At 35.7% G+C, this 64,798-nt stretch overlaps 1 protein-coding gene, 2 long non-coding RNA genes and 2 pseudogenes across 11 annotated transcripts; 3 read left to right on the top strand and 2 right to left on the bottom strand.

Annotated features, from left to right (window-relative positions):
- The first annotated feature begins 4,696 nt into the window (after window positions 1-4,696).
- Window positions 4,697-8,948, top strand: LOC126722869 (protein GLUTELIN PRECURSOR ACCUMULATION 3-like). 7 transcript variants are annotated; one of them, XM_050426011.1, is made up of 5 exons: window positions 4,697-5,298; window positions 5,485-5,582; window positions 7,662-7,746; window positions 8,556-8,708; window positions 8,790-8,948. In XM_050426011.1, exons 2-5 carry the CDS (start codon window positions 5,562-5,564, stop codon window positions 8,810-8,812), a joined length of 282 nt encoding a protein of 93 aa, XP_050281968.1. In that variant the 5' UTR covers window positions 4,697-5,298; window positions 5,485-5,561; the 3' UTR covers window positions 8,813-8,948. The 7 variants fall into 7 exon arrangements, 4 of the variants coding, with proteins under 4 accessions (XP_050281968.1, XP_050281969.1, XP_050281967.1 ...); XM_050426012.1 differs by having other exon boundaries at window positions 4,697-5,339; XM_050426010.1 differs by lacking the exon at window positions 4,697-5,298 and adding an exon at window positions 7,439-7,570 and having other exon boundaries at window positions 5,367-5,582.
- Window positions 8,949-14,990: 6,042 nt separating this feature from the next.
- LOC126722866 (pentatricopeptide repeat-containing protein At2g27610-like) lies at window positions 14,991-19,719 on the top strand (annotated as a pseudogene).
- Window positions 19,720-19,729: 10 nt separating this feature from the next.
- On the bottom strand, window positions 19,730-28,826 carry LOC126722865 (IQ domain-containing protein IQM3-like; annotated as a pseudogene).
- A 19,503-nt stretch (window positions 28,827-48,329) lies between these two features.
- On the top strand, window positions 48,330-57,880 carry LOC126722867 (uncharacterized). Of its 3 annotated transcripts, none has more exons than XR_007654051.1 (3): window positions 48,330-48,620; window positions 48,871-50,315; window positions 56,675-57,880. It is a non-coding gene; the product is annotated as an uncharacterized LOC126722867 (long non-coding RNA). The 3 variants fall into 3 exon arrangements; XR_007654052.1 differs by lacking the exon at window positions 56,675-57,880 and adding an exon at window positions 51,907-52,265; XR_007654050.1 differs by lacking the exon at window positions 56,675-57,880 and having other exon boundaries at window positions 48,871-52,265.
- Window positions 57,881-61,452: 3,572 nt separating this feature from the next.
- Window positions 61,453-61,912, bottom strand: LOC126722868 (uncharacterized). Its single transcript, XR_007654053.1, has 2 exons — window positions 61,845-61,912; window positions 61,453-61,774 (listed from the first exon to the last, which is right to left on the bottom strand). It is a non-coding gene; the product is annotated as an uncharacterized LOC126722868 (long non-coding RNA).
- Window positions 61,913-64,798: the final 2,886 nt, after the last annotated feature.

The following is a 64,798-nucleotide window of genomic DNA, read 5'->3' as shown; positions in this document are numbered from 1 at the left end:
TAGTGAGTCCAAGCTCCTCTTCCTTAGCATCTAAAATCTTCAACTCCTCCAGCAATTGTTTCTTTTGACGATCTACATTACCAAACTCTCAACGATTCCACTGAATTATGTCCTCCTTCAATGCCTTTAGTTTCTTGGCAAGCACAAAACTAGGTGTACCTACAAATGAATGCCGATTCCACTAGAATTAAACTTTATCCACAAACCCATTTGTCTTCAACCACATGTTTTCAAACCTAAAAGGACTCTTCTCCCTTGCCATTCCCTCCGCCTCCAAAAGAATTGGACTGTGATCTGAAATGGGATGATTGTAACTAAAAAGCTATATCTACACCCTTAGAATCTCAAATCCAAGGTCCTAAGACCAAAGAGAGGAAAAAGAGAGCAAGAACACTACCTCTTGATTGTTGAGAAAAGAGAGGAATCAAAGGTTTTTGGATGTGTTTGGGAGAGAATTTAAGAGGTAAAGAGAAAGAACCTTACCCAGAAAAGTGCTCCAAAATGCCCAAAATCATTGTTTTTTTTTTTTTTTTTTTTTTGAAATCTGGGGGTATTTATAAACATTTAATGACTATTCAGCTTCTAGTGCCCATTAGTGGCCAGGTCTAATGCTGACATTAGTAATCCCAACTCCTTCCCTACTTTGGTTTCGGATGCATATTTAAAGACCTTCTCAAACTCTAATTAAGCTAATCTTGATATTCCTAGAAAGGTCTAGATACCTAGTTTCCAGAACACTAAAGAAATTGAAATTCTGACAATTGGATCAAAAGTTATGGCCTCGGGAAGCGAGTTGATGCGATTTATACGGTTTTCGGGATATCTCAACCATTTTAACTCCGATTTCGACCTATGAATAATCATTGGAAAATAAATTCAATAATTTTTACAACGACACTAGTTTCAACCCGTTCTGATAGTCTAATCAAAATTAGGGTTTTTGAAGCCCTAAAGAGTCAATCTCAGGTCAAACTTGGTTAAAGTGAACGAAAATCATCAAGCAACTCGAGTTTGATGTAGAAACATGAAAAAATGTTGTATTAGGATGATTTTGACTAATTTTGATTTTTGGTCAACTCAGGGTTGACTAGGCATTTTGGTCAATTTGACCTGAAATGGCATTTTGAGTGCTTGATGCCCGAGTGGGTTGCACCATGTTAATTTAGATGTTTCCGCGGCCCCATGGAAGAAAATTAATATATTTGGAATTTTTGGGGTCCGACATGCAAATCGAGGGTGGAAAAAAATACAATATCTACATTATGTTTCTGGGTTAGGGTTTTAGGGCATGTATGTGTATGCATGTTTTTTGCATGCGCACGCATACTCGAAATATGTGTACGCATACAATTGGGTTGCGCACATAGACCCTATGTATCCGCACGCATACTCATGCCTAGAAACCCTAATCTAAACATTTTTTTTTTTTGCTTATTTGTTTCACTTATATAATATGCCTCTACCTTGTCTTATTTTATGCTTTTGAGTCTTTGCTTCCATTTTGTTTGCTTTGATTGTTCTTAACATGCTAGATTAGGGTTTTATCTTCCAATTTTGTTGTTTTTCCATGAACATGCATATGATATGACCATGCATTGACGCATAGGTATTGTGATGCAGTGAGGTAAGTCATGCATTCATATGAACATGCATTTCCTTTTATTGATGAGTACAAACATGCTTGGTTAAATGATGTGTTCTTGATGTTTAGATGCCTATAACATGTTTGATTGCTGCCATGTCTATGTTTCTGCCTTGAATATTATATGATGCCATGTGTAATAGATGTATGCTAGAGTTTGAGATGTGATTAGATGCATGATAGATGTAAGTTAGGATTTTGGGGTGAAACTACTATGTTGTATGATTAAATGTATACTAGTGTGTGTGTGAGTCTAGAATGGTGAAAGTTGAATGTACCTTTAATGAGATTAAGACGTAAGACATAATGAGTGGAAGTTAACCTATAGGTCGGGTGGGGTTGGGTGCTTAATACCTTCCCATCCCCATATCTAGACTCTGGACACATGCTCTAGTAGTAGATTAGTCCTTCCACGAAAGGTGCTGTATTTATGGTTCATAGGCCTAATCTAGGTTGCAACTCCATTTTTCTTTCTCCGCCCCGATCCACTTGGCCAAGGCGTACCCCTCTGAAACCCGTTGCACCCAAAGTTGGGAGGACCACTAAAGTAGTCCTCCCAATGGATCTAATAATTTCTAATTCTTTGGACTAAATGCACGTAGGCATAAAGCATAATTGAGGATGGATTTTAGTACATTTTATTTATTTATGTCTTTATTTATTTTCACAACTCAATTGTTAAATTTGAATTGGAGCAATAGAGGGGTGATGACCACCATTGAAGTTCAATCATAGCAAATTGCGAAATAAATTTATGAAAAAATTGGATTGATAGTTGCTTCTTCATTTAAACCTTAGACCAATAAGTGACACCAAAAATCCACAAAGAGAGAGAGAGAGAGAGAGAGAGGACAAAAATGCATTACTAGGTTCAAGCTTCTTCTTCTTATTTCGGTGGCACTTTGCCGCTAAAGCCTATATTCAAAAAAAAAAAAAAAAAAAAAAAAAAAAAAGAAAACCTATAACTACTATTTCAAACCGCTAGGATAGCTTGTGCGTTATTCCAACAGTTTTAGAAATTGCCGGTATGGCTTCAAAAAACCACAGGGACTTATACCAGCGGTTTGAAAAGTGCCAGTACAGCCCACTTGTGACTATTATGTCACTTCTAAGTTGACACTTGAAAGCGCCAACATAGAAAGTGTTGGCATAGCCTAACTGGACCTATTGTAGTGATTTTGAGACCTATAACGATGGTTTTGAAATGCCACTATTGGTCCATTTTTTGTAATGCGCGGTCAACATTTGTAAATCAAGGTGGGTGTTCAATGGACTCGTAGGCAAGAAGTTTCTTAGCAATATCGTGGTCTACATGATATTGGTACCATGGTTATTAAATCCGGTTTGGACATTGACCTAGTATATGAGTCAGGTCACTAGGACACCAGTTCAACTAGTAGGTTACTAGTCGAATTGTAAGGCCAAATAAATTTTTTAAAAAAAATACATACATACATACATACATACATACATATATATATATATATATATCTCTAAATGTGTGTGCGTTTAAGAAATCATAACATAAATATGTAAATTAAAAAAATAGGCATATGCCTAAATTAAATTAGCAATTATAATTCAAAATCAAGGTTTCACAATAATATGGTAGTCTTATGATAGGATGAGAGTCTTGGAGGTAAGTAGGTAGATAGAAAAGTGCAAATTTTTTATTTTTTAATTCTTTAGTTTTTTTATTTTTATTTTTTAATTATCATATTATAACTCATAAAATAATAAAAAAAGTCAATAAAGTAGACCTATAGATATAATTTTATAAATTTCACAAACCCAAGCTGTTAAGTTTGACTGGGTCATATGTAGAAAGGGTCCATTGAAACTCTCGATTGGTCCAGGTGTCAGGTCAACGGGTTTACGGTTTGACCAATGAGCCAGGTTTCTCCAAGCTTAATAATTTTGATTGGTACTACTTTTTATTTTTTTCCTTTTTCATTTTCTGATCTTGGCTTTGTTCTTAATATGTGCTTTCTTATCATTCTATCAAATTCTTTTGATTTAGCTCTCTAGATATTTCCAATATTATTGTTTTGTTCCTTTATTTATTTATTTATTTATTTATTATATATCATAGAGGTGATCTTGGGTAATTTTTTAGAAGATAAAAAAAAAAAAAAAAAAAAAAAAAAAAACACACACACACAAAAATTACTACAACAAAAAGGAAGCCAAACTCAAAAACAAAATCACACAAAAAATAATACAATGATTAAAAAAAAAAAAAAAAAAAACCTCAGCTTTGAATCTAATTTTCCAGATTTTTTTTTGAAAATAAATGATGGACTGATTTTTTGGATTTTGAATTACGTATTTAATGAACTTTTGAGGAGTAATTTTCAGTTCTTAAATAACAATTTTGAATGACAATATCATATATTAAATAATGTAAGAAGTTGTGCTGATTTGATCGAGACACTACCTACCAGATTTACTTTTATTTTCATTTTTATTTTTTTCATTCATGATCTCTCCTTCTTTTTCTTTGGCTCTTCTCTCACACTCTTATCCCATAGCAACAGACCTCTCTCATGTGACCTCCATTGCACAAACCTAGGAAAAGTTGGGAGAATAGAGAGCTTCCTCTAAGCTACCCACATACCATCTGATCCCTGAATCAATAAAAAATGATATCTAAAATTTATTGGAAAATTTATATGAAAATATTATGCACTTAACATTTTTTTTTTTATATCTCAATAATTATAGAAATATTATGACAACAACAAAATGATACAACATTTAAAATTTTTTACAATATATTTAGGCAAAAATGTAAAACTGACCCTTTAACTTTCAGTCTTTTTTATTTCAGTCTTCTAACTTTCAGTTTTGTCATTTCAATCCTCTAACTTTTAATTGTTGTCAATTTAATACTCCATTAAATTTCAGTTACGTTTTGTCATTAATTGAGTCAAAAATACGTTGTTTTGACTTTATCTTAAAAAAAAAAAAAAAAGGAATTTAAAGAAAATTAAAAAAAATTAAAAAAAAACACTAAGGAATCATTCCGTACCCAAATCACTCACTGACAAAGCTTGTAAATATCCTACACACTTCTCAAACCAAATCCTCCACATTGTAAATCCAAAACACAATAACAACAAAACTCCCACAACCACATCAAGAAACTAGCTACTCATCAATCTCTCACAAAAAAAGTTTCAGCTATTTTCCACCATTTCATGCCAAGATTCAATCTTTCAACATCCCATCTCTTCCAATGTCCAAGAACACTCCTAAAACTGAAGAAGACAATGGATTTGACCCTGACCCAACAAAAATCAAACTGTACACGTCAGCTTCCGCTTCGTCCGCCCTCTATTCAGCATTCTCCTCCTCATAGTCTTCGCCGCCACCGTCAGCTTTCACGCCGACGTCAACCTCAGCCTTAGCGCGTGGTCCCCGCAGTAGAAAACCCATGTCCTCAACTTCAACTCCATGCTCCTCAAATACGCGTCCATCGACATCTCCAAGCCACGCGCCAAGCAAGAGATAGAGTAATTGCTAGAGGGCAACTTCGTGAGCCAAGGCCAGTACCAAACCTTCGCCTCGTGGCGGAGATTTGACACCCACCAAGACCTCAGAGCAAGATCCTCTAACAGTATATCGGTCTTGCTTTGTTCGCCGTGGTTTTATCGGTATTGGCAGCAGTTCCGAATTGGGTTTTCATCACTTAAATGTTTTCTTTCTTTTTTTAATATCAGTTTTTTTTTTTTTTTTTTTAATTTTCAATTAACGGCAGGCACTCTCTCTCTCTCTGTTTTTGACATTTTGTATTATTTTCCAAGATTGCTTCTTGATTGACTTTTTTGGGATATTCTCAGTGGTCACACCGCGGTCAACATCGGCAAATCGAAGGTGGTCGTGTTCGGTGGACTTGTTGACAAGAAATTTCTCAGCGATGTCGTGGTCTCCGATATTGGTACTTTTTTTTTTTTTTTTTTTTTTGCTTTTTCTGATCTTGGCTTTGTTCTTAATCTGTGTTTTCCCTATCCTTCTTTCAAATTCTCTGGATTTAGCTTTCTGGGTATTTCTAATATTACTGTTTTGTTCACACTTTTTTTTTTTTTTTTGCTTTTCTTAATTATATTTTATAGGTGATCATAGGTTGTGTTTTTAAGAAGATAAACAAAACAAAAAAAATTAGTACATAAAAAATGAAGCCAAACTCAAAAAAAAAAAAAAGTAATAATAATAATAATAAAAATAAAACAATGATTAAAAAAGAAAAGAAAAAAAAAGAACTCAGCTTTTAATCTGATGTTCCGGATTTGAGTATTAGTATAACTGTGGAGTCGTGGGCAATGATGGGAAGTAAAGCACGACATGTCCATTAGAAACACTAGCACAAACAACAACTTGAATAGGCCAAGCAAGAGCCGATTACAATTAACCTAAAAAAAAAAGAAAAGAGTCAAAAGTCCCCTCCCCAATTCTATTAATTTGTCCTCATCTGCAAATCTCAATATTTACCATGTCCTTTTTGGTCCTTTTCTCCCTCTCTACATATATTTGTTTTACCCCAACTTTATTTACACGTTTTGGAATAACAAGTACATCATGAATTCATGATCTTGATCCTACGTTTTGAACCGTTGATTTTTCACACGATGGAACAAGCGTTGGGATTTTCGTCGCTGAACATCTGAGGCGCATCATGGGGTGCGCGTGGGGGAACATTTGTTCACATACCCGTAAGAAGTGCTAGGAGCGTTGTGATTCACGTACCCTTTTGAGTTTGGAACCCTGAGCAGACTGCCGGTGATAAGCCGGAGGAAGGTGAGGATGACGTCAAGTCATCATGCCCCTTATGCCCTGGGCGACACACATGCTACAATGGCCGGGACAAAGGGTCGCGATCCCGTGAGGGTGAGCTAACCCCAAAAACCCGTCCTCAGTTCGGATTGTAGGCTGCAACTCGCCTGCATGAAGCCGGAATCGCTAGTAATCGCCGGTCAGCCATACGGCGGTGAATTTGTTCCCGGGCCTCGTACACACCGCCCGTCACCTTCTACCGGGTAATGCTGACCGTCCACGTGTCCATCCCAAAACATAGGCTGTGAATGGAACGGATACCCACCGTACATCATCTTACTCACCTCCACCATAGAGAAATTTTGGTTGTTGTTGTTTCCCACTTTTATTATGGAGCTAGTGTGACAAACTTGTCATGTTAGTAATGGCAAGCCTATACGAGTAATAAATTAATAATAGACTCGTTGAAGACTTGTTATGATAGGTTTGTACTTTAGGCTTTCCTAAAATATGCTTGTACGTGTTAAAAAAAAAAATTGTAACTCTTGATTGGAGGGGCTGGGGACCATGCCACATGAAGCAGAGGGACTAGTTTGAATCACTTGTTTCCTCTCTTCTTGGAGCCAAAATTTACTTATAAATAAATGGAGGGGCCAAAAGTCACAATATTTTTAATCTCTTAGATGATTGCATTATAACGAGAGAGAATTTGGAAACATGCGTAAAATGAATGAATCTCTTCTATAGATTAATGGATGTATCATGTAAATTTATTTATGATAAATACTATTAAGAAACTATTCTCTGAATTTAATTTGTGGAGAAGTCCATGATTATTTGACAATGAGGTGTATTTCTGTCTTCTAATAAGTGCCTATAAGAAATCCTTGCCTGCATATGCTTTTTTTGAAGTGATATTTCTCAGTCAGTTCTTGAGTGTTAGAGAATAATAAAAATAGTTCTATTAGAAGTTCTTTTGTAAATTAAGTTGAATTTATGTCATTTCTTTGTTGTGGAAGGAAGAAAATGAAACACCTGGATGGACCCAGTTGAAGCTTCCAGGTGAAGCTCCTTCTCGCTGTGGTCATACTATGACCTCTGGAGGGCACTATGTTACGACATCTTCAGCAGGACAGCAGCCTTTATATTCTCCTTGTTGATTTCTGTTCTTGTGTTGTTGTGTCAGTGCTGAAACTTTTTTCCTTACAGTTCCTTAAACGTTACTGCTAAAATTTTTTCTTTGCAGCTTTTGTTATTTGGAGCGCATGGGACTGGTGGTTGGTTGATTTATTATGACATTTATTACAATGACTGCATTGTTTTAGATCGGGGTGAGTGCTTAACGACTTTGTTGGTTGGATTCCTAGCAGATATGTGCTGGATGTGTCATCATGATGTTAATGAACATTCTATATTGTTCATGCTATAAATATTCTGACTATTACCTGTATAAAGTTGTTTGTTTTATTTTTTATACAGTTTTCTTCGAAGTGTGACATTTACATGTGAAATTACATTTTACCTTTTAAATTCAAAAATAAAAAATAGTGGTGTGAGGGAGGTTATTTTTAGAACGATAGATTAAAGGACATCAGTGACAACATTTCTCTTTTTTTCTACTTCTTGTCTCCACGGACATGCATCTCACAAGATACCTAGTGGGCGCTGTTCAAACATGTAGCCAAAAATGGTTTTGATTATCTGACAATAATGCATGCATTCTTTGGTTTCATGGAAAAGCCCCAATGTTGTAACATAGATTTCTCATAACTTGTTTTAGAAATAAGCAACACACAACGTGTAATTTACAGACTTCTTTGATGAAGAAACATGTATGACTATTTTTTATGGTCCTTTTGTTACCAGCGGAACTGAAAAGTGGATACAATGATAGATAGTATCGGATATATGATATGCTTGCAACTTTCACATGATGATTTTTACCTCTTTTTGTTTTTTTTTTAATTATTTTTTTATATTTAAAGAAATGATAATAATATCAATAAAAACAACACATGTAAAACCAATTTCAGCATTTCATCTGTGAAATTTTGCTGGCAGGGATGAAACAAGCTGTAGAAATTACTGTTTCATATATAGTTGTTTATTGAAAAATTTGTGTTTCTTTTTGGCAAATAAGTGTATGCACAATGGAAGCGCTTACTGGCTGGCAACGAGCCCCCTGCTGCTCGGGCATACCACTCTATGACATCTATTGGTTCACGTCATCTATTAATTGGTGGGTTTGATGGCAAATCAACCTTTGGTAATCTGTGGTGGTTGGTCCCAGAAGGTCCTGGTTTGCTTTGAAATACTTAATAAATATTGAGTCATTTAGCTGTTGTTGGATAAATGATACCTTTTTTCTTTTCAGATTTTCACTTGGATAATTTCTAAACATCCAAATCGTTAATTTGATTCTTGTATGACAAAATCTTCTTGATGATACATCAGTTTGTCTCAAACATATCTTTTGTTTGGAGCATTTACAGAATGTTGTATGTAATATCATTTCCTCTATAGATTACATTCATTTTTCTATCATAATGATTAGTGATTGAGGTATGGTGCAACAGGGGGAAAAAATTCAATTGTCCAAGGTTGTAATCTGAGGTATGTGTTCTCTCCCTCCCCCACCCTCACCCTCACCCTCACCCTCACCACCAACACCCCCCCCCCCCCCCCCCAACTCCCTCTCTCTTCCCTTGTATACCACCAGTTGTCCCACATACCAATTCCCTCCCTCCCTATCCTTTTCTTTTTCCACCTCAACTCCCACCTTTTGGTCTGCCCTCTTACACTTTTTGTCATCCCTCTTTCCCTTCTAGTTTATGCCCATTGTCATACCCCCTACTACCATCCACTTTGCCTAATAAACCTTCTGTCCCTACACCTCCACTATTACCCGTTATCTCCCCATCTAAAATTGATACCAAACCAGCTTCAAACCTTAATACCACTCCATCTTTATTGGTTCAGGGGGGGAGTAAGATTCCTTTTCGTATTGATGCAAAGTTTTTCTCTTTTTCTTTCTATGGTGGGCAACATGGCTCGTATGCTATTCATGAGAGCAGCCGGCACGTCAAGCACACTATTTGGGTAGGACGTAAAGGATTGGAGTGGATCCTTTCTTGTTTTGCTGATATTCGTGATTGGGTTCTGGGGAAAGTTCTCATTTGCAAACATTTCCAGGAAAATAACAAGTTGTTGGAATTTTATGGGAGGTCGAATAAGGTTGGTGTTTTTGTGGTCATAGCTAAATACTATGGTGGGACTCGCTGTGGGTGTGTTATGATACCAGCAAACTCCAATCGTGCAGGTTGGTCTTTGTTTCAGAGAGAAATGAGGAATTTTTTTATCAGTGCTAAATCGGTTTCTATGGCTAAAGCATCCTCCAAAAATGGTGGTGGTGGAGGTGGTCAGTTTGCTGGTGGTGACCGGAGTGAGAACCTTTTGTCTGCTTATGGTCATTAGCAAAAGTTTAGGAATTTTGAAAAAGTTGGAGCAAATCTGGGGCAGAGCGGGATTCCTAGAGTCCCTACAGTAAATGGTTTGGTCTTAAATGGCAATGTTTCAGTCACCAATGGCAGACCCACGCGGGCTTTCACTTTTAAACTGACTCCTGCTACTTTGGCTCTGAAAGTGTGTAAGCCTGAGGGAGGGAAACGTTCTGTAACTTGTATGGATATAAATGAGTTCAGTTGGCCCAGAGTTTTAAGTGGCGGGCCTGAACTTATAATCCAATCTGATGGGCTTGCCAAAGCCCAGCCCGTGGAGACCATTTTATCACTTGAGGGCACTTTGGTCAAACCCGGATATTTAAAAGAGCCACACGATGGTCAGGCAACGTTGGTACAAGAGGAGAGCTCGAGCTGTAGTGCGAGGTTAGTTGCTGGGTCGTCGATGTCAGCAACGGCGCTAGCGAGGGTGACGGTGGTTTTTGGGTCGCTGCTGACTATGGCAGTGCCGGCGAGAGCGACAGGGGGGTTCATTTTTGGGTTTTCCGATGTGGAGGGGACCAATCGGAGGTCAAGGGAAGAGACCCAGACTCTGGCGAAGCTAATGGGACCTGGGTATGCCGTTTCTTCTGATCTTCGACATCAGGGAGCTGCCTAAAACTCTTTTTCTTCTCTGTTGGGTCTGGGTTGCAAAACCTACAAAATGACCAAAATATCCCTAAAACCTACAAAATGACCAAAATACCCCCAAAACCATAAAATTGACCAAAATACTCCCCAAACCTGAAAATTACCAAAATACCTCCAAAATCTAAAAATTACCAAAATACCCCCCAAAACCCAAAAAATGACCAAAATACCTCCGAACCCCAAAAAATGACCAAATTACCCTCGAAACCTAAAATTTACCAAAATACCCACAAAATCCAAAAAATGACCAAAATACCCCCAAAACCTAAAAATTACCAAAATAACTCCAAAACCTACAAAATGACCAAAATGCTCCCTCAACCCAAAAAATGACCAAAATACCCCCGACACCCAAAAAATTACCAAAATACCCTTGAAACCTAAAAATTACCAAAATACCCCTGAAACCCAAAAAATGACCAAAATACCCTCGACACCCAAAAAGTTACCAAAATACCCCTGAAATCCAAAAAATTACCAAAATACCCCTAAAACCTAAAAATGACCGAAATACCCCCAAAACCTAAAAATTACCAAAATCTCTCTAAAACCTAAAAAATGACCAAAATAACCCCAAAACCTAAAAAATGACAAAAATACCCTCAAAACCTAAAAATGGCCAAAATAACCTCGAAGCCTAAAAATTGATCAAAATAATCTAGAAACCTAAAAATGACCAAAATACCCCCGACACCCAAAAAATTACCAAAATACCCCCTGAAACCTAAAAATTACCAAAATACCCCCGAAACCCAAAAAATGACCAAAATACCCCTGACACCCAAAAAGTTACCAAAATACCCCCCGAAACCTAAAAATTACCAAAATACCCCTGAAATCCAAAAAATGACCAAAATACCCCTAAAACCTAAAAATGATCGAAATACCCCCAAAACCTAAAAATTACCAAAATCTCTCTAAAACCTAAAAAATGGGCAAAATATCCCCAAAGCCTAAAAAATGACCAAAATAACCCCAAAACCTAAAAAATGACCAAAATATCCCCGAACCTAAAAAATGACAAAAATACCCTCGAAACCTAAAAATGGCCAAAATAACCTCGAAGCCTAAAAATTGATCAAAATAATCTAGAAATCTAAAAATGACGAAAATACCCCCTAAACCTAAAAAATTACTAAAATACCCATGAAACTTAAAAAATGACCAAAATACCCTTAAACCTATAAAGTGACAAAAATACCCCTAAACCTTTGAAATGACCCAAACAAACCCAAAACCTCTAAAATGGCCACAAACAACCTAAAACCTCTAAAATTACCAAAAATACCCTGAAACCCCTAAAACGACCAAAATACATCTAAACCTATAAAACGACCAAAATACCCCTCAAAATATCTAAAATGACCAACATACCACTAATCCTATAAGATGAACAAAATACACCCAAAGCCTCTAAAATTACCAAAATAGGGGTTTGGGGTATTTTGGATGTTTCAAGGGTATTTTCATTAAATTAAAGGTTTTAAGAGTATTTCAGTCATTTTGTAGGTTTTGAGGGAATGTCACTAATTTTTTAGGTTTTAGGGGTGTTTCTTTAACTTTTAGATTTTGGGGCCATTTTTTGTAATTTTCTAGGTTTTGGAGGTCGTTTAATAACTTTTTAGGTTTTGGGGATATTTCAATCATTCTTTAGGTTTCCGAGCTATCTTAGTCATTTTTAGATTTAGGGGGTATTTTGGTCATTTTTTATGTTTAGGGAGTATTTTGGTCACTTTTTAGTTTTAGGAGGGATTTGGGTAATTTTTTTTTGATTTAGGGTTTATTTTTATCGACTTATAGGTTTAAGGGCCATTTTTGTCATTTTTTAGGTTTCGAGGATATTTTGGTCATTTTAAGGTTTAGGGGTTATTTTGGTCATATTTAGGTTTCAGGGGTACTTTAGTCATTTTTTAGGTTTCAAGGGGTATTTCAGTTAATTTTTGGGTTTCGAGGGTATTTCGATCATTTTTTAGATTTCGAGGGTATTTTGATCATTTTTTGGTTTCTAAGTTATTTTGGTCAATTTTTTGGCTTCGGGGTTATTTTGGCCATTTTTAAGGTTTCAGGGGTATTTTGGTCATTTTTAGGTTTCGGCGTTATTTTGGTTAATTTTTAGACTTCGAGACTATTTTGGTAATTTTTTAGGTTTCGGGGGTATTTTGGACATTTTTTGGGTTTTGGGGGTATTTTGGTCATTTTTAGGTTTTGGGGGTATTTTGGTCATTTTTTGAGTTTCAGGGGTATTTTGGTCATTTTCTATGTTTCGGGGGGTATTTTGGTCATTTTTTTGTTTCGGACGTATTTTGGTCATTTTATGGGTTTTGGGGGTATTTTGGTAATTTTTAGGTTTCAAGGGTATTTTGGTCATTTTTTGGATTCCTGGGGGTATTTGGTCATTTTGTAGGTTTTGTGATTATTTTGGTAATTTTTAGGTTTTAGGGGTATTTTGGTCATATTTTGGTTTCGGGGGTATTTCGGTCATTTTTTGGGTTTCGGGGGTATTTTGGTAATTTTTTGGGTTTTGGGTGTATTTTGGTCATTTTTTAGATTTTGGGGGTATTTTGGTAATTTTTAGGTTTCGGGGGTACGTTGGTAATTTTTTGGGTTTCGGGGGTATTTTGGTAATTTTTTGGGTTTTGGGAGTATTTTGGTCATTTTTTATGTTTTGGCGGTATTTTTAGATTTTGGGGGTATTTTGGTAATTTTTTGGGCTTCAGGGGTATTTTGGTCATTTTTTGGGTTTCGGGGATGTTTTGGTCATTTTTTGGGTTTCTGGGGTATTTTGATCATTTTTAGGTTTTTGGGGTATTTTGGTCATTTTTAGGTTTTTAAGGGGTATTTTGGTCATTTTTGAAGATTTTAGAGTATTTTGGTCATTTTCACTTTAGTGGCATTTTGGTAATTTTGATAATTGGGTAATTGGGTGAGTTGGGGTTTACCCATAATAATTGGGTTGGGTTGGACTTGGGTTAGAAGCAATTAGTTAAATGGGATTTAAATGGGTAAATGGGTTTTATATATCCAACCCAATTATGCCTAGCCCAAACCCACCCATTTGTCACCCCTAGCTCAAACCCAACATTGACTCCTATAATTAAAGTTGGACTTCTCTGCATTCTATAAAAAAACTAAAATAAAATAAAAATTGGACTTCTCTGTTTATTTATTTTTCACATAAAAATATCATTAAAACTGTTTTTTATTTTAAGGACATTTTTTGTTTTTTTTCCTTTACACACTAAAAAAAAAAAAAAATTAATACTTGAGATGGGAGGATTGAAACTTGTAAACAAGAAGAAGTCACAGTTGAGCTAAGACTTTTTTCTTTTTCTTTTTTTTTTTCTTTTTTTTTTTTTTTATAGAGAATCAGGACCAAGCCTGCAAAAACTTTATTAAGATTGTGGATAACCTGCAAAAACAATAGGGGCAATACCAAACGGAAGATCTTCCATTCAGACTAATAAATAAAAAGAAAAACAAACTCTCTTCTCTCTAAAAAAAAAAAAAAAAAACTCTCTTGAGCTAAGCTCTTGATTTTTTTATTTTTTATTTTTATTTTTTTTTAGAAACAGACTGACAGACTAACACACACAAGCCAGAAAATGAAGACCAAGGTTTAATATCCCACAACTCACAATATACAAAAGCCGGTAACTCTAAATGCTGTGTGAAAGCTTTAAACCTGACTAGGAACACACAACTGGACGAGGCTCTTGATTTCTGTATCAATATATTTTGAGTCTTTCGTTAATATATATATATTTGGGCCAAAATGGCCCATTAGCATTAATTTTTGAAATATTTAGCAACAGAGCACTGTTTCGGAAATAATTAGGGAAATACCACTTTTTTTGGTACTCGAGCTTGGTGAGCTCGAGTACCATGTTTTTTTAATTCACTGTCGCCCCATATTCAAGGAGCCCTATAGTGGCGTTTTTAAGCCCTATAGTGACGTTTTCGAGCCCTATAGCGGCGTTTTTAAACCCCCATACCAGGTTAAGGGGCCCTATAGTGACGTTTCCGGGCCCTATAGCGGCGTTTTCCTGCAAAATTTTTTTTTATAAGTCCCCATAACAGGTTCAAGTGGCCCTATAGTGGCGTTTTTAAGCCCTATAGTGACGTTTTTGGGCCCTATAGCGGCGTTTTCCTGCAAAAATTTTTTTTAGGTCCCATAACAGGTTTAAGGGGCCCTATAGTGGTGTTTTTAAGCCCTATAGTGACGTTTTCGGGCCCTATAGCGGCGTTTTTTTTTTTTTTTTTGAGAAGATGTTTGACCAATGAAAAGATGGTACTCGAGCTCACCATGCTCGAGTACCAGAAAAAGTGGTATTTCCCTAATTATTTCCGAAACAGTGCTCTGTTGCTAAATATTTCAAAAATTAATGCTAATGGGCCATTTTGGCCTATATATTTGGGTTTGGGGCCTTGGGCCATTCAAACAAATGTCCCTGCTTCTCCCACTACATGAAAATCTGATATTTGTAGTGGGCACCGGACATTCCTCAGTCACTAACATTGATTCCATTTCTTTTCTTCAACCTATGCTTCTTCTCAGTTTTTGAATATGTTCTTAAACTTAAACTCCTTCAATTTCATCACCCACCCCTCTCATAGACATAGTTCTCAAATTTTCTTCAAATGTCTTTTACACACCTTCTACGCCTTTTCGGCGACACCCAATGCGTCCTCAAAGGCAGAGCAGTCCATGGCAAGATTATCACATCTGGGTTTTTCCTCGATGCATATGCACATAACCATTTGATGTCTTTGTACCTAAAAATTAATCGTATAAATGATGCTCGCAAGGTGTTTGATACAATGCCTGAAAGAAATCTTGTTTCATGGACTGCTCTAATATCTTGGCATTCCAAAATGGGTATGCCAGAAGAAGCCTTGAATTGTTTCAGATTAATGGCTAAAGATGGTTTTGATCCCAATAATTATACATATGTTGGTGCTATATCTGCTTGTGCAAGTTTAGGTGATGCAAGAGCTGGTAAAGAGATTCATGGAAGGATTTATAGGCATGAGCAAGAGTTGAATGGTAAAGTTAAGTAATTGCTTGGTTAATATGTATGGGAAATGTGGTTTGTTGAAATCTGCCCGGCTCGTGTTTGATGCGACTTTGAAGCCGGATTTAGTTTCTTGGACTTCAATACTTTCTTCTTATTGTCAATGTGGGGAGAATGTAGAGGGTTTAAAGATTTTCATGAGGTCACAGGAGGAAGGAGTGGAAGTAAATGAATTTTCTTGCGCGAGTGTGTTGGGAGCTTGTGCTTCACTTGAGAACTTGAAGGTTGGGATGCAAGTGCATCCCCTTGTCATAAAGTGTGGACTTGGATTTGACACCTTTGTTGTGACAGCATTGATAAATCTTTATGCAAAGTGTGGCGAATTGGACTATGCTGATCAGGCATTTTTGGAGGTGGATAAGCCACAGTTGCAGGCTTGGACTGCACTAATGGGAGGCTGTGCTCAACAAGGAAAAGCAATAGAAGCTATTGATCTTTTCCACAAGTTCCATTCTTTGGGTTTGAAACCTAGTGAAAGAACATTCTCATCAGTACTTGGAGCATTAGCAGATACAGTGGATGTTGAAGTTAGAACACAACTCCACTCTTTGATCATTAAAATGGGGTTCAATTCCTTTATATTCGTTGGCAATGCAATTCTGGATTTTTACTCAAAATGTGGGCTTCTTGAGGAATCATCAAAACCTTTTGAGGAAATGCATGAACATGATGTTATCTCGTGGAATGCACTGATTTCCAGGCATGTTAGATATGGTCATCATGGAGAAGCTATTGAGCTTCTGAAGGATATGTTGATTGAAGGATTTGAACCAAATCTTCATACGTATCCTAGCATTTTTAGCATATGTGGCGATATCCCCGCAATTGAGTGGGGTAAACAAACACATTGCCGCATCCTAAAAACTGGGTTTGACTCAAATGTGGTTGTAGGGAGTGCTCTTATAGACATGTACGCTAAGTGTGGAAGACTAAGTGAAGCTCGGAAAGTTTTTGACGTTCTAGTTACAAAAAACTTGGTTTCCTGGAATACCATACTTGTGGGATATGCCCAACATGGATTTGGGAGGGAAGCTTTAGAGATCTATAACATAATGCGTAGTAATGGCATCAAACCTAATGGTATTACTTTTCTTGGAGTCTTATCTGCTTGTGGGCATGTGGGGCTTGTAGAGGAGAGATGGCACCACTTCAATTCGATGATCAAAGTGTCACAACCCAAATCCATGGAACATGAATTTTGATGCATGACTAACTTGTTGAACTAATATCACTCAATAAACATGATTAATTTAAACATAATTCAAAACTCCAAATAAACAATGCTATTGATAAATCTCTTACAAAAATCCAAACTCCTCAAATTTAGAATAATCTCCAAAATACAGTGCAATCTAAAGCGGAATAAAAAGAAATAATTAATAATCTTTTAAGGCTTCAAGTATTATTGACTTCGCCTAAAACTCCCACGCTCTACCTTACACCTTACGAAGCAATCCAAAGGTTCTGTTACCCAACTAAACTTTAATCTGAAAAAATTGTAATTGATGGGGTGAGCCACACATCCAGTAAGCAAATTATACACAATATACAACAGAATAGGGTCAAGCAAAGCACGAGTTTGATTTCACAATTTCACTCAAAATATTCGATATAGTTTTCCAAACATATAAAGAACCACTAAACACATATATATAATCAAATCTTAAAGTTATTCGAAAACACATACAGATGATTGATCAGAGCACAGTATCACATATACACATCACATATTCTCACATACAATCCTGTGAGCGGATACCAACATCTAATCCCTGTTGGTGAGAGATCAACACATATTCTCACATACAATCCTGTGAGCAGATTTCCACACATATTTGATATATCTGATCAATTCTAAAAACACTTATTTAAGTCACATATCACAAAGTAAAGTTTATACAAAATAAAATAATTTACTTGATATTAACAATTTCCTTTCAAATACAGAGGCACATCAAAGATCACAATATTGAATAGAATATAAATCAAAGGATGCTTGACTCTCTTGGGAAACGAATAGCAACTGAGGAGTTTATGTAAATATATTACAATTCTTGAGTAAATATGAAAATTAAATTTGCTAAAAGAAACATTTTAAATACCATTTGAGAATAGGAATATGACTAAAACTTACTTTGAAACTTGATTATTTTCGGAAAATAGTTTAGTTTAGAAATCATAATTTGAATGAGATTTGGAAATTCAAAACATTATTTCAAATTCGAAGTCTCTCTTTAAAACATTGTCTAAAAGTCGAAGTTTCTCTTTCAATAATGTAAAAATAATGCTTTCAATAAACTTTAGAAAACGTAAGCTTTAAAAACATAACTTTTGAAAACTTTTGACTTCTAAGAACCTAAAGAATAAAACTTGTGCATATTATGCATAATTACTTACCTCTCTTGCTAATACTTCCGAACACAGCTGAATACTTTAATCTTCCGTAAGCTCTAAACAAAAGAATGCTTTAATAAGTAAGCATGAAATCTAACCCTTACAAACCTTTTCTTTCCTACTATCCTACAAAATCAGGTATGAAAACTACTTTCGTATATACCATTGAATTAACCAATTTATTATTCCTTATCAAAGTCCCACCGCAACAATATTTCCCAAAAACTGGTATGTACTAAAAGAGTTCAAACAAATTTCTATAACCACAATTGATATTCTAGGCCAATAATGCTTCCTTGCATTAGGTCAAATCTCATATTACCATTAGAGAAGCAGCAACCGAAATACCATAGACCTTGGATTAATATTCCCATTGAAAACGTAAGGATACAAGGCCACCTTTAGGATTTAAGGTTATAATCATGGAATCTATATTCAAATGAAATCGGTGGGCAATTCAATGAAATCGTGTACTCACTTTTAGGAATTAATCTAATATATAAAATCCTTCGTTAGACCCAAGGTCCTCAATTTCAACGAGTAACAAATACAAAATACAAAAGTACCATTAACTTATGAGTATTACAATTGGGTCTTTACGTAAATAACGCTTAGATATATAACCATCTTTCCATTGTAATTGATTACTCAAATAGTAGACATAACTGAATCTTATCATGCTGCCAAAATCGTAAATATATCTCAAAATTTATAAACAGTAAAGAAATATTGAGATGAGGTTCTCACCTTGATTTCGTAGCCCAAAACTTGTGCCCCTAAACAATTTTGCCTCTTCAATTGTATGTGCTCTAAACTCCAAGGAAAAACACCGCTTAGCCCCCTAAGTGATGAAACCCTACTTATGAAAACCCTAATTTATCTTTTCCTCCTTATATTTTAACGTCTCAAAGATATGGGCTTGGTGGGGTAGTGGGCTGGAGTTTAAAACCCACTTAAGCTTATCTCTTTAGTTTCCAAGAGGCTCATAAAACATCTTCGTCTTTTCTTTTTATTTGTTTAATTGTCGCACTAAATTGTATGCACTAAAACTTTGATTTTTCTTGCTTATTTGTAGCACCACAAAAATTGTCTACTCCCATCTTGCTGTGCACACACATATACTACCTCAACTCTATAATAAAATTGAAAAGGTACAGTGATAATCATAAAAACAAAAATTGGGATATTACACAAAGACCATGGCATTTCCCCAAGAACAGATCATTTAGCTTCTTTAGTCAGCCTCTTTGCCCGTAAAGGAAAGACAAAAAGAGCTTTTGAACTCATAAGGAGTTTTCCAATGGAGTCTAATAAGGTGGTTTGGCGGTGTCTCTTGTCTGGCTGCAAAATTCACAAGGATGTAGCTCTGGGAAGATACGCTGCTGAGAAAATTTTGAGTATTGATCCAGAAGACACTTCAGCTCATATCATGCTTTCAAATATATATGCTGAGGCCAAGATGTGGAATGAAGCAGCACAAGTGCGAAAAATAATGAAGGAGAAGGTATTAAAGAAAGATACAGGATATAGCTGGGCTGAATTGAAGAACAGTATATACTACTTTTCTGCAACTCATTACACACAATTCCAAGAAACAAATCTCCATGAGGTATTGGATGGGTTGACAGCCCAGTTGTTTGACACTGGATACATGCCTGATGCTATGTTTTTATTGCACTGTGGGGAATAAGCCAGGGATATTAGATAAAAAAAAGTATTTGTTCATACATTATAGTCTTTTACATGTGAGAAAATAAGATAAATGAATCCATGATCGTCTGAGATGATCGATATTTCTATGAGATGATATTGAAAGAGGACTAAACAGTATAGAAAGAATTGAAAAGTAAAGTGATGTTGACTTCTTATAGTAACTTGTAAGAAAGACAGTCAATCTAAGGTCACATTATCACACATAAAGTTGTAATTGAACTAAGAAAAACATTGAAGACTGATGGTGTGGGAGGATCCCTTGGTGAGAGGTTAACAAACTCGAGGGCTTGAAGCCTTAGTTTCAGAGGGTAATCCGCAACACACCCAATTCTTGGGCCTGCTCCAGTTGACCATTTCAATGACAGCTGATGCCCTAGTTGATATGAACTTACTTCCTTTTTTGACTTGATCCTCTGCAATATCTCTTTCTTTGGAAGATTTGTTCTGGTTCGATCTCTGGAGATCACTGGACAAGGTTCTCTTATAACTGTGTGTCCGTGTGCTTTTTGTTTGAGCATAGGTACATGATTCAGAGGGTCTGCTGTTAATCTCATTCTCCCTAGGAGCTTGGCAGGGTGGTTCAGAATTTGTTAGTTCTCCCAGTTTACTCTCTTCTTGAACATTTTTTGTTGAATAACTTCCTTCATTAACTGATTTGCGGCTATTGTAGCTCTCATGATCTTCTGTAGGGGAAAATACCTGACTCAAATAGATAGAGCTCAGAGGAAAATGTGGTAGAAGCAGTATATTAGGCATATGTTTGTTACCTTGTACAGGTTTTGGATTATAAAAAGAAGTTCAAAAGTGGACAATGGCAGAAAAATTTCATAGATATCAAATTGTGACCCACAATATCCTAAAATTTTGAAACGCTATTTTCATGTCTCCAAATATTCTATCAACTGCAATTAAATCAATGTAGAATTAGCAGAGGGGTAGCAGATTTGTGAAATGACATTATATATAAGTTGCATACCTGAACTTCATCAAGGTTGACCCCATTCTCGTCAAGGAAGGCTAAGAAGCTGCCAAGGTTCTCCGCAGTTGGTCGGTAATGTCCACTGTATGCCGATACAGACTGGAAATCATAAGGACATATTCAGAATTTGGATGCAAGAAACAGAGACTTTTCAAGTTTGTATACAAAGTATGTTGGTAAACTATCTCCTTTGTTAAAATAAAATTAAAAGAATAGATTCCTTATAAACTGATGTTTTATTATGTTACCCAAAAAGAATAGTGTTTTATTATCTGTATCTGGAAGCTTTTCTTGATCCTACCAGAGTTAATATGCTGATGTGTGTAGAATATATAGCACATAGATAGTACTTACCAGTACATTTCCTTTGATACCAAATGAATGGGTTTAATGTGTTAACTACTAGAAGAATTGATCCCCCCTCCCCCAACTGTTGAATGAAAAAAAAAAAAAATTAATTAATAAAAAAGCCGAGAAGAATTGAAATGTGAGAGCTCTGGGATCTAAATAATGGAACTTTGCCTTATGCAAATTATGTTGATTTGACATATAGTAATCTAGAAGAATTTATGAGATCTGCCACTGCCAGCATCAACTTGTCTTAAAGAGCTTGGGATTCTTACGCAATTAATTGCATAAATTTATAAACAAAAGATGGTCCTGTGAGCTCATCCAAACTAAACTGAACCTCACATCAGCTTTGAGTAAACCATATAATCAAGTAGTTAACTTAGTCTTGCATTTTGTTGACATCTATTATTAAAAGTAACATTTGAGCTAAACGTTCATATAATTGAAAGTTCACCCTTAATAAGGGTAAAAAATAAGTTCTTCTAAATTCAGAAGCAATTTTGAAAGACTAAAATCGTTAATACTATTTTAATTCTTTGATAGGATTTGCTTGTATCTAATTTAAAATTCTACAATTAGTATGCTTCACTAGAGGATGATAGTGTTGCACTTTTCACGTACAAGCAACTGTTTCAGCTCCTCCAACCCCATACACCATGGGAAATGTGAAATTAAGATATGCAGTTCCCTCTCATAGCAATCATTTATTTTTTGTGAAAGCATCTGTACTTAGTATCTACAGCAAGTTGGATTTGAGGGCTGTTTGCTAAATAGAGCCCCAGAATGAACATGATGTCAATGTCTGGCTTGTTTGTTCTTGGACTCCTTGTGCCTGGCCTACTTGTCTTTCTTTCAATATCAGTAGGGTCATATTTTTCTTTGGTTTCAGTTTCTGGTGACCTGTAAGTGAGAGAGGAATCCCAAACAGGTTTGATGTGTGCTTGGTTGTATATGTACTTGTTGGGCCTCTCCAATGATAGCTTAAGCTTTGGGTTGAATACTTTAATGTGTAGATTAAAGGTATGGAACATTTTTAGTTGTATGTCTCCATAATGAGAACATTGAATTATACAAAGATGTCATTAGAAAATGGCATTATGGAAACATTATAATAAATGCTTGCTAAATGCATACCTTGAGCTTGCCACTTTCTGCCTCAAGTCTTCCAGCAGCCAAAGTGGCCCCTCCTGCAAGGAAGCTGGAATGATGAAATGATCCCTTCCTTTTCTAGTGGGAAGGAGACAAAGCATTAGGCTTCAGATGATGCAAACTAAAGTGGCATCTTAGATTTGGGAATACGGTCAGCAAATTGTGTGGTGTTTGTATCAGTTTTTACCTCACCAGCATAAAGTTTTTTGGAGGTACTCATAACAAAAATCCATTTTGAGCCTTGCAATTTTTGACTTGTATCAAGGAGACTTCCAGTTTGTTTATGCACTATCATCCCTTCAGCAATTATGTATTCATAGTATTCCCTTTCTTGCTTGTTCATGATGCATTTCCACAAACAGTGTGAGTGAAGTTAGGAAAGCTTAAGTAGAGCAGGTGTTAAAGAGCATCTAAAATCCAATTGAAGTCAATTCATTCCCATAAGCTTTTTAGTATGCAAAACACAAAGCTATTTCGTAGGTAGAGTTTTAGTGCTTCCTGCTTGTAGAAAATTAAGTAATAACTAGAAACGGCACATATTTTATTTCTATCATGGTATTTCATGATACTATGAAATGCATTAGACTTTGTCAGACCGTGTGCCTTACCGATCCATCCAACGACCAATTGGTGAAGGATAAGGGGACATAAATCTTTTATAGCATTCGATCGCAGACCAAACCCATTGGTATTGGAGTGAATTGTGAAAATCCATCACAATCCCTCCCTCACAATGTGGCTCCAACGACTCGAACCTATGATCGGGCTCTGATACCACTTGTCGGACCGTGTGTCTTACCGATCCATCCAACGACCAATTGGTGAAGGATGAGGGGGCACAAATCTTTTATAGCATTTGATCGAAGATCAAGCCCATTGGTATTAGAGCGAATTGTGAAAATCCCTCACAGACTCATTAATGGCTATTGATATAATTGATTTCCATGGAACATACAAAGTTGGTGTTCCAACCTTAGTAATAATCTGACCCCATTCTGATCTTGGTTTATGATTTATGAACTGTGATACTAGGTTTCATATTAAAGGAGGAGCATACCAGTCCAAGATATTTAATGCATTCTTGTCGAAGCCTTGATCTTGGGCAATCTTTGAGATCAACATCTTTGCCATCTCCAACGTCCAACCTACACAAGGAATATATTAAGCTGTTTAGTGACACATTGATTTAATAGACACTAGAGATTCTTTCTTTTTTGCATGGGACATCAAGGTATGAGAAAGTATATAATTATCTCCATTCTTGTGAGGTTTTTGTATGAGAGATATTCTGCGATTTTGAAGATACCCCCTAGCATTGAGATAAAGATTCAAGCCCTGGGCTTGAAACCTATCATGCTAACCCACTAACATTCAATAATTCTTTGTTTTTGTTTTTCTAGCAAGAAGTTAACATTCAATAATATTCCAGACATTCTATTTTTGCAATGTACTTTGATACCATAACTTTTAACTATTTCCCCTCTCTATTTATTTTTACTATTCTTGACGGCAATTAAATGAACATTGGATATAGGATGAAATTACAGAGACGGAGATTGAGATGCATCTTTGCTTATGCACATGTATTTTTAGAAATTAAGAATTACACTTTAAATACTAAAACAGTTTTTTTATTATTTACTGATTTAGTTACGTTTATCATGTACTTAGATGAAAATTAAAAGGAGAGAATGCTGTGAGTTACATGTGTGTCATGTTTCCATTTATAATCTTCACATTCCTGTCTTTGTGCCTTTTCCTTTGAGTATTGATTTAATGTATTTGACTATTTTCTGCTTTTTATTGGATGAAGTTTTAGTCCTTGAAAAGAAAAACATATATTGCATTGTATAATGATTTTATGAATGCTAGAAATTATTGAACATGGTAGATGACATAGTATTCATTTCTTATATGACATTTCCCAATAATTGGAGGCTTTCATTTAGAGGTGATGCATGACCACATCTTTGCGTATGCGCTGGCATGCAAACAAGTAGTAACATAATGCACAGACGTGCAAAGGCTACATATAAAGGGTAAAAGAAAGGCTAAACTCGGTGGCTTCCAAATCAATATATTACTAAAAGCTGAAGCGTAGCATTTAATGTTGCTATACTCACATTGAGCCACATAAGCAGCCATGTCATTACCATTCTTTTTCCTTAATTTTTCTTATAATTTTAAAATACTTTTCCTAAATTTTAAAATACTGCTAAAAAGAAAATCCTTACGTTAATGCTGTACGTCCACCTATCCATAAAGCCCAAACCCAATCCGAAAAGTCTTTACTCTTTAACGGCAATCCTTTCTGTCTCCCCTCCTCTTCCTCTACCTGTGTTTCATGGTTTCAAAACTTCAGCCCTTCAGCTTGCTAACGCCAACCTCTCTTTCTTCCAAAGACAGTTTCAAAACTTCAGACCTTTGGCTTTCTAATCTAATTAATGATAAATAAATTATTAAACATTCAAAATTTTGAGATGCACAGCTATTTTAACACTTTTAGGGCTTGCCCCATAGCAGTAGTAAGATTGAAGGCTGGAGGCACCGCATCACCACACAGTTGCAGACATTTTTCTACACAGGTAACTCTCTCTCTCCCTCTCTCTCTCTCTCTCTCGCTTTCTTGTCTGACTGCTTCTATCTCTAGCATGGAGACTCAGCTTTCATTCTCTCAATAGCTCAACTTTGCCTTCTTCTTTTTCTTTCTTTTCCTGTTTTGCTTTCCTCTATGTTTCGTCATTTACAATGTGAAGTGTAACGAAGCTTCTGTACTGTGTAAATAGTGAATAAATATTGCAGCAAACTAGAGACAACCACCCACGTGTATGGTTAAATTTTTTCTACAAAAGCAATTGTGTTTGCTGTAGCCGTGTAGGCCCTTTGATTGTGAAGCATATTCAAGCATTCCCACTTTCCTAGGTACAGATTTTTTTTTTTTTTTTTTTTTTTTTTCATTCTTTTATTATCATATATTTATTTGTTTTTAAATTAATCAACATATCTCTCTCAAAAAGAAAAAAAAAAAAATCAACATATCATATAACATTATAATTTATAAAAGTACCTTATTAAAATTTACTTCTATTTATCATTTAATTATTTTATAGATAAAAATAATATAACATGTATGTGGTTGTACTTGTATTTTATTAGACGATTTTTATTCATTGAAGTTTGAATGATTGTTTTTAAATTATTAGTATTTTTTTTTTAATCTTAGTCATTATACTTTGCCCATTTCATAGTTGATTAAAGATATTAATTCTTTTTGTCAATTTTGTCTCATGATTGTTTAATTTTAATTAGATACACAATTTGTAGCATATATTGAATTATAAAACTAGGTGCTACTTATTTATTTATTTAAATGTTAAATTTTGTATAATGTGTTTTATTTACTTTGATCATTATGATATTTGCAAGTGAACATCTTTACAGTTTTTGCAGTCACAATTTTTTTTTTCTTTGCATCCCCCAATGACGGTTTTTTAGCTAAGGTGTGAAGAAAATTGAGCAATGATATTAATTACTAAATTAGTCTTCCCCACTAAAGTTGATATGATTTCTTAATTACTAAATTAGTCTTCCCCTCCCTTTTTGTGGACTAAATGGTTTTTGGGTAATCTCAATTTGAAAAAAACCTCGCTTTTTTTTTTTTTTAAACAATAGTTTTTTCAAAGACTTTTTCTTTGCTTTTGGAAAGCAAAATGATTTTTTTTTTTCCTTTTAATTTTGACACAAAGCAGTAATCCTATGATATTGAATTGGTAAATTTTGAATTTTCATGTTTGTTTTCTTATTTGGACACCATATGACTTTGTTCACTCTTAGATGATCTTCCACTCTGTGCATAGCATGTGCTTGTGTTGTTGTGCAAGTGCAAATGTTTTTCTTGAATTAGTAACCTAATATATTAAGTTATAAAAGTAGCAAAGATTTTTGGGTAAATAGTTTAAGAAGGTTCATTTTTTTTCCTCATTAAGGTGCAATAGCGAATCTGTGTTTTACTGTTTTTTATTTATTTATTTTTGTTTTAATTTTTTTTAATGGTTTTTGCTTTGTTTCCTAGGTTTAGATGGTTTATCTTTGTTCACTATTAAAAGTTGTAGTTAAAGCTTGAATGTTGAGTTTAGTCATTTGATTAATGGAAATTAATCGTTTCTTTTAATTTTTTGGCTTTTAAACAGAGAAATAGGTTTTAAAGTTTGTTGAAATGGTTGATGATGGTCATTGCAATGGAATAATTTCTTTTAAGATCTAAACCATAAAATGATCATTAATAATATTCTCAGTTTCCCACGCATCGCGTGGGTCTGCGGCTAGTGAGAGATAAAATCCATATCAAATTAGGCTGTGATGAAAATGATCTCAGAGCTTTCTTTGATATTCCTTAATTTAAATCCCTCTCACTTTTCTGGTCAGTTAAGAAGTTCATGATTGTAGATGTTTTCTGTGGCCCCTCTTCTCTCCTTATCTCACAAGGTTTTCTGAGATTTTGAGCTCCTGATCAGTCTTTGGGTAAGTGTAGTCTCCTATATCTAATTGAAAGAATAAATTGCAAAGGGCAATTTAACCAATCCTTGAATGGTTTTGTTTACATGAATAATGATTTAAGCCTTTGCAGAAAATGTTGGGTGATTTTAGGGATCTGAAACTTTGGCATTTGAAGAAAAAGAGGATCATGATGTAGATGCAAATGCATTGTCATATAGATTGTTTGGTCTTAGTGTTTGACATTGAAATCACGTTAGCATGTAAACATTTTTCACAATAGATAAGATTACTGTTTTAATCAATCCCATCTCTCCCATCATTTTCTCAGTGGGAGGCAACAACAATCAGATAAATGTGGCCTTTCTTATTTGGTCTTAGTGTTTGACATTGAAATCACGTTAGCATGTAAACATTTTTCACAATAGATAAGATTACTGTTTTAATCAATCCCATCTCTTCCATCATTTTCTCAGTGGGAGGCAACAACAATCAGATAAATGTGGCCTTTCTTATTTGGTCTTAGTGTTTGACATTGAAATTGCAACACGTTAGCATGTAAACATTTTTCACAATAGATAAGATTACTGTTTTAATCAATCCCATCTCTCCCATCGTTTTCTCAGTGGGAGGCAACAACAATCAGATAAATGTGGCCTTTCTTATTTGGACAAATCTGCAAATTATAAAGAACACTAGCAACTCTCATGGCAGAATGTGAATTTACACAAACCAGACTGGAATGTAATACACTATGTTATTTCACAACCAACAATAAGAGTCAATGAAGACATTAGCAGTTTCATGTAAGCAGTCTTAGCAGTTTCTTTTTTATCACTTTGGTTGCATTTGGAGTCAAATGCGGAAGCCAAGGCATTAAGTGGAAATATTTGACATTCGAAGCATCTAAAATTGGTTAATCTGTTCATTCTTGGTAAAGAAGAAGGGGTGAAAAGAGGAAACATAGTGCAGATATTTGTGGGCCCATATAGCACTAGAGGCAGAAAAATCAAAGAATCAACCAAGAGAAGTTTGTGTACCAATGAAAAAATGGCTGCTCTGTATCACCTTTACCCCACTCTTCATAGTAAAAGTTGAGATTATGACCATAACGATGCCTTGGATCAATCTGCGGAACATCGTCATCATCATAATAATAATAGTAGTAGTAAATTTTTAGCTTAAAATAATAGGCTTACAGCTTCAATCCAATGTTGGAAAGCTAGTTTTTGTGCCTTGGCGTCTTGATACAACCCTTTTCCAACCTGCCAAAATTATCAATTGCATGAAACCATTATTATTATTTGCTAAAGCATGACACCATTATTTATTCCATTTTAATTGTAATTAATGTTTTCTATCATTTTGCGTGAATGATAAAATATGAGGCCAAAAACAGAATAGCCATTGGAAATCATAACAAAATATGTTGCAAATACAATAATGAAGATGTTAATAATTGTGTAAGCTACATGCCTTAGAAGCAATCAAGCTGATCCTACTCCAGCGTGAGGCAGCTGTTTCTGCTTTGTGAAAATTGAAGAAGGAAACCGTGCTGTGATTCAGCCTTGCATAATCTATAGCTTGCGACCTCCAAATAGTCCCATAACTTCTCAGAAAAAACACAGTCACATTCTTAAAGTAAATGAAATGAAACATACATTGACACTTACCACAGCTCTTCAGCAACAACAGCTGAATCTGCTAGCCTGCGCCGGGTACGATAACTCCTGTAAACTTTTTGCAACCTCACCGCAGCTGTTGAAACAAATGTTTCTTTACTCTCCTGTGAATCCATTGACATTGATTCAAGATTATGGTCATGGCAATCCACAGAAAGTGCCATTAGATAAAAAAGCAAAGTGTTTGAAAGAGATTGGAAGGAGCATAATCAAGCTAAATATGTCTTTGTCTAGCTTTTCTCTATCCAATTGCATAATGTAATTTTCTTTTTGTTGGTTGGGTTTATGAGGTTAGATTTAGAATTGATTGTGTCATAAATAGGTGGTAGTACTGCGGGGACAACTAACACATTTGGTTGGTTATTTGAAGAAGAGCCAAGAAAAGTGGTCTCCACTCTTCCACCTTGCTTGGTCATGTCAGCACGCACCAAACTACTGAAGTGCTCTCAAATCTAAGTCTATTACCATACCATCAGTTCAAGATTGATAGATTTGGCTCGTCTCTTTATCTCTTTTGAGATAGTAGTTAGCACTAAAATCGTGTTACATATGTAGTTCTTTAAAATTTGAAAGAACATTTAGCTCGTCACATAATGATGTTTTCTTTTTTTTCTTTTTTTTGATAACCCGACACATAATGATGTTAGTATTTTATGCGGTGTATTATAATTTATGATCATAATGAGTATACATTATCAGCATGAAAATTCAGGTTGAGTTTTGAGAATTGAAATTTGAGATTGGCATTCCTTGCTTTTTGTTAGCGTATTTGTTTAATCCACTTTTTTTTTTTTTTTCACCTTTTCAAAAATAATCTATGTTTTTTTTAAAAATAATATTAAAAAAAAAAATGAAAACACTATTTTGATCCTTACAATTTGTGATCACAGTCAATTTGGTCCCTAGATTTTAGAAGCAGTCAATTTGATCCCTATTATTTTCAACTTGTAACCAATTTAGTCCCTACCGTTAACTACTAACAATAAATGCTTATGTGGCAAATGATGTGCACTCGCACACATGTGGTAGATAAAATAATAATAAAAATATTTAAATGCCATGTCATAAATATTTTAAAAAAAAATTCACATAAAAAAAAGGTTGAATTAAAAAAAAAAAAAAAAAAAAATCCCAACTGTTCTTGCACTTTCTTAGCAACCAAACACATAAATCAAACCTCAAAAAATAACCGGAGAAGAACAAGTCAATTTTGACCCACTACATCGTTCACCAAATCAATAACCCACAACACAGTTCATACCAAACTCACAGGAGCCCATCAGAAGCCACATGCTTGAAACCTGTTTCAACCAATTCTTCAATTTGATTTCAAGCAAAAACTCAATCTATGACCTGGACAATAGGAAGCCACATGCAAATGAAAATTGATGTGGTTTTGTTGTGGGACCGTGGAAGGTTTGAGTGCTTAGTATTTGATGATAGTTGTCTTGAGTGTGCAGGTTGCAACTTGTTTACCATGGCCCTTCGGTGAAAACCTAGCCTACACATGCGCCATCACAAGTCCACCAGAAGATCTCCACCTCACACGCTGCCGATCCAATAGCGATGCCAAGCTCACAGATCTGATCTAGTACGATCTTATTTTAGGTTGATTTTTTATGGTTGTATTACGGTGGTTGGGTTCATAGTGGAGATAATTTTGATTTGGAGCTATTGAAGGATCTTTTAGTTTGTGAAGGGTGATTGTTTAGTTTGATTTTTGTGTTTTAAGTTGTGTTTGGTCACTAAGAAATTGCAAGAAAAGCTGGGAATTTTTAATTTTGATTTGGAGCTATCGGTTTGGTTTTCAAATTTTTTATTTTATTTTTTATTTTTGTCTGATATGGATTTTTTTAATTTTTTATTTTTAGTCACATGTATGCTAACTGTGCACTAACGGTAGAAACTAATTTGATTGCCAGTGGAAAATAATAGAGACCAAATTGATTGCTATCAAAATGTAGAGAACAAAATAATGTTTTCGCCTAAAATAAATTTATTTGTTTAAAGTTACATTTTGTCTCACATCTCAAATAGTAATTAATGGGATATAAGAATGTTAGAGCATTCCCATCAGGTGTTTTATAAATATGTCATTTTGACACATCAAAAAACATATTTTATTATTTTAACACACTATTTTACAATTCACCATTTATCACATCTTATATTTTTCTATTCTATACATTAAAATAATATTTAAAAAAACCATCAATATAAAAAAAAAATACAAAATAAAAACTCACCACCATACACAAACACAAGCATAGAACTGTAACAAACCCACCACCACACACAGGTACAACCCAGCATCACCACCCAATACTACTTCCAAAAAAACTCCCCAAAATCAACACAAAACTCTTTAAAAAAAAAAAAATGAAATGATGAATCAACACTGTTTATACAACCCAAATCACATGGAATCAACCCAACTCCACCACCACCCACAATCACACAAAATCCACAACACATAAAAAAAAAAAAAAAAAAAGGCCAACCCCACCACTATATACAAGCATAGCCCGCCACCACCACCCACAATTACAGGTACAACCCACCACCACCAACAACAATTCACCGGCCGCCACCCAATACTACTTTAAAAAAAAAAAAATCCCCAAAATCAACACAAAACTCTCAAAAAAAAAAAATGAAGAGATGAATCAACTCCGTTTATACAACCCAAATCACATGGAATCAACTCAACTCCACCACCACCCACAATCACATGGAATCCGCAACCCAAAAAAAAAAAAAACCTTGACATCGTATGTAGAATTAAATCACAGTTTTGATAAAGATTACATAGTTCCAAGGAATGTAATAAAGAAGATTATTTCTCTTCAAGTACTTCAGAAGTGAAAACAAAAACGCAACCAAAAAAAAAAAAAAAAACTTTATTCACATTGGATCGATAAGGCCTAGGTATAGGGCTAGAGTTGCATGTTTATTTATTTTTGCTTTTGTGTTTACAACAACAAAATAAGATTGTGTGGGATCTAATTAATTTAATAAATAAAGATTTTTATTATTGAATAAGGACGTAAAAGTAAAAGATTAGTGTTTAATTGGTAAATTATAAAAGCAATAAAATTTTAATTTGTAAATATACATAAACTATAAGGTTTTAAATGTAATTTTTCTAAAAAATTTTATGCAAGTAAAAGAACTACTCCAATTGACATATTAAGAGTTTGTTTAAGATCCGCTTATTTTGCTAAAATTGAAAATTTTTTGTTGAAAGTACTGTAAATAAATGTAAAAATTAGCTGAAATAGTACAGTGAGACTCATGAATAGTATCAAAAAGTATAATGTAACCCATGAATAGTAGCAAAAATAAGTTAAATAGTAAAATAAGTTGGCAAAAATAATTTTTGCCAAACATACATTAATAGTTGAAAAGGCTATTGTTCAATAATAGTTTTGTCATGGAAGCACTATGGAAGCTAACCAAAATGATGCTTATGAAGGAGATTTCATTTTTCAGTTGTCTCCAAACCTCGAGACCAAACTTGCGGAACCATGGTAGGTATTATTGTAAAACTATTTGGTAGGTCTATGGGTTACAAGTTACAATCTATAGTTTTTGGCGAGAAACAATACTCGTACCTAATACCTAAATATTCAAACAGGTTGGATAGTACCCACACCAACCAAGTTGGGTCGGATTGGATACCCACTCCACTACCATAGAGCAACCACATCAGTCCGTCTAAAAATTTCTGTCTATTTTACACTAAAAACCTACTTTTTCTATTTTATACTATCACATTTCCAAAACACCCACATTAGTTTATCTATTTTACAAATCTATTGTAATTAAATAATATTATTTATTGTTTTATTATTATTATTATTATTTATTAATACCCATTCTCTCTTTCCCTCAGAATCTATTTTACCTTTTCAGCTCTCTCATTCGTTCCTCTCTTTCCCTCACACTCTCCCTCGCAGCTCGCCGCCGTCGCCTTAACCCTCCGCCGATTTAGCCTCCCTCTCGCTTTCGCCCTCCCTCTTTCCATCGCCCCTCCCTCTCTCCTCCACCATCGACCCTTCGCCTCCCACCCCCAACCGACGATCCTCCGCCTCCCACCCCCAACCAACGACAGCAATGGAAGATCCAGTGGTAGCAATGGAAGACCCAACTATAGCAAATCGGGTGGCAGTAGTGGCAGCAAATTAGGCATTTTGGGTTGGGTTTTTCGATGAGTTTTGATTGATTTTGAGTTGGATTTTCCAGTGGGCTTGTCTTGATTTTGAGTTGGATTTTCTAATTGCTTTTCCATTGATTTTGGGTTAATTTTATGTTGATTTTGGGTTAATTTTCTATGCTAGGTTGTGGTGTTTGGTGGTAGCACTGGGTTTGGTGGTTGGGTGGTTATTTTCTTCTTCCTTTTTATTATGCTACGCTGGGTTGTTGTAAACGTTAGGGAAGAGAAGTAGTTTGATAGAGGAGAGAGAAAAAAAAAGAATAAAAAAATCATTTACACATGAACAGTAACCGTGCATATATGTGCGGTTACTATTCATTTGCAAGGCCATGGTGAATATTTGCACATTTTTACAAAGACTGATGTGGATGTTTTTTGGGTTAAAATGTGCAAAATTGAGCACTTTTTGCATTTTACACATTTTTACAACCACTAATGTGGTTGCTCTTATGGGTTTGGTCATCCCTAGTTATATAGGATGATGGTCTCTTGGCTCATGGCCATGGGTATATGGAAGCCTAAAGGTACATTTCAACTCATTGATATGGGGCATGAATGCCATATTGTCAAGTTTTGTTTGCCACAAGATTTCCATCATAGTTTAGAAGTGGAACTTTGGTTCTTAGGCCAAAAAAAGGAAATATATTTTCATGCGTACTATATAAGTTCAAGCGTAGTTTATAGTATTTAGAATAACTCATATACCCCCTAAAAAAATGAATAACTCCTATTTTGTACAATAAATAGTTGTTTTTATTTGAAAAACACGTTTGGTATGCTTGGCTGGGGGTAATTTGTAGAATAGTATGAGTTTGTCACACTACGTTGTTAGTTAGAATGCCTTAGAAAGCATTGAGGAGAGTAATATCTCGAGGCTTTGAGGCTTGAGTTCAGTGAAGAGATTGAGCCTCAAAGCCTCGAGTTCTGATTGCTAACATGGAGATTTTTTTGCCACGTGGAATTTGAGTCTTTTTTAAGACTCAAGTTCCTTAGAAGAAAAAGAAGGAAAAAGAAGATCTGAAGAAATTGAAGAACAAAAGAAGACGAAGAGAAGAACCCATGGAGAAAGAGAAGAATAGAAGAACCTATGGGAATAGAAAGAACATGAAGAAGAAAAGAACCCGCAAAAGAACACAAAGAAGAACCTAAGCACGAAGAAGAAAGGAACCCACAGAAGAAGAACCAAGAAGAACGGACCAGGTGAACACAAGAAATCAAGTTTTAAATACTCAATTTTTACGTGGATTTTTTTCCATATTAGATTGCCATCACATGCAACTCAAGTCGTAGAAACTTGAGTTCCATCTTTGAACTCGAGCTTTAGAGTCTCGCAATACTAGTTTGCTACATAGTTTCGCAAACATAACAACTAACTAAAATATTTCAAAAAAAATGCTAAATGCCAAAAAAAAAAAAAAAAAATCTGCTTAGTTTATTTACGATCTTAAGAATCTTTTGGTATGCGTATTTTACTATGAATGTTCTGACAAAGATCAATAATTTGTACAAAGTCACTCCATCACAATTTTATCCAAACAGTAAATCTCATCTCATGGACACGTTGATAAATTCAAAACCCACTATAGATTTTGTCTATCTCATCTCAAGAGACATCAATTTTGGTAGCTAATAGAACTTGGGTTTAAGACAACAGGGATCGAAGATAAAGTGAAAAGTAACTCTCTAAACAAATTATGTATTTCTAGCAAACTTATGACCAGGGGAGAAAGTAATAAATCTCAGGTTAATTCCTGATCTTCCGTTTGTTTTGACTTTAATATATATATATATATATATTTTTTTTTTAAATAGTTATTTTTATAAAATAATTTTTTGGAAAACTTTCACAGTGTTATGTTTGGTAGTGGCTTAAAAATGAGATATGATTGTTTTTTTTAGAAAATTTTAATAGAAAACAATTTTTAAAAGTAAGTTATATTTTAAGGACAAAATTTGACTACAAACTTAGTTATAGCCTAAAGCTACAAATTCACTCAATATCTTTTTATTGAATGTGAATTTTGACAAATCCACCACTGAATTACATTTTCTTCTTATATCCTTAATACTTGCAAAACTTTTAGAAGATCCAAGATCATTAGCTATATCATCAATCAATTGTTTAAATTGCAAGTTTTTGTAATCTAAAATTATACATAAAAAACAAGTTTATGGATCATACTGTAAATAACATCTGATTGGTACAAAATTTAGCATGTGTATTAAGAGAGTAAAGAACATGCAATCCAACAGTTAGATTTTCAAAATATATAGCTGTAGGGGCTAGTTAGCCAGAAAGTGATATTAAAACTGTACGAATTGGGCCTATAGTCCAATCCGAGGATATTAACTAATCCAAGGATGGTCAAATAATGTTATTATGGGAATGGTATGAGAAAAAGAAATAAGGATTGTGTATGATAGTCCAAAATATGTCCGAAGAGAAAAGTCATCTCGAAAATGGAGATCTAAGGTCAGTAAGAATGTCTTATCATCCTGGACATTCTTCAAGGTTGTATCACAACTAGAAGTCGGACATTGGATAAGGGATGAGTAAAAGGAGGCAACAAATATCTTCAAAAGCTGCTCCATCCACATTAAATGCCTCCCAACTAACTCTCTGGCCACATTAATGTGGAGATGATACCTAAATAGTGGTTAAGTAGCCTTACAGCTACTAGTTGAAGGTTTTGGGAGTTGTTGAATGGGACAAGAAGGAGTTCCTAGAATCTAACCTATATGTGTATGGTAAAGATAATACCAAGATTATAGTATATAGCATAGAAAGGTGCCCTAAAGGAGAGAGATCGGAAAAACTAAGAAATCTTTGTAATAATCCTTTAAACTCTTGTGTCCTTGTTCATCAATAAGACATTATAATATAGCTCCTCAGGCTGTGCCGAGGACAGTTTTTCTTATCTTAATTGTGTTTGATGCTCTTAAATCAACAACTGTTATTGTTTTCCTTATTGAATAGAACTAGTTCTTTCACCTACGCTTTACAAATTCATTGTTTGGACTTATTAGGCTAAACCCAATCTTATATTGGGTCCAATTCAAGTTCTGTCCTTATAGTAGCAATGTTATTTTTTTTAAAGAAAGTTGTAGTTTTAGGCTACAACCAAATTTGTAGCCAAACTCTGTTTATGCTTTAATAAGATTTTTAATTGCAAAAATAGCTTTTCATTGACTTGTTTTTTCTAATGCTTCCAAACTTTGAAATAAGCATAAAAGAATCTCTACAAAAGGTTTTCCATTGAAACAAATAGAGCCAAACGCTATATTTTTATCAATTATAAAGTTCTAGCAAGTCATAGAGGATTTCTCTAAATCACCATTCAAAGTCTTGGTTAGAAGTTAATGTTTGGCAAAAGGTTAAGTTTATGAGTTTTGGTATAACTATATTATAAAACCACACTTTTATTATTATTATTATTCAATATAAAATGTAGCTAGTAGGTCTATATATGGTAGACATAAACTATTATGCCGAATATGATCTAACATCATTGGCAATACTTGGGCCTTTTTCCAAGATCGTTTGTGAGTCTTTTAGACTTCTCATGCGCTTACTCCAATTGCAAATAGGGACTATGAACAACTAGCTACCATGTCTCACATGGTCACACCACCTTGAGCCTTAATAGTACTTGTGGAGGAGATTAACATTTTGGAGAGCCTTCAATTGAGTAGTTAATATCAATATTCTAAATACTGTTTTGGACTTGTTTCGATTTGTTCATTGGAACGAAATATTTTGGTATTTATCTATTTTAGGGTTACTATTGATATATGTATTATTGATTTAAATCCATATAAATTATTAAATCTATATTTAAATTTGTAAGGGCAAGTTTTGGATCTTAGGCCCAAAAGGTAAATGGATTAAAGCCCAAAGAGCCCAACACAATGAATTTGTAAAGAGTGGCCTAAAAACTAGGCTTCAATGAACTATACAATGCTCACAATGAATTGAAGATGGTAGGAAAACCATGAAAAGCAAGTTTTATGCAAAGAAAGTCCTCCTCGGCTAAGTCCAAGGAAAGTAGTTCTTGATTACATTACTCTTAGACTTGAGCACAACTTCAATTCTTAGTGCTACAGTATTGTTTTTCTACTAATTTTACGATCCCCTTTGCAATGGGATCTCTCCTTTTTATATTACCCTCCTTTACTCCATCTTAGCCCTCTACGTGTAGATCAAATGGCTAGCTTTTACTCCTATACCATTAACACATTCCTGAAACTTTTGGGGGTAGCTGTAAAGCTGAACATCTCTGTTTAGGCATCACCTCCATATTAATGTAGCCAGAGAGTTAGCTACAGAGCATTTAATGCGGTGGTAGCAACTTTCCCTTATATATTTCTTACCTTCCCCTTATCTTATTCCTTCCCAATGCCTATCCTCATCAGTAGAACTGCCTGCAATGTCACTCTTGATGGCATGTCAACCCTTTTGACCTCTGCACCATTAAGCCAAGAAGGCAATTGTCCTCGGACAACCTTCGTGATGCTTTTATGATCAGTCCCCTTTCTTCATCCACTAATTTGCACTTCCATACTAATGTTTACCTGTCATCGGACCATTTAATGTTCTCGAATAGAGCCCACGACCCAATATACATTTTTGGGCCTATTATCCCCACAATAGCCCCTCAAAATTCTCCTCTTTTGCTCCTCGTGAAAAAAGGAGGATTTTGATATTACAATAATTATTCAACTCTTCTCATACGCTACCTCTGTCTGTGCAGGTGTCTTTTCAATTGCCTAAAGCACATTCTTGATGTTTCGGCATTCAAGAAGCGTTGGTATTACATTTATGCGGCTCCATGTCCCCCACATTCTACGGTACGATGAAGATCCAACGGCTAAGGATTTTGTTGGAACTTGGGTAGGAATCCTCCCGCGTGCCTTTCCCTCTAATATATATATTACTTGATGACCTCATTCGCTTCACATTTTGCACTCTTAAATATCAAGAACCAGTCCGAGGAAACCTCCTTCCCTTGCGTAAGTCATTTAAACATTTTCTCTTATTCTTTCTTCTCCTTGTCTTTATTTAGAGCCCTTCCCTCCTCGACTCCCCTAACTTCCCTTCGCCTTTCTTTCACCCTCAATCCTTTCTTAAACATGGATAGATTTGCTTACCTAGTAGACTCCCTAAAGGGCATAGAGAGCTTCAAAGCTCAATATCAAATCCCACATAAGGTTTCAATTAGTTACTGTAAACAGGGGGAATGGCATGCCCAGAGGCAGGAGGGAGAAGTTCTAATCCCTATGATTGCTTTTATAGAGGGAGGGATGAGAATCCCGAGTAACTAGGGATTATCTAATAACTCATAGACTTTCCCCCATCTAGTGCGCCCCCAATGTGTTTAGGATTTTAGGTAGTGTAAACGCTCTTAATGAGAGAATGAATGTAAACCTATCCCACCACGATGTTAACTGGATTTACAACCTTCACAAACTAACAGGGCAAAGGTATTATCTGAAAGCCAGAGTCCTCGAGGCTAGGCTGATATTATGTCTCCCTGAGTCCAACAAGGGTATAGACAAGGATTACTTAATCATCTCAAGGGAATGGCATGATGGACTTCATTGTCCAACACGGGAGGGTACACCAGGTGGGGTACTTAAGTTTAGGTTTATTGTACTAGCACTAACCCCTTCATTACTAATGTTTTCGCATTTATTTCCTTTATTTTTATTTGTAAATCGTCTCTTTACTTTATCCACGCCATTTCTTAACAACACTTTTGGTTTTTTGGTGAATTTGCAGATAAATGTGCTTCTATTCCAAACTTGAACCTCGTCAATGAGCCTAATCTGATAAAGATACTTAAAGCCGAAATCTTTGTCCACATCGACAGGCAATTAAGAGCAGCCTACCTCATCCTTAGCTACAACTCACTCTCGTCTAGTTATCAGGCACCTAAGTGCGTGATTAAGGTGAGAAACCTATGCTTACACCAAATTAATATTGCAGTCCTTGGTTTCCTCGTCCCTGGCCCCATTCCAGTGGGTGTATAGCTAGTAGAGCTGCCTTTTCTGCGTGTAGCTAAGGAAGAAGCAACTCCTTCCCAAGCAACTGTTAAGGAAGAAGAAGAGGAAGTAGTTGAAATCTCAGGAACCGAGGACGATTTCAAGATTTTAACCAACTTTTGCCTTCGGAACTTGCTGTTGCTGACCTCAGCCATCTCCCTCCAGTTCAAGTAAGCCATTCCAAGAAGCTCCTTCTATTCCAAATGCCATGGTGCTGCAATGCAAGATGAGAACAAGCCTTCTTGACTTGCTGGAGTCCCATGCCGGAGGCAACGTGTTGAGAAGGCAGTCCAAGCCAAATTCCCTACTCTTCCTTCTACTCAGGTTTCCCAGCCTAACCTTGCTAATAAAAAGAGAAAACAAGACCAAAAGAGAAAGGAGGTGGCGGAGGAGAGGAGAAATCTTCCATCCAAGGAAGCCAAACCCCAGAAGGGGGCAAACACACAAGGGTCACGCAAACAAGATCCTCTAGTGAGGGAGCTATCACAGACAGGAGGGATGACCACCAAATTGAAGCCCTAGCTTGGAACCCCTCCATAGTGCTGGATGGAGTTCCTCTACCTAGCGATGCCTCCATTAGGGACTTCCAACAGGGCAAGGCTGGATACGTGGCCAACGCCGTGGAATAGGCTTTGTTATTGCCTGTTGATATGGTTGACCTTAGGTCAATGAGGAAGTATGAAGTGTTCCTCAGCTTGAAAAGGGATCTTGCATTGGTAAGTCCTTTAACCTGTTTTCTTACGTTTAAAATTACAACTTTTTTTTTTTTTAACCATTATACTTCTTTCCTTGGCAGGCTATCCAAGCCACATACAGGGTCGAGGAGATGGTAAACTTCTCCCATAGGCAGATGAAGGAAGAGGAAGGGAGGCGCATCATAGCTGTGGATGCTTTCAACGTGGCAAAAAAGAAGATTCAAGAACTAACCACAAAGCTGAATGAGGCTGATAGATACAAGAAAAGCGCCGAGGTTGCCCTACAAAGAGCTGAGAGGCAGGTGAAGAGCCAATATAAGCAGCTTCGCTAAGCCAAAGACCAACTATCTACAGCCAAAGAATAGATTGCAGGCTTGAAGAAGAAACTTGAAGAGGCTGAGAAGGCCAAGCTGAGTAGGATGGCTACAATGTGGCGGAAGCAGAGACCGAAGAAACGCACAGGGCTGAGGTCTCGGAGGTGTGTAGGATATATTGCCTCCAAGTGTGGAACAAAGCCCTCAACCAGGCTGGGGTTGAGGCCTCCTCTGCCTTTAGGAGAGCAGAGAATGTCTACTATCCCCCTGCAATTCGTGCATCTGGCACTCTAAGCTCTTCAGGCCCCCAAGCCACCACTGTTTCCAAGAAGGTAGATGAAGACAAGGGCAGCCATGCTAAGATCCTTCCTTCCTCCACCAGTCCTCTTAAGGAAGCAGAACAAGACAAGGCCACTAAAAAAGAAAAAAAGACACATTCAAGGGAGAGGTTTCCTAAAACCATTGAGCCCCTAGCTGCGCCCAAGGACCCTTCTAAGGGTAGAGAAACTCCTCAGCACCTAGAGATTGTTCTTGCTACCCTTCCCATGCCTGCCAAGGAGGACCCAAAGGGCAAAGGTCCAACCTCTACTATTGCTAAAACTATCAAGTCCACCAAGGCCACAGGGAAGGAAAACCCTTCATTGAAGATCAACTAGAGCTTAGGCTAGAATCTATCAGCTTTTTGTAACCATAATTTAGGTCTTCATAGCTTGTAATTGTTTTGCTTTTCAAGGCTTAATTTAATGACAGTTATAAGTTTCTATTACATTTGTGGTACTTCTGCAAATTCTAACATAACCTATGCTTTATTTTATGCTTAATTGATATAAGAGTGGTATATAACTGCATCTGACTTAAAATATGCATTTATCCTTAACTTTAACAATCATTTGTTCAAGTGAAGGTATAACTGCCTTAATTTACATAATCAACCACAAATCAAGCTAGGCTTTCCAAATCTTTAATCTTCAATAAAAATGATTTTAACTTAAAAGGCATACCTTCATATGCTTGGACTAAGTTATTAACCTGACAATAGGTGCTTTAGGCCTTTCCTTTTAAACTTGGACAATGGTAGACCATGCACTTGCTTACAGTTTCCCCTGCTCATCCATTTAACAGAATATCTCAACAGTGATAGATGTTAATTTACCCACAGCATATGGTCCGAAGAATCAATCATGACTATGGTTCTGTTTAACACTTAAAGAGCTAATGAATAATGTTAATTTACCCAAGGCATATGGTCCGAGGAACCCAATATGGCCAAGATTTTGTTTAACATTTGAATGATTAATTAGAGAGTATTAATTTACCTTAAGTATAGGGTCCGAGGAATCAGACATGACCATAATTTTGTTTAATACTTAAACAAGTAATAAGGAGTATTAATTTACCCAAGGTATGTGGTCTAAGGATCCAGACATGACCAAAGTTTTGTTTGATAGTTAAACAAATAATAAGGAATACCAATTTACCCAAGGTATGTGGTCGGAGGAATCAGACATGACCAAGGTTCTGTTTGATACTTAAACAAATAATAAACACAACACATAATGTCACAAATAAAAAACATGGCATAACTTCTTTTCATTAATAATAGTACATTCACAGGTTATTTACATTTTAGAAGCGTGGTACAACATTCTCATCTAGGTCTTCTAGGAAATATGCACCTGTACCAGCCACTGAGGTGATGCGGTATGGCCCTTCCCAATTGGGCCATAACTTTCCCCATGCTGGATTTTTTGCAGTACCTACAGCCTTTCTTAATACCAAGTCCCCAGGGGCCAAGGGTCTTAACCTCACACTTGAGTCGTACTCTTACTTGAGCTTCTACTGATAGTACGCTAACTAAACCATGGCATTTTCTCTCCGCTCTTCAACCAAATCTAAGCTCCTTTTTAGTAAGCTGTCATTGCTATCTGGAGCGAATAAGCTTGTCCTCAGTGTTGGGAATCTAGTTTCCAGAGGAATCACAACCTTGGCCCCATAAATCATTAAGAAGGGTGTCTCCTCTGTTGACCTACGAGGAGTAGTCTGATATGTCCATAGGACATGCGGTAGCTCTTCTACCTATTTACACTTTCCATCATCCAACCTTTTTTTGAGTCCATTTACTATGACCTTATTGACAGTCTCGGCCTATCCATTCCCTTGTGGGCAAGTTGGAGTAGAATACCTATTCTTGATACTCAATTCGCAACAGTACATTTTGAAAGCCTTGCTATCAAATTGAAGTCCGTTGTCTGAGATGAGGGTGTGAGGAATCCCAAACTGAGTGACAATGTTCTTCCACACGAACCTCTTGGCATCCACATCCCTAATATTTGCCAGTGACTCAGCTTCAACCCACTTGGTAAAGTAATCAGTGCCGACCAAAAACCATCTCCTGTTTCCTGTAGCTTTGGGGAAGGGCCCTACAATATCCAAGTCCTACTGAGCAAAAGGCTAGGGACTAGACAGAGGATTAAGAACGCCCCCTGGTTGATGAATGTTCGGAGCAAATTTTTGATATTGGTCACATTTCTTCATGTATTCTTATGCTTCCTTTTACATATTAGGCCACCAATATCCCTGAATAAGGGCCCTGTGAGACAAGAACCTACCTCTTGTATCACTTCCACAAATCCCTTTGTGTGACTCTTCTAAGAGTGGCTCCACTGCTTCCGGGTGGATGCATAACAAATATGGCCTATAAAAAGAACGCTTGTATAAAATTTGGTCCTCGGACAGCAAAAATCGAGGAACCTTTCTTCGCACTTTGTTAGCCTCCCCCTTCTTCTTAGGCAAGATGTCACTCTTAAGGAATAAAACAATAGAATCCATCCAACTAGATCCCTAATTTGATGAATCTAGACCTTCTCCCTCTTATTTTGGTAGGCTTACACAGATCCTCAACTAGGATAACCCGAGATAAACCCTGCCCCGAGAAGGTTGCAAGAGTTGCAAGGGAGTCAGCATGCATATTTCTGCTTCTAGGGATTTGCTATAAGGAAAAAGGGTCAAATCCTTATTGCAAGTGCCTAGCCTAGTTCAGGTACTCTTGCATTCTCGAATTTCTGGCTTTTAATTCTCCCTTTAGCCTACGACCAATCTTGAATCTGAAAATACCTCCACTATTTTTCCTCCCATTTTCTGAACCATAGCCATTCCCACCAACAGAGCCTCATACTCAGCTTCATTGTTCGTGGCCTAGAAGCTTAACCTTAAGGATTTCTCAATGAAGATCCTTTTAGGAGATAGTACAACTAGCCCCACTATAGATCCCATTTGGTTTGTTGTATCATCAACATATACCCTCCAAAGTAAAGGCTCCTGCAGGGAAACCACATCAATTGATTTTTCATCCATGCACTGCTTCCCTTTAACTGCTTCCCTTTATCTTCTTCCATTGGAGACTCAATGAACTCGGCCACCAAATCTGTAAGGACCTGGTCCTTAATGGAAGTACGAGGCATATACTTGATACAAAAGCTCCTAGGATCGTCCTCCATTTTGCAATCCTCCCTGTATAGTTAAATTTCCGAAGTAATGATTGAAGTGGTAGTTGGGTTAGGACTACGATGGTGTGAGCCTGAAAGTAATGAGAGAGCTTTCGGGTGGCATGTACCATGGCCAAGATGGGCTTCTCCAATGGTAGATAATGCACCTCTGTTTCGTATAATGATTTGCTTACATAATAAACCAGTTTTTGTACCACATCATTAACCTGTATCTGTACCAGGCTCACTGTATGAGGTGTTACAGTGATGTAAGCAAATAAAACTTCGTCCTCCTCTGGTCAGGACATAATAGGTGGTCGAGAAAGATATTCCTTCAATTGCTAGAAGGCCGAGGCACATTCCTCGGTCCACTCAAATCCCTTCTACTTATGCAACAACTGGAAGAAGAGCCTATACTTATCTGCTGACTGAGAAATGAATCAATTCAAAGTAACAGCCATTCCTGTCAACTTCTAGACTTCTTTGGGATTTCAAGGAGGTTGTAAATTGTTAATTGCTCTAATTTGATTAGGGTCGACCTCAATTCCACGGTGAGTGACCATAAAACCCAAAAACTTGCCCAAGCCAATGCCAAAAGTACACTTAGAAGCATTAAGGCACAATTTGTGTTTCCTTAGTATCTCAAAAATATTCCCGAGGTCATTCATGTGCTCGGACTCTACCTTACTCTTTACCACCATATCGTTAATGTAGACCTCAATATTCTTGCCCAATTGAGGTTCAAATATCCTAGTCATCATCCTCTGATATGTAGCCCCTGCATTTTTCAATCCAAAGGGCATCACTTTATAGGGGTAATTCCTAGTGGGTGTAACAAAAATAGTCTTCTCCTGATCATCCAGAGCTAATGGTATCTGATGATATCCTTAAAATGCATCTAAAAAGCTTATCTGAGAATGGCCTACAGTTGCATCCACTAATTGATCTATTTAAGGCATGGGGAAAGGGTCCTTCGGGTAGGCTTTGTTCAAATTTGTGAAGTCTACACATACTCGCCATTTCCCATTCTTTTTCTTCACCACCACTATATTGGCTAACCATTAAAGATAAAACACCTCTTTAATGGCCCCGACTTGCTTAAGCTTGACTACTTCTTCCTTGACGGCCTCAGAATTCTCTTTAGATGAATACCGAAGTGGTTGCTTTTTGGGGACAACAGATGGATTGGCGTTTAGATGATGGCAAATGAAATTTGGGACCACCTCAAGAGCTTCATAAGCATCCCACACATATATATCAATATTTTCCCTAAGAAATATCAACTTTTCCTTCTCTAAAGGAGGCAGCTAGACTCCGACTTGGAAAAATTTCTCCATATCATTACCAACAATAAACTTTTTCTAATTCCTCACACTCTGCCCCTTCTATCACCATATGCGTGGATATCATTGGCATTGTTGATTGCTATAAGTCTTGCCTAGTAGGAGTAAAGGACTCACCTCTAGCCTGATGTTTGATTGCAACCATCAAGCACTGCTTAGCCATAGACTAGCTTCCAACAAGCTCCTCGACCCCATCCCCTAATGGATACTTCACTTTCAAGTGCAGGGTGGAAGACACGACCCTCATGGCAGGAAGCCAAGGTCGAGCCACAATAGCAGTATAGGGGGAGTAGGCATCTACCATGATGAAGTTCACTTCTATGACTTCTAACCCTACCTGAACAAGCAGTTTAATTTGGCCCTTCGGAAAGACAATCTTCCCATCAAATCCTATCAGAGGAGAGTCATAGCAGATTAGGTCCTCGGGCCTCAGCTTCAGCCCTCTAAATAGGTCAGGGTACATGATCTTTGCCCCACTACCTTGATTTACTAGTACCCTCTTCATGTCACACCTTCTATCCTAAGGATAACTACTAGGGCATCATCGTGTGGCTGCAAGGTTCCAATTTTGTCCTCATTGGAAAAGCTTAAAGCTAGTTGGACCTCCACTCTACTCCTCTTCGGATCAGGGGGCAAGTCTTCTGTAAATGGCCAAGCTACAGACATTACCCTAGATGGTAGAGAACTAGTCCTTCCTGAAGCAGCAAGAATGACATTAATTGTATTTAAAGGTGGTCTTGTAGAAGCATCTCTCTGAACTCTTGACCCCGCCTGACTACCTTGTCCATTACGCTGACATAGGAATTGCTTTAACTTTCCAATTTTAACCAATTGTTCCAAATGACTCCACACATCCTGCAATCTTCAGTAGTGTGCCCCCACTCCTGGTGTTATTGGCAGTGAAAACTTTGGTTGTGCTTCACAAGGTCTCCTCCAATCTTGTTTGGCCATTTAAAGTATGGCTCATTCTTGATTTTTTCCAAGACTTGGTGTATTGGCTTTCGGAACACAGTATTGACTACCTGAGTAGTAGTAGATCCAGAATGCTTAGTAAAATTTCTCTAATGTCTATTATTATTGTACCTATTCGACCTGAAATCCCTTCTATCCTGAAGGACCACTTTGTCTTTCCCCTTTCCCTGTTATTGGTCCTCCTCGACCCACTTATACTCGTCAATATGGTCCATGAGCTGACGCATACTCCTAACTCATTTCCTGGTCAAAGACTTTCTCAAATCATGCTCAGCGGGTAAGCCAACCTTGAAAGTCCTTATAGCCACGTCATCAAAGTTCCTATCTACTTCGTTGAACATCTCCCAGTATCTATCAAAGTACGTTTTCAGGGTCTTCCCCTCTCACATGGTCATGGACAGCAAGGAATCAAAGGGCCAAGGAACCCTACTGCAAGTCACAAAACGAGCCCCAAATATTCTAGTAAGCTCCTTAAAGAAGCTAATAGATTCTTCTTTCAGACCATCGAACCATCTCATTGCCACAGACCCTAAATTGGATGGAAACAACTTACACATCAAGGTTTCATTCTTGGAGTGAATAGTCATTCTTTGGTTAAAGTGGCTAACATGTGGTGACCCAAAAAGGGGTCTTGCAATCCATGGAATCCCACATCGCCTAGGGAAGCACATGTTGATGTGCTTATAAGGAGTGACCTTCCTTTAATGTGTAGAGGCATTTTTCCCATTGCTGTGTGTTTTGGAAGGAGAACAAAATCGTGAGGGATATGGGCCTCAAAACGGACAATATCTACACAGTTGGGATGAGGTCGTTACATAACATGCTCTACAGGGTCCGTTTTGCCATTATACATGGTGAATGTTGGCTGAGTAAACCGTTGAGGAAGTTTTCCTCCTTTAATTCTACGCGTAAATGGTGATTTAGAAATCTGGTTAAAAGCTCTACTCATAGCATCATTGCCCAGACCTTTACGAGATGGACTCTTACTCCTCCGCTTATAATAACAGTCCTCATCGTGTGAAAAAGACTCACTGGGAGGTGTCCTAGACCTGGGCCTATAGCTACTATCTCCATCATCATTAGAAGAAGGGTCAGAATTTGGAAGAGTCCTTCTCCGTCACTCGTGGCGCAACCTTCTCCGCAAGCGGTCAATTTCCAGTTGAATGCTTCTAGTATTCTCTTAATGAGAGAGGTGACTTCCACCTCGAGATTGACTCCTACCAGTATGCGTGGTGTGCACACTAACCTCCCAGTCCCTCCTTCACTTAAGGTTGAGGAATTGATCTTGACGTTGGGAACCAACAGGCTCCTCCCGATTTGGCCCTGAACCTACCACAGTTGTACGTTGAACTCACTAAAGCTCAAGTATTCCTATAGATGGCGCCAATTGTAAGGACAAGTTTTGGATCCTAGGCCTAAAACGTAAATGGATTAAAGGCCAAAGAGCCCAACACAATGAATTTGTAGAGAGTGGGCTAAAAACTAGGTTTCAATGAACTATACAATGCTCACAATGAATTGAAGATGGTAGGAAAACTAAGAAAAACAAGTTTTATGCAAACAAAGTCCCCATCGACTAAGTCCGAGAAAAGTAGTTCTTGATTATATGACTCTTAGACTTGAGCACAACTCCAATTCTTAGTGCTACAGTATTGTTTTTCTACTAATTTCTCGATCCCTTTTGCAATGGGATCTCTCCTCTTTATTTACTAAAATAGAAATGATCCCTAAATATAAGGACCAAAAGTGTATTTACCCCAAACAAAAACACTAAACCCATAATATACAACTAAGGTAGAGGCAGATTCCAAGGAAAAAAAAACACTTTTTTTTATAGGAAAAAAAAAAAAAAAAACACATTGATATAGCTATGAGCAATTGAATCAGTTGATGCAAATTTTCCTTCTATTTTGCACAAAAAATCTACTTTTTCTATTTTACACACCCATTTTTACAAAACACCTATATCAGTTTATCTATTCTACACATTTATTCAATAAAATATATTCATTATTTTACAATTTTTTATTATTCTCTCCCTCACCGCTTCTCTCTCACAAACCCAATCTGAATCCCATTTCTGGAATGTTCTTCACCAAGGACGTCAGGGGAAAAAGAGGAAATTTCAACGTGGGAGAAGAGGGGACGGGTGGTGAGAGTCGCAGGGATGATATCATGGCTGTCGGATGGGGCAGAGGGCGGAGGGCGGAGAGTGAGGAGGGGTAGAATGGGAAATGAGGAAATAGGAGAGGTCATAGAGGGAGAGGGAGGTGTAGTTGGAGCTATAGAATGGGTTGGGGTTGAGGTGGAGGATGGTTTTGCCGTTGGCGGAGGCAGCGACGGTGATCATAGATTCTAGTAGGCCTGTGCCGAGGACGATTAGATCGAAGTTGGTTGGCTTGATTGGAGGGTATGATGAAGCATCTTCACTCATGGCAGCAAGTGTGATGGACTTGACCGGCAGCAATGGAGGCATGGTTTGACTGGCGACAATGGTGAGAGTAAGGGCAAATGAGGAAAAGGGGGAGTAAGGTGAGGTGAGAGCAGAGACAAGGATTGAGTCAGGTGAGAGTGAGAGCAAAAACAAGATAGAGAAAAATCTAATAAAATATTAAATACACGTGTTACAGTAATTGTGCAATTGTACATAAATACACAATTTTACACCTCTTATGTGGGTTTTTTTTGGCTAAAAATTGTGTAAAATTAGTCACTTTTTTCATTTTGAACAATTATGCATCAACGGATGGAATTGCTTTAAGGTAGATAAAAATTTAAAAATTAAAATCATAAAACCAAACAAAATAAAAAATACTAAACCTATACTATATATAAGAACGCAGACCACAGTAGGTTATTAGAACTGAGATATGTGTAAACCCAAAGCAAAAGAAAAGAAAAGAAAAGAACGACGAAAAGGAAGTAGAGAGAACGGGAGAGAGAGAAACGGCGGAGGGAGAGAGGCTTTGGGTCCTTGGGGTCGCCGGAAAAGCTTGGTGGTCGCCGATCTACGCCCTACGGTGGTCGCCGATGAGAAGACAAGAAGAGAAGCTCGGCTGTGGCGTTAGGATTAAAGGTGAAGGAGTGAGGAGGCGTCGGTCCCAGAAGATAAGAGCGGCAAACAAATTTTAGGGCTTTAATCAAACAAGATCAACGGTAAGTGCTTGTCTGATGTCAAAATCTTGAATTTTTTTTGGATCTGCCGGTCCACCGTGTCGGAGCCGTGTCGGAATTAAAAAAAAAAAAAAAAAAAACACCGCCAAACAAGGATTTTGGGCGTGCAACATAGCAGAGGCAGAGATAACCCAATAAAACATCCTCACTTTGTTCCCACTCTCTCTTGTCTCTTTTCCATTTCTAGCACAATGTCTAATCTAAAGCTTGTTCCTTTTTCATCAATCAACAGAGCACAACTCAGAAGCTAGACTCATGGAAAAAGTAAGAATGGCAGGGAAAACAGCAACAAGTTCAAAGTTCAAACTAAAAATGGGTAGCATTTCTTTCCCCTTTTATTTAGCATGCTAATGTTCAAATATCTAGATCTGTACACACAGATACACAGGACATGTACACATCATTTTTATTCACAAAAGCATGCATTTCTGAACATAAAAGCTCTTACCTTTCTGTCAGTTTTGCTCATACATGCCTGTGCTTGAATACATTTTATTTACACATGCTCAGATTCACATTCATACATGATCACAGGACATACACACACGACCACACAGCCCAGTAAACTCATTTTGAAATGTCCTCAAAACCCAACCCCTGAAAATACCCACTCGAAACAAAACCCAAATCAAAACACAAACACCTTTTGGCCATACCCAATAAAAATCCCACCTTTGAAATCCAAACCCAAATCTCCAAACACACTGACCAAAAAGAAGAAAAAGAAAACAGAGAGGAAGAGGAGAAGACCACCACCTTTGGACATGGTGGTTGGCGGTGGAGCTGTGGAGCTTCGGTTTAGAGAGAGAAAAAGATCCGAGTGAGTTTAGGGTAAGATCTTGAGAGGAGAGAGCTTCGGCTAAGAGAAAGAGGAGTTGAGGTTTCAGCCATGAAGGTCCAACCAAGAAGCTTCGGTAGATTTTGAGAGAAGAGAAGGATGTGGGATTAGAGAGAAAGAGGGTGCCATACTGCCATGGGACATGGATTAGAGAAGATTATATGTTAATCTGATGAGGGAGATTTTAATTTGAGAAGATATAAGAAGAGATTAAAAGAAATAAAATTAAGACTCAATTAAATCCAGCCCAACACGCCAACACACTTAAATAAATTTAAGCCCAATCCGTGTGTGTGTAAAGTAGGCCCTATCCGAAATTTATTTAAGCATGAACACATAGGCCCATCAAATTTCCCCAAGCTTTAGCCCAACACTTGCAAAACCTCAACTTAAGTCCAAACATTCAGCCCAACCCTTGGGTCCGCAAGCCTCAAACAAAACTTCTGAGAATTACAAACCAACCCCAAATCTTTTCAAAATTACCCTTTTGACCCATGACTTTTCCAAAACACAACTTTAATCACAAACTTTTCCAAATTGCATTTTAACTCTTCAACTTCACAAAATTACATTTTTACCCTAAACTTTATGAAATCACAAAATGGCCCCAAAATTGCCCAAAAATTTTACAAAGACCCTTAAGGTCAAGAAAATAATAATAAAAAGATTTCTTCAAGATCAATAATTTGTCAAATGACATTGTTTATGCATCTTCTAGAAATTTAACCTTGGTGTTCCTTGTTATTTCTTTGTATCCCCTTTTGCATGAGATAAAAATGCTTTGGAAAAAGGAAGTGCAAGATTGCACTTGGTATGCTACATTATGGCTATTCAATGAGGTTAGTCTCGTTAAATTTATCATTCAATTTATTTTCTTAGTAAATGCCATGTAATCACATGTTTAGCTATGCTTGTCTTATCTTGCTTTCCCAAATAAATTATACATGCCATGCATCCATATGTCACTTTAGGGTAGATTATACATGTCATACATTCACATGCCATCTTATGATAAATACATGCCATTTCTCACATGTCATCTTAGGATGGATACATGCCATTTTTCACATGCTATCTTAGGATAGATACATGTCATTTCTCACGTGTCATCTTAGGATGGATACATGCCATTTTTCACATGTCATCTTAGGATAGATTATGCATGTTATTTTTACTTGCTTAATCATTATCTTATTTCACATGTACATGCATATCATTCTTTTTTAAACCAAATGTCAAATATTTTAAGTTGTTCTTTAAATGGTGAGCTATAAGATTAATTCAAAACAAGGTACTATCCTTTTGAATAGGCATTGTGAGGTGTCTAACACCTTCCCCACATGTAATTGAGCTTTCGAATCCATGTCTTTTGGTTCAAGATTTTTTTTTTTCTAGTTTAGCTTAGGAACCTTAGAGTTTTCTTCGTTAAAATTAGGAAATAAAAATAATTAGACTTAGGTGACCAATCACGTCTTAGAATTCCAATGGTTGGTGGCGATTTCCAAAAATGAATATAAGGAAGTTTATTTGCACAAACCCCACATTAGTGTTCTACACGTCACACACATTGTGCATTTTGTAGCAAACACATGTTTCGCCGAGTGAAAAACCCTCAATGGTTGGGGGATAATGTTGAACGTGGGTCAAAATTCGGGTACGAGTATGACAGATGGGTTGTGGTCATGTCGGAGGGTTTTTTAATGGTTTTTTTTTTTTTTTTAATGAGTTGTTGATAATTTTTTAAATGAACTGGTATTTTTTAGTTGTTGTCGTCAAAGTAAAAATAGTATACGGCTTGTGTCTATTTTTTTTTATACACTGAATACGCTATGATGTAGATATGTGTTTAAAATGTTTTAGACGTGTTTAAAATGTTTTGGACATGTGTTTGAATTGTATCGTGTCCAGTGCAAAAAGGCACTGGACACAAGCTATATCCTCTGAAAGTTCAGAGCATGCATGACGCATGATAGATTTTTACTTTGACAATTTACAGCAACTGAAAAATATCACTTTCATTTAAAATAATATCAACTCATTAAAATGATAAAAATAAAAACAACCATAAAAACACATTGACGCTGGAACAACATTTTTTTTTTTTTTTTGAAAATCCAAAATCAACAAATAATTAAAAAAGTTGTCAGCAATTGAAAAACACAAAATAGATGTTTCTTAATACATTGCAATGCAATCTATCAAAATGGAACTTGGCTAGTGGTCAGTAGCTGTGTACCATTTTAGTATTACCACTATTTATATATATATATATATATATATTTGGGCAATTATTGGTTTTACATTACATTATCAATGTAAGATTTACACTGTAAATTAAACAAATTTATATAACATTGTACACATTTGTTAAAAGTGTACAATGTTGTACACATTTTTTTAGTTTACAATATAAAATTATAAATCTTCAAGGCTAGGGCCATATCCAATTGATCGGGTGTAGGCACTACCGGCAGAGGTAGCAAAGGCAGTGCCGGTCCACCACCATAAACAGTAGCACCACCTACTTCATAAGCATCAGTAGCAGGGACGGTTGGCCGAGCTCACTCAGCAGCTTATGATCTTGATCTTTCTGACCTTGATTCTGTCGATTCATAAGCAGTGAAAGGTGCACGAGTAGTTCCAGGTGCAGGAGCATCGATAGTAGCACCATTAGCAACGGCACCGGTGGTAGAGATAGCGGCATAGGCAGCGTATATTAATAGTAAAATATAAACAAATATTTTTCCTTTTCTTTTTCTTTGTCACATAAATTTATGTCTTTTGCAAAATGGATAGAAAATGTAGTTAGTATAAATTTAATCTCAAGGCTTTATTTCATTATATATGAAATAATATATATTTTATCAATTAAATATTTATAAAAATTAAAATATTATAAATTTGTTCTTATTATTATTATTATTATTATTATTCATTTTTTATAAACCAATAGGACAAAAAAGGAGAGCACAAAGATTGATACTGAACAAACATAAAAGAAGGAAAAAAAAAATGTAAAGAACATAAAAAGAAAAAGTTTTTCAAAAGAAGGAATAAAAGAAGTAAAAAAACATAAAATAAAATAAAAATAAACAGAAGAAAGAGGGAGAAAACAGGAAAATGACAAACCACAAAGAAATAAAAAAATAAAAAAACCGAAAAGGACAAGAAAAAGAGAAAAGAATAAGAAAATATCAAACACGGCCTTAAAGTTTGGTGCGTGCTTGGGCGCAAAGTGACAAACACCAGTAAGAACAAGTGACTTGGCATGATGGATTTTTTTTAATTGGAATCTAATTTGGTAAATATGGCACCGTATTTGGTTAAGTATTTTTTTTTTTTTGGGAAGAGATTTAAAAAAAAAAAAAAAATCTGGTGGTACATTTTATTAATTTATTATCCCAAAATCCAAAAATTATTCCTCTTTCTTTTAGTTGCACTATTTGAGCATTTATTCCACTTTCTACTATTACCTGTTCATCCTTTTTCCACTTTCTACTATTCATTGCTTATTGTTGATAAAAGTTACTTGTTCATGATTCCACTGAATTCATTTTATTTCATTGCTGTTCAATTCTTAAATAAAAATTTTGAGCGGCAGTATCATAAATTAAATAATGTAAGAAACTGTGCTGATTTGATTGAGACACTACCTACCAGATTTATTTTTATTTTTTTCATTCGTGATCTCTCCTTCTTTTTCTTCAGCTCTTCTCTCACACTCTTATCCCACAGCAACATACCTCTCTCATGTGACCTTCCAACTTTTATTCATATGGTGTAACTAATACAACAACATATTTTATTTGGAAACTTGGAAATAGTAAGATGGCACTGTTTTTGCTTTTTAAACTTGGTAATATTAATACGGCACCGTTTTTTTGATTTGAAAACTTTTTCGATTTGGAAGCTTGGTAAAATTGGATCGTTTTTGCTTTGGAAACTATAGAGGGTATAAAAGTAATTTGGTCACCCAAAACCTTAAAATCCCTAAAACAGTTCCTCATTCTCAAGCTGCGGTCCATAGTCCACAGTTTTGTTCTTCTTTGTATTTTTTCCGTTCATTGTTCATCATGTTTTCCACCGTTTGCTGTAGAGTGGTAACATGTAATTGTTTCTGTTCATTTTTGCACTGTTTACTATTCATTCCACTGTATTGTTTCTGTTCATTTTTGCATTGTTTACTATTCGTTTCACTGTTTATTTCTGTAACTAAATTAAGCTCTGACCCATATTCAATACTTGGCGGTGATAAAAGTTCATTTATGTTAATTTAACTCATTATAATTATATGATTGAGTTCATTTATGTTAATTATAATTATACAATCTAGTCCATTTATGTTATTATAATTATATACGATCTAGTTTATTTATGTTAATTATGATTTTGTTTTCATTTATGTTAATTTAGCTAATTATAATTACATAATCCTTATTTCATCGGGTCAACTAATTGGGCTTAGATATCTAATCTTTTCAGCCCCATTGATGTAAGCTAATCTCAAGGCCCATTTTGTTGAATTCTATTATTTCAGAATGGCCCCCAAGGTTGCTAGAGTGCCTGCTAGGAAGAACAGGAAGGGCCTTAGGAGTGCTGTGACATCAGGCATACCGGGAGTTCAATGCCTGATGTCGCAACACTCCTAAGGCCCTTCTTGTTCTTCCTAGCAGGCAGTCTAGCAACCTTGGGGGCCATTCTGAAATAATAGAATTCAACAAAATGGGCCTTGAGATTAGCTTACATCAATGGGGTTGAAAAGATTAGATATCTAAGCCCAATTAGCTGACCAGATGAAATATGGATCATGTAATTATAATGAGCTAAATTAACATAAATGAAAACTGGATCATAATTAACATAAACAAACTGGATCATATATAATTATAATTAACATAAATAAATTGGATCGTATAATTATATTTAACATAAATGAACTGGATCATATAATTATAATGAGCTACATTAACATAAATGAACTTTTATCATTGCCAAGTATTAAATATAGGTCAAGCTTAATTTAGTTACAAAAATAAACAGTGGAATGAATAGTAAATAATGCAAAAATAAACCGAAACAGTACAGTGGAATGAATAGTAAACAGTGCAAAAATGAATAGAAATTGTTACCTATTACCTCTCAACAGCAAATGGCGGAAAATACGGTGAACAATGAACGAAAAAAACACAAAGGAGAATAGAACTATGGACCGTAGCTCGAGAATGAGGAATGGTTTTAGGGATTTTAGGGTTTTGGGTGACCGAATTACTTTTATACCCTCGATAGTTTCCAAAGAAAAAACGATCTCATTTTACAAAGTTTCCAAATCGAAAAAGTTTTCAAATAAAAAAACAGTGTCATATTAGTATACCAAATTTAAAAAAACAAAACGGTGACTATTTCCAAGTTTCCAAATCAAAAACGCTGTTGTATTAGTTACACCATATCAATAAAAGTTGGAAGGTAAGATAAAAGACTAATGCTAATATTGGTGATGAGATGCTATACTTTCCATATATGATTGTAGCTATTTTTCTCAAAAAAAAAAAAAAAAAAAGAATCCTGGTTTGTTATTGAAATTAAAATATCATCCCAAAGAAAAAAAAAAAAAAAAAGAGAGAAGAAGATGCAATGCAAGATTAATGGTTTCATTTTTCTGCATAAAATTACCCTAAATATCTGATAAAGCCTTTATTTATTTTTTCTTTAAAAGGAGTTTTATTGTGTAAACATTGCCATTATAGCAATCTAACACATTACCCAACATGTTTACAATAAATAAATACATCAAAATTTCCTTCTCTCTACACAATTTAATTTAGTTAACAAAACATACAACAGGTCAGAATTGAAAACTTTAACTTTAGATTAATAACAACACAATTAAATCCTAACCCTCTATTATTTTTGGTTTTTTTTTTTTTTTTTTTTTCTACAAACTCATCTATGGTTTAAAATAAATAAATTTAGTTCATATTTGTTAAAGTATTGTATTTGTTAGTTGATGGTGTAAAATACCATTTTGGGGGCTTACAATCCCTAATATTGGTGCTCTAAGGGAGGGTATTTTAGTCCAAAGCTTTACACCCTATTTTCAGTCCTATTTTCTCCCATTCAGAAATTATATAGTTATGGTGGACCATGCCATATATCCACTTTTTCACTAAAAGATTTTCATTTGTTTGAAATTGCTGAGTCAGTTTATGATTAAAAAAAAGTTAAACTGACTTAGTAATTTTAAACAAGTAGGAGTCTTTTAGTAAAATAGTGGACAGTGACTTGGTTCACTATAAGGACCCTATAATTTCTCCCATAAAACAATCGACCCTACTTTTGTTCTATCCCTCTCCTCCACCTAACCAAACAACCCTTCGAATCATTTTCTCTCATATTTTCCACTTGATTTTTTTCCCACTCTACCCAAAATCCACCCAACAACACATAGTCTAAGTGTTGTGTAGCCTTGAACCCTAGGCGACCCCATATATATAGGTCTATTTCTCCTACTCACAAAGGGAGAACAATCATCAGTCCCATCTTGGGAAGCATACAATCATCTGCACTTCTTGAGGCTAACATATAGCCTTTGGCTACCTCATCAAACACCAAAAAACAACCTTCTTGCTTGATCTGAAAATTACTACAAAATTCCTTCATTCCGTCCACTTATATCCATAGATAGACAACCCCTCTTTAAAACCCTCCCTACATTCCTCATTTTAACTCCTACAACTCATTGCTTATACACTTAGCCACACACAGCCCTTTACCTAGCTTTTAGTGCAAACTCCATAGAAAACACCCATCAAAATCCCACCCTTTTCCCATTTCCACCAACACAAAATAGCAGCCATTCTATTCTCCAAAACAAAACCAAAAGCACAACATTTTTTCGGGCTTCTCCTTCACGGTACAATCTAAAGCCACAGCCATACTACCCTTTCTTATTGAATTGAGAAACCAAGCAAAGACAATTCCTTTTCCCATTCACCCTCAACAACCAACAAAACATCAACAAATAACCAACAACAAAGCAGGCCGGAAGCAAAAATAAAGGAAATGAGTGAGGATACAGGGTAGAGCAAGTAAACAAAGAAGCAGAGAAAACCCAACAAAATTTCCTCACTTTGTTCCAACTCTCTTTTGTCACTTTTCCATTTCAAGCTCAAGTTCTAATCTAAAGTTGTTCCTTTTTCAGCTATCAACAGTGCACAACTCAGAAGCTAGACTTAAGGAAAAAGCAAGAATGGAAGGAAAAACAGCAACAAGTTCAAACTAAAAATGGGTAGCATTTATTACCCCCTTTTATTTAGCATGCTAATGCTCAAATATCTAGATTTGTACACAGAGATAAATAGAACATGTACACATCATTTTTATTCACACAAGCATTCATTTCTGAACATAAAAGCTCATACCTTGCGGTCAGTTTTGCTCACACATGTCTATGCTTGAACACATTTTGTTTACACATGCTCAGATTCACATTCATACATGAACACAGGATATATACACACGGCCACACAACCTAGTAAACTCACATCGAAATATCCTCAAAACCCAACCTTTGAAAATGGGTAGCATTTATTACCCCCTTTTATTTAGCATGCTAATGCTCAAATATCTAGATTTGTACACAGAGATAAATAGAACATGTACACATCATTTTTATTCACACAAGCATGCATTTCTGAACATAAAAGCTCATACTTTTCGGTCAGTTTTGCTCATACATGCCTATGCTTGAACACATTTTGTTTACACATGCTCAGATTCACATTCATACATGAACACAGGACATATACACATGGCCACACAACCTAGTAAACTCACATCAAAATATCCTCAAAACCCAACCTCTGAAAATATCCAATCAAAACATACCACAAACCCCAAATCAAAACACAAATACCGCTTGGCCACACCCAATAAAAATCCCCCATTTGAAACACAAATCTCTAAACACACCGACCAAAAGAGAGAGCTGTGAACAAAAGAAATTAAGAAAAAGAAGATCTAGAGGAAGAGGAGAAGACCACCACATTTGGTGGGTGAGTTCTTCAAGGCTTGGCCATGGTAGTCATGGCCTTGAAGTATTGATTTTGAGAGAAAAAAAGGATGTGGGATTAGAGAGAATGGGTTAGAGAAGATGATGTTAATTTGATAGAGAGATTTTAATTTGAGAAGATATAAGAAGAGGTTATGTTGACACCTCATTTTGTAACCCGCATTTAACCTTACATAGAGGGTAAAAAGGCAATTTCACATTTGAAATATGCATGTTGATTCTGGTTATTAGATCCTTAATTTCATTTCACCAAAATGATCTTGATGTTGTAACGATCAAATCGATTGGTCATAAGCCTTAATTGGACTATTAGAATGAAAGTTATCATCAAATCAAGTTTTAATGGTCGAAATATACCATTACAAATTGAGTCCGACTATATATGATTATGAACAACTGATTCCAATTTGTTGTAATTATAATCAATTTGAGATTAAAGACGTTTCATAATTTGATTGGTTAGGATTACATTTTATGGTAAAGTTGCACACGCTTAATTAATTAGATAGTTAGACATTAATTATTCAACGGGTAATTTGTGCAATTATCTTTTAAATAGGGTAAATTTGGAACTAATTAAGTTTGAAATGGGAGTGATTGGAGTCTATTAATGTTAATTGGAAACTAATTTGTGACCTAATAATGTTAATTGTGTTAAAATTGTTTTCTAACAAATGACCTTTGCTTACCATTTTGTTGATATCTCTTAAAATATTCTGAATATATGAATGAGGTTAATTTTCCCAGAAACTAAATATCCGGTGCTTCAATTTGAGCACAAGAACAAGACAGTTCCGATCAAAATTAAGTAAGATGTAATTTTTTGAATTTGGCTCTACAGGCTATTACAATAGTTACGAGAAAACTGAATTTTGTTTGCTCGTCACTCTTATCAATATATACATTTAATGCACTCGATTTTCTTAAAGGCTAAAATAAGGTCTAGATTCATAATTCTTTATCAACTCTCATTAAATGACCTTCTATTCATATTTTCTCCATTACTATTATATAAACCTCTCTCTCTTCCATTCTAAAACATACAAAAACTCTATCTCTTCTCCTCTCTTGAGTTCTAGTAAAGTAGAGTAATCTTAACTCTTATCATATTTTGGTCTTCCTGAGACTTAAGGTATTGAGTGAGACTCCCTCTCCCTCACCCTCTCCTAGCTCTTCTTTTCCTCCACCTGAACAATGACATATTTGATCTACCTTTCCTGATGGACTCCTCACTGTCATTGTTCATACTGGATCATAAGAATGAATTAATGTTTTCAAAGACTATTGCTAGGGATACCATCTCCTTCTATTACAAGTTTTTAAACAAAATAATGTGCTAGTTTACGTGTTAATAACCTCTTAAAATTAAATTAAAAAAAAAAAAAAAACTATATAACATTACAATCAATTAAAAAGCAATATACTATCAATACAATAACATCATAAACAAACCAAAAGAAGAACACAAAATTTAGATGGAAGGTTTAGGTAATTAAGTCCTGTTAGTGTTAATCCTATCTTGTTTAGTTGATAGGCTTTATTTTTTTTTCTAAACACAATCATGAAAATTTTCAATATCATATGACCATATTATAACAATTAAATTATTAAATAACTATGTTACCCTCTATGTAGCAGCCTGTTTTGGAAACTCTATAGGCTTGTGACCCCTAAGTGGGCAACATGACCATTCTTATTGAGACACCTAAAAGCTCATTTGGGCTTTGATTTGCTTGTGCCTGGTGTTGTGGCCCAAAAATTCTTGAATATTTTGGCATAAAAATCTGGTTTTTTTAAAAACAAAAAAATTCATGTATATTCTAGCATAAAAATTCTCTCTCTCTCTCTCTCTCTCTCTCTCTCTCTCTCTCTCTCTCTATATATATATATATATATATTTTTTTTTTTTTCTATTTTACATACTTGCTTTTCAAAATATACAATATCAGCCTTGTGTATGCAATATAAGATAAACACAGTGGGGAGACTTTTTGAGTAGTTAATATCAAGGAAGTCAATCTCGTACCGGAGGTTGTACCGGTTTGACTAGCGGTACGATATATTTCGGATACCAGTCAATACCGGTGTATTGTTTCGGGATTATAGCTAATATATATATATATATATATATGTGTGTGTGTGTGTGTGTGTATAAAATTTTAAAGTGACAACTTCTATATAAATTAATATATTTATCTACATTTCAATTTTTTACCTCTTTTCAAATTATTTTAAGCTAATGCCTAGCCCATTTCACTACTCAATAAAAAAAAAAAAAAAAATTAAAACCATAATAAGGCTTCTAGTGGTCAAAAAGAAAAGAATAGTAAACTGTAAATGAGGGGCAGATAAACCACGTTGGTTTGTCCGCCCCTTAATAACTTTTGTTAAATAATAATTTTTTAAAAAAAATATCTTTTAGCAAGAAGCAGAAAGTGGGTAGGTGTAAAAAAAGTGGAAATCATCTTGAACTCTGTCCTTTGGGTTTCTCTGTTAACATTTTGTTTAGAAACTCAGAAATACCAAAAGAAAGAGAGTGACAACGAGGAAGAGAAGAAAACTCAAGAAGCTACAATGCGATGGCAGCGAGCTCAAGCCTCAAGATCTAACAATATTTCACTGGTGGATGAAGGTTCAACAATGGTGAAGAGGCGCTGTAAGTAGCAATTTTTTTTATGAAAACCCATTTCAGTATGTATCGGTCCGAAACGAAGATACCGCTTGAAAAGCACCGCAATCCGTCGAAATGGCCGAAACAAGCCAAAACACTCCGGTATTTAAGACGGTATGAATCAACCTAATTTCTGTACCGGTCCAAGCACTGGCACGAAAAATTTCGACCGTACCGGCCGGTACGGTACGGAATTAACTTCCTTGGTTAATATAACATATTGAGACATGCTTTAACCTAAAATGTCTAATCCCAATAGGTATGAACTCAATTATGTTGTATTATTCGCTCATTCTCTTTATTATTATTCAATGTGACTTTACTCACACTTGTACACCCAACATTAGCAAGGACATCCGTGCATCCATTAGCCTCTTTATAGAAATGACTAAGCTTGTTTTATTCACATTCCTATTAGACAAATACACTCATCTATAATAAGTTTAAAGAAAGTATTAATGGTCTTCCTTGGATTAATAATATCAAGAGTGGTCAGAGAATCAAGTTCAATTTCTAGGCAAGTAGTACCCATCTTTGAGAGCCCTTAGCTCAAGCTTGAAGGTTGGTTGTCACACCATTGCTCATGAAGACACTTTTAACCACAGATCTCCATCATCTCTTATGTACCCCTTCCTCCCACTGTTATTCCTTATAGAGAGAAGACAATTTTTTTTTGTTTTTTTTTTTCGAGGATTGTTGAACCTAACCAAAATTTCTTAATTTCATTTTTTATTTTTTTTTTATAATTCAATAATTACAGGAAGAGAGAGAGAATTTGAACAGTAAGCATCTCTCATGCATGTGCGCACGCACACACAAAACCATTTTGTTGTTTACATTCATAAAAAAGGGGGAAAAATGCCCATACACCCCTTGAACTTTGGACTAGAGGGTAAGACATCCCTTGAACTATTATATTTACCAATTTACTCTCTAAACTATACATATTTGCCAAATCAGTACTCTAGTTAGTCTAATGTTAAAACACTAATATAATGGGCATGTGAGATGCACATGTTCCTTAGGAAACAAATTCAATCACCCAATAGAAAGAAGAGAGAATAGAGACCTAGGCTAGAGAGAGAGAGAGAGAGAGAGAGAGAGAGAGAGAGAGAGAGAGAGCTTCTCCTCACTGTCTTGCCACCCTTGTCTTGGCATTGCCTTGGTGGTTCTTGATGGGGATATTACACAAAATAATAGTAGAAGAACAAAGTTAACAGAAAAGACAAACAAAAAATAGATAATTTGGAGGCACTATATCGTTTTCCTTAGACAATATTTGCCCTCTACATTATTGTTGTTAAAAGGTTATCGTAAATTTGTCCCCAAAATACAATTAAGATACTGGATTCTACAGATAACAATTCTGAAGAAGGGGGTGAAAAGAGGAAACATAGTGCAGATATTTGTGGGCCCATATAGCACTAGAGGCAGAAAAATCAAAGAATCAACCAAGAGAAGTTTGTGTACCAATGAAAAAATGGCTGCTCTGTATCACCTTTACCCCACTCTTCGTAGTAAAAGTTGAGATTATGACCATAACGATGTCTTGGATCAATCTGCGGAACATCGTCATCATAATAGTAATAATAGTAGTAGTAAATTTTTAGCTTAAAATAATAGGCTTACAGCTTCAATCCAATGTTGGAAAGCTAGTTTTTGTGCCTTAGCGTCTTGATACAACCCTTTGCCAACCTGCCAAAATTATCAAATTGCATGAAACCATTATTATTATTTACTAAAGCATGACACCATTATTTATTCCATTTTAATTGTAATTAATGTTTTCTATCATTTTGCGTGAATGATAAAATAGGAGGCCAAAAACAGAATAGCCACTGGAAATCATAACAAAATATGTTGCAAATACAATAATGAAGATGTTAATAATTGTGTAAGCTACATGCCTTAGAAGCAATCAAGCTGATCCTACTCCAGCGTGAGGCAGCTGTTTCTGCTTTGTGAAAATTGAAGAAGGAAACCGTGCTGTGATTCAGCCTTGCATAATCTATAGCTTGCGACCTCCAAATAGTCCCATAACTTCTCAGAAAAAACACAGTCACATTCTTAAAGTAAATGAAATGAAACATACATTGACACTTACCACAGCTCTTCAGCAACAACAGCTGAATCTGCTAGCCTGCGCCGGGTACGATAACTCCTGTAAACTTTTTGCAACCTCACCGCAGCTGTTGAAACAAATGTTTCTTTACTCTCCTGTGAATCCATTGACATTGATTCAAGATTATGGTCATGGCAATCCACAGAAAGTGCCATTAGATAAAAAAGCAAAGTGTTTGAAAGAGATTGGAAGGAGCATAATCAAGCTAAATATGTCTTTGTCTAGCTTTTCTCTATCCAATTGCATAATGTAATTTTCTTTTTGTTGGTTGGGTTTATGAGGTTAGATTTAGAATTGATTGTGTCATAAATAGGTGGTAGTACTGCGGGGACAACTAACACATTTGGTTGGTTATTTGAAGAAGAGCCAAGAAAAGTGGTCTCCACTCTTCCACCTTGCTTGGTCATGTCAGCACGCACCAAACTACTGAAGTGCTCTCAAATCTAAGTCTATTACCATACCATCAGTTCAAGATTGATAGATTTGGCTCGTCTCTTATCTCTTTTGAGATAGTAGTTAGCACTAAAATCGTGTTACATATGTAGTTCTTTAAAATTTGAAAGAACATTTAGCTCGTCACATAATGATGTTTTCTTTTCTTTTTTTTTGATAATCCGACACATAATGATGTTAGTATTTTATGCGGTGTATTATAATTTATGATGATAATGAGTATACATTATCAGCATGAAAATTCAGGTTGAGTTTTGAGAATTGAAATTTGAGATTTGAGATTGGCATTCCTTGCTTTTTGTTAGCGTATTTGTTTAATCCACTTTTTATTTCACCTTTTCAAAAATAATCTAGGTTTTTTTAAAAAATAATATTAAAAAAAAAAAAAGTGAAAACACTATTTTGATTCCTACAGTTTGAGGTTACAGTCAATTTGATCCCTACATTTTGGAAGTAATCAATTTTGTCCTTGTTATTTTCAACTTACAACCAATTTAGTCCATACCGTTAACTACTAACTATAAATGTTTATGTGGCAAACGGTGTGCACGGTTGGCACACATGTGGCAGACAAAATAATAATAAAAATATTTAAATGTTATTAAAAATGCCATGTCATAAATTTTTTTTTAAAAAATTTACATAAAAAAAGGTTGAATTAAAAAAAAAAATAATAATTCCCAACTGTTCTTGCACCTTCTTGGCAACCAAACACATAAATCAAACCTCGAAAAATAACCAGAGAAGAACAAGTTAATTTTGACCCACTACATCGTTCACCAAATCAATAACCCACAACATAGTTCATACCAAACTCACAGGAGCCCATCAGAAGCCACATGCAAATGAAAATTGATGTGGTTTTGTTGTGGGACCATGGAAGGTTTGAGTGCTTAGTATTTGATGATAGTTGTCCTGAGTGTGCAGGTTGCAACTTGTTTACCATGGCCCTTCGGTAAAAACCTAGCCTACACATGCGCCATCACAAGTCCACCAGAAGATCTCCACCTCACACGCTGCCGATCCAATAGCGATGCCAAGCTCACAGATCTGATCTAGTACTATCTTATTTTAGGTTGATTTTTTATGGTTGTATTACGGTGGTTGGGTTCATAGTGGAGCTAATTTTGATTTGGAGCTATTGAAGGATCTTTTAGTTTGCGATGGGTGATTGTTTAGTTTGATTTTTGTGTTGTAAGTTGTGTTTGGTCACTAAGAAATTGCAAGAAAAGTTGGAAATTTTTTTTTAATTCATCCTTTCAAATTTTTTATTTTATTTTGTCTGATGTTGATTTTTTTACTTTTTATTTTTAGTCACATGTATGCTAACTGTGCACAAATTAGTCCCTACAGTTAGTAGGTAATAGTAGGGACAAATTTGATTGCAAGGACCAAATTGATTGTTACCAAAATTGATCTTATTTTAGGTTGATTTTTTATGATTGTATTACGGTGGTTGGGTTCATAGTGGAGCTAATTTTGATTTGGAGCTATTGAAGGATCTTTTAGTTTGTGATGGGTGATTGTTTAGTTTGATTTTTGTGTTTTAAGTTGTGTTTGGTCACTAAGAAATTGCAAGAAAAGCTGGGAATCTTTTTTAATTCATCCTTTCATTTTTTTTTTTTTTTTTTTTTGTATGATGTGGATTTTTTTTTTTTTTTTAAGTCACATGTATGCTAATTGTGCACAAATTAGTCCCTACCGTTAGTGGGTAACTGTAGGGACTAATTTGATTGCAAGTGGAAAATAATTGGGACTAAATTAATTGCTACCAAAATGTAGAGACCAAATTGACTTCAACCTCAAAATGTAGAGACCAAAATAATGTTTTCTCCCAAAATAAATTTATTTGTTTAAAGTCACATTTTGTCTCACATTTCAAAAAATAATTAATGGGATATAGGAATGTTAGAGCATTCTCATCAGGTGTTCTATAAATATGCCATTTTGACACATAAAAAAACATACTTTATTATTTTAACACACTATTTTACAATTCACCATTCAT

The sequence above is a fragment of the Quercus robur genome, chromosome 4, assembly GCF_932294415.1.
Source record: "Quercus robur chromosome 4, dhQueRobu3.1, whole genome shotgun sequence".
Taxonomy (NCBI): domain Eukaryota; kingdom Viridiplantae; phylum Streptophyta; class Magnoliopsida; order Fagales; family Fagaceae; genus Quercus; species Quercus robur.
Note: the sequence above shows the minus strand (reverse complement) of the source record. Positions and strands in the feature narration are given on the sequence as shown.

Excerpts from the sequence above, each read along its gene's own strand:
- LOC126722869 (XM_050426010.1), top strand. The coding sequence starts at position 7,526 with ATGTTACGACATCTTCAGCAGGACAGCAGCCTTTATATTCTCCTT. Across the intron at positions 7,571-7,661 it reads GCAGCCTTTATATTCTCCTT|CTTTTGTTATTTGGAGCGCA; the intron begins GTTGATTTCTGT and ends TTTTCTTTGCAG. Across the intron at positions 7,747-8,555 it reads CTGCATTGTTTTAGATCGGG|TGTATGCACAATGGAAGCGC; the intron begins GTGAGTGCTTAA and ends TTGGCAAATAAG.